This window comes from Dreissena polymorpha, chromosome 4 (assembly GCF_020536995.1).
Source record: "Dreissena polymorpha isolate Duluth1 chromosome 4, UMN_Dpol_1.0, whole genome shotgun sequence".
In the NCBI taxonomy this organism is placed as follows: domain Eukaryota; kingdom Metazoa; phylum Mollusca; class Bivalvia; order Myida; family Dreissenidae; genus Dreissena; species Dreissena polymorpha.
The window spans coordinates 74,407,354-74,479,442 of record NC_068358.1 but is presented as its reverse complement, the minus strand read 5'-3'; the positions used below and the strand labels follow the sequence as shown (position 1 = coordinate 74,479,442).

At 35.6% G+C, this 72,089-nt stretch overlaps 2 protein-coding genes across 4 annotated transcripts; one reads left to right on the top strand and one right to left on the bottom strand.

Moving 5' to 3' along the window:
- Positions 1-22,626: 22,626 nt before the first annotated feature.
- On the bottom strand, positions 22,627-46,975 carry LOC127880295 (clumping factor B-like). 3 transcript variants are annotated; one of them, XM_052427655.1, is made up of 5 exons: positions 46,875-46,975; positions 31,576-31,730; positions 31,220-31,270; positions 29,084-29,210; positions 22,627-24,065 (listed from the first exon to the last, which is right to left on the bottom strand). In XM_052427655.1, the coding sequence occupies exons 1-5, from the start codon at positions 46,965-46,967 to the stop codon at positions 23,298-23,300; spliced, it is 1,194 nt and encodes a 397-aa protein (XP_052283615.1). In that variant the 5' UTR covers positions 46,968-46,975; the 3' UTR covers positions 22,627-23,297. The 3 variants fall into 3 exon arrangements, with proteins under 3 accessions (XP_052283615.1, XP_052283616.1, XP_052283617.1); XM_052427656.1 differs by lacking the exon at positions 31,220-31,270; XM_052427657.1 differs by lacking the exons at positions 31,220-31,270; positions 31,576-31,730 and having other exon boundaries at positions 46,875-46,962.
- LOC127880301 (lysozyme-like) lies at positions 46,393-62,447 on the top strand. The gene is made up of 4 exons (XM_052427665.1): positions 46,393-46,423; positions 59,753-59,865; positions 61,366-61,483; positions 61,716-62,447. Exons 1-4 carry the CDS (start codon positions 46,408-46,410, stop codon positions 61,922-61,924), a joined length of 456 nt encoding a protein of 151 aa, XP_052283625.1. The 5' UTR covers positions 46,393-46,407; the 3' UTR covers positions 61,925-62,447.
- Positions 62,448-72,089: the final 9,642 nt, after the last annotated feature.

Here is a 72,089-nt window from a genome sequence, read left to right as displayed (position 1 = left end):
TGAGCATTTAGATTTACCCATGTCTGTCCGTCCCACAATGTTGTATCCAAAAGTGTTTGAGCTATAGTCATGAAACTGTATATGGATGTTTGTCTTAAAGAACAATCTGCTCTTCTAACATGAACCCTAAGGACCTGAGTGCACTGTTATGAAGTACACCGAACCTAGCTAATGCCTTACATGGGTCTCTGTGAATCCACTAACCATGTCACCATGTACACATGTTACTGACAGAATTCGCAAAAGGCAATTATGTACTACAAAACAATCATTTGAATATGTGATAAATGTAATACCTTAATGAATATAAAAAAGACATTGTATTTATGGATGAAAAATGAAAACATGACGGGTTCTCTTTTGGGAATTCTATACGCAGGTTAGCATTAGTACAGAGAGTGATTCAAAGGCAAAAGGTGCATAAAGAGCTAGGAATGAGGAATTGATGAATAATATACAACAACTAAACACCACATGTGCAATGTTAATCATTTGGTCAGTGTTTAAACAATCATGGATGCATTAACTGACCCTTTTTCACCCTGAAATTAGTTGACTGGTAAAAAAATACCTACCCTCCTACATTTTTCTGGCCATGTTCCTTGACCAAGACTTTTTTTTTGGCCTAAGGAGAGCTGTGAAAAGAGATGCTAGTGATATAGTTAGAAGATTGGGTACTCGGGTTACTGTTTAGCAAGTGATTACAAAGTTAGAAGGGACTTTTGGAAATGTCAAAACACAAGAAAGTATATTAGACAAGTTCTACTTATCACACCACAATGTGAATGAAACAGTGACTACTTATCAATGCCCCAGATAATTATTTGAGAAATAGGGTTTTCACCCATCGATTTTGAAAAATAGGGTGATTTCATTCTTGAAATAGGGTGAAATGATCTATAAAAATGCATACCTTAAAATCATTGCTGCTTTACTTTTGTTGAAGCTGCACACTTGTATTGATTCAATAAAACTGTAAACTATCATAATTAACTTTAATAAACTGAAGTTTCATAACATCTTTAATCCTTAAAACTGTCCTTAATATAAACTTTAAACTTAAAAAAAATCGATAACACGAATTATTCTGCACTTATTGGCTCTTGCTTACTTGGTTCGAAAAAGTTTGCAATCGACTGATATTTTGGGGCAACAATCGCGGACGTCTTTCAACCTCTCTTAAACATTTTGATTTCGCATCCTAAAAGAAACTGAAAGTACAGACGCTTTACAAATACATGCACAATGAGTGACGAATTATGTCAGATTGAAAACGCATGTATGTCTTCGTAAATTATTTGGTCAGACGCTTTATTTAACCGTGAAATCTAGTCTGCAGAGCGTTTTAATAATTTTGACTGCTCCGTTATCCGTGCGCTTGCTGAATGAAAGCGTCGCCGTGTTATGATAATAATTCCTAAGTTAATAGAAAATTCTGAAAACGAGCAAAGCATTTTCGATTGAAGCTATTGCATCGTACGAATCAAATTTGACGAATTTGCGTAAAAGTCAAATTGGTTGCGTTTTCAATACGCATGATATTGTATTTCTTTGCGTTTTAAAACATTTAAATAGGGTGAAAGACGCAGATACGCATCTTATCTGGGGCACTGCTTATGCTTCTAGATCAGAAGAATTTTTTTCAATAGCAGTTACATTAGGAGGTATGGAAAAGACAGGTGAGTCCAGATTGAAGAGCGTCCTATAAAGAGGTTTACGACCAGAACTCAAACAACAGGCTGGATACAAATATGATATAATAGAAGACTATGATCGTTTAAAGATTGAATTACGGATAATAGAGTCAACTATGAAGAGTCAAGAAGCAGATACTAAGAAATGCAATGCTGCCGTGAATGTCGACAAGAACACCAATGACGATCTCAAGAAAAAACAACAACAGAAGAGCTACTCCTTAAACTGTACTCAAGGATAGACAAGTTAGAGAAACAGAAAAGTGAGAAGCCAGATAGTCGGTCCCATCATCGATATGATAGTTATACAGGATATTGAGGACTTCTAAGAGGATATTACAGTGGTAGAGGAGGAATCTTAAGAGGCATAAACGCAAGTAGAGGTAGAGGAGATTATAAGCCATAACGTCCTACAGGTACTGGAGCATTCCAGCCAACATGTTTCAAACTGCAATGAGAAAGGACACATAGCTAGAAACGGCCCAAAAGTATAAGTGCCTTTGTTTTTGGGTCAAACAAAGGCACTAATAACCACAAAAAAGATCCAAAATCGATAGGGGAAACACACGAAGTGAACATCTTAGTTGGACGATACCAACTACAGCATTATTAGACAATGGCAGCTGCATCAGTGCCATCTCACAATCATTTTACGAAGAACACTTATCCATAACAGCAGAACTTAAACCTTTACAAGACTTCAACTTAAGAATCGAATGCGCAGACGGTCAACAAGTACCCTACATTGGCTACCATGTGTAGCAGGATTTGGTATATGAGAAATTTTACTGCCTTGCTATATGAGCTAGCTTTTATAGCGACGCGGTAGAGTGACTTCTGATTTGGAATCGGGAGTTACCGAGTTCGATCACCGTTGTGGTTGGGTATTTTTCTGGCTGGATAACATTGGCGCCCCACGTTGGGCGCCATTTGTCATCGGGTTAGAAATAACTCTATTATGTCCATTTAATTAGTCAGGAAAGTAATCCTATCGGTTAGGGTTATTGATAAGTCCTAAGTTATTTATGGAGCAACATGGTTACCAATTTCAAGATATTGTTAAAGAGAAGAGAACAACACCATTTAAAGATGGGAAGCCAGGTTATGATTGGTATTATTGGTTTATGCAGGAACAAACATTTAGTGCAGATTAGGACAGATACGGTCTTGGAAGGTAAACGCGCGAAGGATAGAGTTGATAAGTGGTTGATAAGAGGTTAATATAATTTTAAAAAAAACTTTCTATCTTCTAAAGGTTTGCTTGAAGAGCCAACCAGAATATGTAATGCTGAAGAAAAAGGTTTTGCAACGGGGAGTGTTGAACGAAAGGTAATTGGACAAGTTAGATCAGGTGGTGGTATCCCTCAAGTACCTCATGTGTCAAGAGGGAATTCAAAGCAACGGATAACTGTGGTGTACTGTGCGGCTGCAAATGTTGCCACCATTTATAGTTTATCCACAGACGAAACCATGTTGCTACAATCCTTTGATTGGTTCAACAGAAGTGACAACAATTACATACATTTAAATTGCTGGATAAATTGAGCAACTTTCAAAGCAATGCTGGACCATTTTGTTAAACATGCATCAAAGAAACGACAAGTACTGCTTCTCATGGATAGTGTAAGCAGTCATTTAAGCATGTCTCTCTTTGAAGCTGCATGCAAGAAAGGAATTTAACTTTTTAGCAAAATTCCAAATGCAACGCATTTAATGCAGCCTCTAGCCAAGGGTGGGTTTGGACCAATGAAGCAGAAGTGGTGTGTTGTAAGCCTATGTAAAATGAGTGGATTGTAACCTTGTGGGTTTATCCATGTATTTCCGCCCTTTTTGAAGATAAGTTCCAAAACATTTTATTTTTATATACTTCGAATGACGGCCTTATAGTGTAAGCATCCTTAGTTTTTATGACATTTTAGTTCTTTTTGTATCAGTTTTGTAACATTTTGAACACAACTTTGTTCATTAACAACATATTTTCTGCATTTTTAATTTTTATTCGAATTGGCATTTGTCAGAAACGCTTCAAGTGGAATGTTGTTATCTCTGTTGAAGAATGCGATTTTTTTTAGCAAATATTAACAATATGAACATACGTTTCTAGTTACTATTATATGTTTATTTTCTACGATATTTGGCACACTTAAAAATATTGTATTATAAACCTTTAAGGTTTATTTAAAGCGACATAATCGTGCAGCTTAATTTGTCAACTATATCTGTGCCTGTATAAGTATCTACCAATTGTATTCTTTGCATAATTTCAGTATCTGCTTGTTGCGTTCGCAATAAAATAAGAAATCAGTACTCAGTCTATGTCTGTGGCTGAACAATAGAACATATATATATTTACACGCAACGCCAAGTCAGAATGTCTAAAGAAGCAGCCGTGTTGTATCAAGCGCATCATGCAACATCTAGGGATCAAGATCACCCGAACTCTTCTGCAGCAAACATGCCTGCAACACAGCCGCTGGAAGCACACAAGTCGGCATCACAACACCCTTTGATCAGGAAGATAACAAGTCAGGAAGGACTTCAAAGACCAGAAGTTCACATGCCAAAGCTGAAGCAGCCTAGACTTTACCAGGAAAGAAGCGGAGATAAAAATATGCATGGCTCAGATGGAAAAAAGGAGAGTTGTAGATGCAAGGAATCTTAGAGAAAAGACAGAAATGGAAACTCAGCTATTCCTGCTTGAAAGAAAAAAGATCTTGCCACATGTCACATTGAAGCAACTTACTGAGAATGAGGAAGCAGTTTTCTAGTTGATATTCCCGTGTTGTCGCCTCAAGCCAAAACTACGGAATATGTAAAACAAGATGTGTTTGGGAAACACTATGTCCCCCATACATTTGACCTTTGACCTTGAAGGATGACCTTGACCTTTCACCACTCAAAATGTGCAGCTCCATGAGATACACATGCATGCCAAATATCAAGTTTCAATCTACAATAAAGTTATAGTGTACATTAAATGAGCGATTTAGACCCATATATTTGACCTTTGACCTTAAAGGATGACCTTGACATTACACCACTGAAAATGTGCTGCTTCATGAGATACACATGCATGCCAAATATGAAGTTGCTATATTCAATATTCCAAAAGTTATGGCAAATGTTAAAGTTTGACGCAAACCAACACACCAACAGACAGTGCAAAATCAATATGTCCCCCGGTATAGACTGGAAGACATAAAAAAATCAGTGATGGCCCCAATATAAAGTGTAATGAAAACACCAAAATTGAACATGGCCCTGGAGCCAAACAAATGGAGAACATTCAAGTTCCAAATATGACACAATCTGTCGATTTCAATAAGTGTTTTTGAAATAAAGAACTGTCACTCCAACGATTAAGAAAATTGTATGACAAACCTACACACTTTTCCGTAAGGAAGGAGAATTTTAAAAGTGTGGTCTATGACTTACAATTGTCAGTGTGTGAAGAATTCGATCTGATGTTGAAATATCTGGGTCCTATATATAGTAAACATGCAGAAAGTATTAGCGCCTCGAATTTAAGAAACACAAAAAAGGATTGGAGAAGTTATGGGAAAGACTGGACTAAAGATATTACCAGCCTGAACTTGTTGAACAAACCTTTCGTGAAAAACTCAACCGTTTCCAAAGAATAAACAGAAATATGGATAGGTTGTATGAACTTTCAGACATTCTCGCAACAATCCAACCAAGTATGGAAGATGAATACTATTCAATGTTATTAAGCTATTTTAACTCATCCTAAGGAGTTTTGCTAATTTTTAACAAGCTTCCACATCATCTCCAAACTAGATGAATGAATCATGCAGCAAAGCCCAAGAAAGATTTACAAGTTCCATTCCCACCCTTTTCCGAATTTTGAACCTTTATTAATGACGTGGAGGTCATGATGAATGATCCAGGAATTATAGTGCACAATTCCATTTGCAATTCAACTGGTTCGAATTACAGTGAGCAAAACAGACAGATGTCGCCCACAACGAGCACAACCTAACCCATTAAATCCAGGTTATGAAGGCCAACATGGATGATTTTTCATACTGTCTCTTTCATAAGAGCAGTGGACACAGTTTTAACACATGTAGAACTATCAACAAAATCTCTTCACCAAAGAAAACAGTTTCTCAAAGAGAATAAAATTTGTTTCAAGTTTTGCTACCCTAATTATCCTATTTTCAAAGATTGCACAGCTTAAGTAAATTGCGAAGATTGTGGAAGTGAAAAGCATGCAACAGTGATGCATATTCTCAGAGAAAAAGAAGAGAAATCTGATACCGATAAGGTAACAGCTATGTGTACTAATGTTTGTGGAGTGGGTGTCATTGGAAGATCTTGCTCGAAAGTAGTTTGACCTTTGACCTTAAAGGATGACCATGATCTTGACCTTTCATCACTCAAAATGTGCAGCTCCATAAGAAACGCATGCATGCCAAATATGAAGTTGCTATCTTCAATATTGCAAAAGTTATGGCAAATGTTAAAGTTTGCACAAACAAACAAACAAAGCAACAAACCAACAGACAAGGCAAAAACAATATGTCCCCCACTATAGTGGTGGAGGACATAATAAAATGGTGAAAGAAAACGAATTGCATGAACTAAACAAAACACTTCTCTTGTAGCAAATAGAAATTTCTTGCCATTAGCAAAAAAAACAATACAAATAGCATCCTTTTAAGGCATAACAGCATTAAGAGTGTTATGGGATTTGGAATCGAACTGGCAACTCTAGAATTATGCTTACATTACTGATTTTGTCCAAACTGTTTTGAAAAATGTGTGCATAAAACTACAAAATTAACTTGTATTAATGAAATATCTGAAAGTAAAAACTTAATCATTTTGATATGTACACAACACTTATCAACTTTACACTAATTTCAATACTTGATGGACACACAACTTATCAACTTTACACTAATTGTAATTATATACGCGCGCACAACTTATCAACTTTACAATAAGGTGTAAATATCTACAAATTATACATCTGAGGAAATTTATTTTCTCTGATAACTTCATTATATCTTGACATTTTTTTATTTATTCAATGTTCCTTGTTATGTTTGTTTACACAATTAATCAAATTTACACTAATTGCACTTATCTACATGTATGTACGCACAACTTATCAACTTTACAACTATTTGCAAATATCTACAAATGAATACGGTGATGGTATTTATTTTCTGTTATAACTTTATTATATCTTGACATTGTTCTTTTTTAATTCAATGTTCCTTTTTATGTTTATACAAAGCACTATGTATTATTTTATCTTTAAACAAGTTTGGTGAAGATCGGATTAAAACTACTTCAATTAGAGAGAAGACACCATGCTAAAAATCCTTGAAATGCACTAAGTGAGCCCTAACCTAGTTTTAGACATGGCATGACCCATTTTCGAACTTGACCTAGATGTTGTCTAGATACAATTTCTGACCAAGTTTGGTGAAGATCGTATGAAAACTATTTCAATTAGAGAGCGGACACTGCCGTGGACGCCGCCGCAGTCCGCCCCCAAAGAGTGATCTTATAATACGTCCTGTTTTGAAAAACGGGCGTATAAAAAAAGCAGCCATAGAAGAAAGGCAAGCTATTGAAATTGCTGCCCGAAATAGTAAAAAACAATTCCCGATATCCGTAAGTCCGTCTTGACAGAGTTGTCGTTCGTGCGGGTAGGTATACCTACTTCGGTGTCAAGGAAAACAATGGGGAAATACTACTGTTCCGTCGTAAAATGCCATAATTTTACCGGTAGAATTGGTAACTTTTCAAAAAAGTAACATTACATTAATTGCCTAAAGACCCATGTACAAGAAAAGCTTGGAGGATAGCAATTAGCCGAAAAAGTTTCCCAACGGCGTACTCTCGCGTCTGTTCCAACCACTTTTGAGACAGAATCGGTCCAAACTCTCTGATGACCGAAACACGATTCCTACTGAAAATTTACCTCAGCGTAAAGTAGTACCAAAACATGAAATAAAGCAGCGTTCATTAATACAGCCGCTTTCAGAAAATGTCTCTGTCACCTCTACCATAAGTTGGGTTATCATCGGTGAAGCATGTGTTGGAATACACAAACCAAATGTTGTGTCAGTGAACAAAAGTTACCAGTGGCCAAGTAGTAGGGCATATGATTTCAAGCCTTGTCCAAACATCAAACATGTGCAAGAATGCCTTGTAGGCAAAACCAGTGACCCAGTGTTTCTGACAAAAAAAGAAGACGAAGAAATCTCCCATTCATCGGATGATAAACAATTTCTTGTAATTTTGGACAAGAATGTAAGAAAGAAGAATGGCAAGTGGTCGGCTCCTCTTCCATTCAGATTATATAAAAACCCTTGCCAAATAATGTTGACTATGCAGTATCCAGGGCCACATCGTTCACTGCAACTTTGAGGGGAAATCCTGATAAGCAAGCGCAAATGTTTGAATTCATGAACAGTCTCATAGATGATGGTCATTCTGAAACAGCCCCAGAGTTAACAGACTCTAACGAATGCTGGTACCTTCCGGAATTTAGTGTGTATCATCATCAAAACCAGGCCAAGTGCGTTGTGTCTTTGATACATCTGCTGTATTTGAGAACACATCACTCAATAAAGTGTTGCTGTCTGGACCAGGCAAATGACAAATATTCTGCTAGGTATTCTACTCCGATTTAGGAAAATGACAGTTGCAGTTGTTGCTGACTTAAAAAACATGTTCTATTGTTTCAGTGTACATAAGGATCATCGTAATTACCTGCAATTTTTGTGGCATGAAGACAACCTCCCATCCAACCCACTAGTAGAATACAGAATTACACTGCATGTGTTCGGGAAAAGCCCTTTACCTGCCATAGCAACCAATGCAACATTAATAATTATTAATACCTGACATTCAATAATGTGATTTATTATATTTTTTTATTGAAGATGGATTGGTATGAACTAATTTATAAATATTACAAGTTATTTAAGATATAAGGTGATAAGGTAACTAATATCATGTCTAAATGGCAAACCATGCAAGGACAATCTCTTTTTAGGTCTTTTGACCTTGATACATATGCAATTGACCTAATTGATTCAATCTGTTCTATCATGTCGCTCTTTTTTCTTTGGTTCAAACTTAATTACTCAAGCCAGTGGGTGTTGTGAGATCTCCGTGTTATTACATTAAAAATACTGATCATTTGAAATGTTTAAATAACGGAATTTCTCAACCATGTCCTGTTGACATCGACAATAAAGGTTATTTAAGTATGGAACAATAAATTGGGTAATAATTGAATATGATTAAAGTGTTTATAACCCTCGAAATAGTTTTTTAGAGGATTACTTGTATTTTCATTACAGCTGGAATATAATAGTCATACAAATGGGGAACAAATCAGACTTTCCTCGAGTTAATATTGATTACTGTAAAAATGTGGACAATCCAACTGTTTGTTCTTTGAAGCTCTTTTCAATAATACAGGAGTTTTGAGTGTTTAACACTTAATAGTGTTTGTTTTATATAATAATTCCAACGCAATAGGTCACAGAAATGCGATATACTGGAAGGGTTACTTATTGATGTAAATCGGTAGGTCATGTGCATTTTGATTGGGTTTTTTCACTGCACTTCAGAAAAAAGGTTCTTTGACACTTAGATCAGGGATCATCATAAAGGGCGACGTAGGCGACTTTGTCGCCCTACGATGCTTCATATCGCTTTCTGATTACATCAAAGCGAAACAAAATCTCCGACATTTTCAATATTTTCTCCTTTGATAATCTGCCGCGCGTGTGCGCAATGCCATCACTAATACTGTCATTTTTTACTGTGTGCAATTATCAGTTATCTGATCTACTGATAGCGACAGGATATGCTACGCATTACTGACCGCTGATTCAAGTCGCCTTGGTTTATTCCAGTCGGTCTTACCGACAATAGTGTATTGACGTAACCATCTATGTATAGAATGCCAGTCGAGGCTCCCGACTTTCGTTTACAGTTTTTCAATCGTCTCTTGTTATTTGTCAAGCTACCGGGAACCAATACAGCCATCGTTCACATATTGGTCATTTATTGTTATGCTTGACGTTTTGTACAACTTAAAACAGTCGGAATCTTACTGCTAAATTTCAGTCATAATATATTTGAGTACTGAGCTTAACAAATATCACAAACAGAGAAACAGACTTACACATTAAAAGTTTAATCCAAAAACGCAGTAAAAAGCACGTGGGAACACCCCATTAAAAGTCAATGACGTCATTCAAACATTAGAATTACCGGCACGCGACACTCAGTTGGGAGATTTACAATTTCGGTTATTTCAGAATGTTATGGTGTTATACATCAATTTATGTATAATCGAATTAAAAAAAAACAAATCTTGAAATATTTCAGTTATGGCCGGCATAGAACATAAAAATGTATTGTTGACGAATCTCCCACGAAATGTTCGGGAGGTTTTCAAGAGTACAAGTTACTCTCTGTCATTAGTCTTATTTGTAATTTGAGACTGGTGACTTATTAAGCGCAAATGGGATAAGATATAGCATTAAGAAAATATAGTATTTGCATTGTTATTGTTATGCGTAAATCATATCGCCATGAGACATTGCCTGGTCTTTTATTTATTGATTTCTGATTGGTAAGCGGCTGGCACTGAAATGAGCAGTAATTGATTAGTCCTCTAGGCTACTGTCCGAAAACCGTGCAATCTATGAATTGACCTTATCGCAACATCCGGGCACTTGCGTCAGTTAGAGTTACATGCCCCTTGACGACGGTGAAAACAAAAGCGCTGTCGCCATTTTATTTGCATTGAAATATTTAACACTGCTCGCAATTTTCTTAAGTTAACGCACATCTTCGCGACCAATTTTTTAGAATAAAAATACCCAGAAATAGAAATTCTTTCATAATAAATTTAATTTAATGAACGAACACAAATAAGGTTGAAAACAAACAACCAATAAATTTTAAATATATGCAACATATAGTAGCTGATTTGAACCTTTATATTTGTTACCTTATAACCTTGTTACGTATTAAATAAATTCTCATGATAAATGTTATTGTTTTTATTTAATTCACACCATTTTCGACACTTTTCGTTCCGCATGTTAGGTATTTGAATGCCCCTTTCTTCATCACAAACCGATTATCTCGTTATGATCGGATACTGTCCAGACAAAGAAAACACGGTGTCATAAAGCCATCTGGGGACCTATACTTGGGGCTCTGCATAAACCACATGTGGTCATTAAACACTATTTATGATACCTCTATGTCGTCTCTTGTCATACTGAGCAGTCATTTAAGCCAAATATTAATGCCGAAATAATTGAATATACAGTTGCTTTATAAAACACGTTGACACCTTAAATAAACATTTAATTAAATGAAATGCAATATTTTTCATTTGTTGTTTGCATCAGTCTTAAAATCGTGTAAGCTTTTGTATTCTGGTGTTTAATTGCCCCTTTGTTTTGCATAACCCGATTATCTCGTTTGATCAAATATTGTCCAAACTTAACTGACAAAAAGGTGTCATAAACCACACTGGGTGGTCCAGACAGTGTCATTTAACACGATAGATGCCACCATGTCTCCTCTTTCTGGTACATGTAGTATTAAGCAGTCATTTGGATGAATAATTAACGCCGATGTACTTAACAGTTGCTTAAATTAGATATGTGACATATAGTCAAATATAAAGTCATGTCCAATTTAGATTATCAGAAAATTAAAGATACTAGCCCGATTAATTTATTCAAGTATTTAATAATTATAAAATTTACGTAAAAAAAACAAGTTACGTATTTAGCGTGTATCAGTTAATTAAAAAAACGTCATTCCGTATTAAGATTTAATGTTACGACAATAAACAATCGACATCATAAAAAAGAAATTACGTTTGACAGCAACGGGGGTAAATAATGTTTGAAAAACAAATATTTATACAGATATATGTGTGTTAATTTTAATATTTGTCACTCGTACTCATTACAATGAACACAACTAAGGCTTTCAGTAAGTCATGTACCAGATGTCCGTACGTATTTTACAGCTTCACATTAGCATGATAAATTGACATAGTAGAAATATAATTATAATGTTCGAAGATGAATGAACCCTGAAATGAACGACAATACTCATTACATCAACAGCTACAAGGATACTCTCATTATTACAGAATAAACGAATTTACCCGGTGTCTCAGTGAGATAGTTAATCATGAATTTCGCCGTACTCGATCATCGGCCACTTGGTCGGGTCATTTTTCCAACATCCAGCTTGCAATTTGTACGGACATTCATTAAGTCCAATTAGTTTTATTTTCTGATCATATCGGGCTTTCGAAGTGCAATCTAACCCTTCATAATAGTCGAAAGACATTTTAAACACCAATTACAGGACATTTAATTACCTATCGACTTCCCAATAGGAATGCAATTGACGAAATATCAGCAGAGGTGCTCAATCAGCGTAGTAAATCGACCGTATCTAGGGCATTGTTTTCACCGTCGCTAAGGGACTGCCCCTTTTGTGACGTCATCGCGATAAGGTCAATGTTGCTAATGTCCGTCATCTTGCAATTTTAAACTATCTATAAGCAAAAATAAAGCATTGCAACATTATATTTTTAAAGCAATATGTCAACAAAATAATATATTGATTGCGTATTTGCTAGGTTACAGGTTACTGGTTTTCCTTTTCTGCAGTCAAACGATATGCATATTTTACTAACGTACAAAAGACGTATATCGACATGTTTTCGGACAGTCGTTTTCGGATACGTATGGTTCGTCGATTTTAATTATTTCTGTCGTTCTTTATAACATTTTTATAGAATGACGAATAAATATGCAGTGCTACGGATGGTCTGGTTGACAATATTTCGCAATGTACTTACCAGAAATTGCACCTAGAAAGACTATAAACAAGAGCTGTCAGAGGACAGCGCGCTCGAGTATTCGAGTGCTTGACAGTATAACGTAAGCCATCATGGGGAAATTGTTCATATTCAATAATTTATTAGACGATCTTTCAAAAATAAAAAAAGGAAAAAAAAAAAATTGGGGAGGAGGGTAAGGGGGGTAGGGTGGGTGAGAGGGGGGTATAATGTGGGGTGTGGTAATTTATAAGATGATGTTTAAAAAAAAAAAAAATTTGGGGGGGGTGGGGGGGCTGGGGGGGTGGGGGAGTGAGAGGGGGGTATAATGTGGGGTGTGGTAATTTATTAGATGTTTAAAAAAACATAAAAAAATTGGGGGGGGGGGATAGGGGGGGTGGGGGTGAGAGGGGGGTGGGGGGTGAGAGGGGGTATAATGTGGGGGGGGGTAATTTATTAGATGATGTTTAAAAAATAATTGGGGGGGGGGGGAAGGGATTCTGGGTAGGGGCGTGGGGTATTGTTTGGAGTGGAATCCATTGTGGTATTCAGGTAAGTGTTGTTTTGTCAAAGTAATAATAAAATGTGATCATAAATAAAGAAGTTATGGCAGTTTAAGCAAAATGTTCAATTATCTAAGTGTAAAAGGGACCATAATTATGTAAAAATGCTTGATACATTGCTCTGCTCTTGTTTATAGGTTGGGGTCATGTTGGTAAACAAGTATGCAAGATATAAAAGCAATATGTCTAAGGATATAGGAAATATTTGGGGTAGTACGCAAACTTTAACATAGATTTATCAATAATATGCATATTCTAAGTATAAAAGGGGCAATAATTATGACAAAATGCTTGATAAGAGTCATCTGCTCTTGTTTATAGGTTGGGGTGATGTTGGTAAACAAGTAAGCAAAATATGAAAGCAATATGTCAAGGAACAATGAAAGTTAATGGGGTAGTACGAAAACTTTAACATTTGCTGCATATTCTAAGTGGAAAAGGGGCCATAATTATGACAAAATGCTTGATAGAGTTGTCTGCTTTTGTTTATTTGTTTATAGGTTGGGGTCATGTTGGTAAAGAAGTATGCAAAATATGAAAGCAATATGTCAAGGGACAATGAAAATTATTGGGGTAGCACGAAAACTTTAACATTTGCACGCTAACGCCAACGCTAACGCCGACGCCGGGGTGAGTAGGATAGCTCCACTATATATATTTCATTTATAATAGTCGAGCTAAAAAGTACACTTTTGTGAATTTTGTGAAAGATTATTTATAAAAAGAAAGATAGCAGAAACTCTTAAAATTGTATCTATTAATCAGTTTCAATAAATGTTACACTTTTTCCAATATCTCCTTTTAATACTCAGAATTTTTAAATTACTGTATATTTTGGATACTTTTTTGTGGTCTTTTGTTCCAAACTGTGAACAAGTCCTCTTGGTTTTAAGACATTTATTTACTGTTGCTCTCACATCATTGTTTGTCATATTTGTCTGAATTTCATGGAAATAAAATATGGTGGTTACTTATAAAGGATCAGAATTTCCCATTTATTAAGTACATTCATGAAAATGTAGGTGCATTGTGGCAAATATTTGTGCCAGTGTGCAATATTTGTGGACATTTTGTTGTTTATGGGCATGGTGTTGTTTATCCTTACATGATTAGCAACCTTGTACTTAGTGACCTTTGATGATGATGATGGCATTGAGGAACACAGTTCAGACAAAGAAACTGAAGGTTTGTGTACTAGGGGCGTGAGTGGAGTAGCATTTACCATTACAACCATGAACAGACCATATCAAACTGGGTCTGTTGTTGTTATAATTCTTAGATGCAATTTGTGCTTCAATTGGGCCAAATGTTGTGACTTTATTAATATATTTCACATTAATGTCTTGCTTTTCTCAAACATATGTATTGACAAATGCATAATGGTTAAATTACAAACATTAAAATATGATCCTCCATGATGAATTTCAAGGTTTCAGACATCATTTGTGGAATGCACAAAGATATGTGAATTTTTTGTAAATGCAGATATCAGCAAACATAGCATCTGGCAAGCCTTTGTATATCAGAAGACTTCTTGAGATTAACTATGCTTTTCTAAGGTGTTTAAACAGGATAGGCACTGGGGCTTCTAATTTAATATAACATTTTATATAAACTTTAAAATTAAAAGGCCTTTTACATTTTATGTTTTGCTTGGTAAGTATATAATTATATAGATTTATTTTTTCTTCAATCTTTCAGAATCTCTCACTACATCTGTCCTGGGAAAGATGTTTGATCTGACAGAGCTGAAGAATGGACGCTACAATATAATCTATAACACAAAGGAAATTCAGAAGATCTTTCATTCATCTGTGTACCAACAGAGAGTGTGTGCAGTTGCTATTGATGAGGTTCATATGTTTTCAGAATGGTAAATATTAATTTTGAAAAATGTTATTTTAACTTTGCTGTTCTCAAGAGATCTGTATACTGATATTTAAAGTCAGAATGTTCTGTCAACATTATTTAAAACCAGACCTGTGTCAAATTGGCTCCTAGACATAGTATGCAATACAGCATTATGAAAGATGTTTGTATGTGTAATTTACGTATGTACATATCTAATCTGTCAGTTTGAATAAGGTTATTATATGGTATTAATCCTGTGCACTTATTCATCCAATATCCCTTGGCATTTCCGAAACTATTGTTGTCTTCATTTATTTTAACGCTCATTTTCAATGCATTTTCAATGTGTCTCTGTGCTTTAATATAATGCTGCAATGCAAGTATTTACTCTTAATATGGACCTGGTATATCAATGCAAAGGACCTGGAAAACTACATGATCAGCATAATATTACGTCTACAGAGTCTAGAATTAATAGACAGATTTAAAAACAAGAACTGTCAGAGGACAGCGCGCTCGACTATTCGAGTGCTTGACAGTATAACGTAAGCCATGATGGGGAAATTATTCATATTCAATAATTTTTTAGACGAAATTTAAAAAAAAACAAAGGAAAAAAATAAATTTTGGAGGGCCGGGGGGGGGGGGGGGGTTGAGAGGGGGGTTTAATGTGGGGTGTGGTCATTTATAAGACGATCTTTCAAAAAGAAAAAGAAAAAAAAATTTGGGGGGGTAGGGGGGGGGGTGAGAGGGGGGTATAATGTGGGGTGTGGTAATTAATTACATGTAGATGTTTAAAAAAAATTGGGGGGGGGTAGGGGGCTGGGGGGGTGAGAGGGAGTATAATGTGGTGTGTGGTAATTTATTAGATGATGTTTAAAAAAAATTGGGGGGGAGGTTGGGGGGGGGGGGAAGTGATTCTGGGTAGGGGCGTGGGGTATTGTTTGGGTGGAATCCATTGTCGTATTCAGGTAAGTGTTGTTTTGTCAAAGTAATAATAAAATGTGATCATAAATAAAGAAGTTATGGCAATTTAAGCAAAATGTTCAATTATCTAAGTGTAAAAGGGGCCATAAATATGTCAAAATGCTCGATACAGTGGTCTGCTCTTGTTTATAGGTTGGGGTCATGTTGGTAAACAAGTATGCAAGATATAAAAGGAATATGTCAAAGGATATAGTAAATATTTGGGGTAGTAGGCAAACTTTAACATAGATTTATCAATAATATGCATATTCTAAGTATAAATAGTTTGGGGTGATGTTGGTAAACAAGTATGCAAAATATGAAAGCAATATGTCAAGGGACAATGAAAATAAATGGGGTAGTACGAAACTTTAACATTTGCTGCATATTCTAAGTGGAAAAGGGGCCATAATTATGACAAAATGCTTGATAGAGTTGTCTGCTCTTGTTTATAGGTTGGGGTCATGTTGGTAAACAAGTATGCAAAATATGAAAGCAATATGTCAAGGGACAATGAAAATAATTGGGGTAGTACAAAAACTTTAACATTTGCACCCGAACGCTAACGGAAACGGTAACGGAAACGCCGACGCTGGGTTGAGTAGGTTGAGTAGGATAGCTCCACTATATATATTTCAAATATAATAGTCGAGCTTAAAATCATGTTTATACCGTTTGAATAAACGAAATTTTGATATTTTCCACCTGCAGTTGCCACATATACACTGGTATACAGTGGGAAGAATTCTAAGGCCGCAGATTTCAAGTCCTCCTGCTTTCTTCCGTGAATTAAACAAACATCTCGGCGGCTATTTACACACAGATCATAATTCATTGACAACGCCATCTTAGAATGGTATCACGTGGGCGGACTACTTTCAACCCGTACTTCCCTCCGAGTCGATTATTGTTAATCTGCGAGGGGTACCAAATGAAAAAGTATACCTAAATCACCTGCAAAATTTGATTAGGTTGAGGTTAATGTTCTCTAAAAAAGCATCACCAAGGAAATAAGAAGCTCTTGAAGAACTAAAAACTTAATAATAAGCATATCTGTATACCAGACACGTTTGAGTGCGGATGGGAGACGGTTTGCAAAAATGAGGCAAATAGTGACTCGGATGATGAAACAAGGATGAACAGAGCTGAGTCGAGAGTAGTCAGGAAGGAGGCGCTTTCAAAAGTCAAGGAAACGTTTTCCGCCTGGCGCCTCCGTCATTTCCAAAGCTAGCCACATGGCGGAACGAAGTTTCAACATCTGCAAACAAATCTCTTGCAGCAGCAACATACTTCTCGTAATTTTTGTGTAAGAGGAACTAGTGTAGCATAGCAATGTTTGGTTTACAAACAAAACAGTGTTACAACTGAAACAGATAGCAAAAATCACACTATCAGCTGCACAAAAAGAAAATGAAACACTAATAGTCACAGCAAGAAAGAAAATATTTGCCAAGTTATTTCATAAATTGTGCAAAACATCTTAAGATATGTTCATGATAAATCATAGCAACAGTATTGAATTCACATAATTTAATTACCTTTTGTTGTTTGTCAATATTATATTGCACTGGCTAGTATTAAAAACAGAAGGTAGTCCTACCATGGGATGTAAGGTGGATTTCAAAACGGTATTCAAACAAGAGGGCCAAGATGGCCCTAGTTCGCTCACCTTGTTCATTTGTTACCGGTAGTTGAAAATTCAGTACTCTAGAGCATATTAGATTGGGTCTCTTTTGTTTACTTTTGCAGTGTGAGCATATGATTAATTCTGATTGAGTACTGTCCATTTGCATAGGTTTTTTGTAATGCAAACATTTGCAAATAAGGCTATTTCTACACGTGTTTACAAGGTTTTTGTAAGATTTGGACCTAAAAATGTGGCCTTTAGAGTGTTTACAATGTTTCTCTATAGCCAAATAAGGAAAACTGCCCCGCCCTCTGGGTGCTATGTTTTTCAATGGACCGGAACCACTTTTGAACTCAACCAACATATCATATGACATCAAGCCAAACATTTTGACAAAGTTACATGAAGATTGGACATAAAATGTGACTAATACAGTGTTTACAAGGTTTTTCTTTTTTTTTGACCTAGTGACCTAGTTTTTAACCCAGCATGACCCAGTTTCGAACTCGATCAAGGTATCATTGGGACAAATGTTCTGACCAAGTTTCATGAAGATCGGACAAGAAATGTGGCCTCAAGAGTGTAAAAGGTTTCTCTATAGCCAGAAATAAGGAAAACTGCCCCGCCCAGGTGGCCATGTTTTTCAATGGACCGGAACCACTTTTGAACTCAACTAACATATCATTAAGACAAACATTTTAACAAAGTTACATGAAGATTGGGCATGAAATGTGACTTCTACAGTGTTTACAAGGTTTTTCTTTTTTTTTGACCTTGTGACCTAGTTTTTGACCCAGCATGACCCAGTTTCAAAGTCGATCGAGGTACAGTGTATCATTGGGACAAATCTTCTGTCCAAGTTTCATGAAGATCGGACAAGAAATGTGGCCTCTAGAGTGTTAACAAGGTTTATCTATAGCCAAATAAGGAAAACTGCCCCGCGCACTGGCGGCCATGTTTTTCAACGGACCGGAACCACTTTTGAACTCAACCAACATATCATTAAGACAAACATTTTGACAAAGTTACATGAAGATTGGGCATAAAATGTGACTTCTACAGTGTTTACAAGGTTTTTCTTTTTTTGACCTAGTGAACTAGTTTTTGACCCAGCATGACCCAGTTTCGAACTCATTCGAGGTATCATTGGGACAAATCTCCTGACCAAGTTTCATGAAGATCGGACAAGAAATGTGGCCTCTAGAGTGTTTACAAACCAAATGTGGACGACGGACGGACAGAGGACGGATAAAGACCGGTCACAAAAGCTCACCTGAGCAAGCAGTTGAGCTAAAAACTTGAAAAGAAAAGTTTAGAACTTGTCTACATGTTTAAAAAGAATATTGGATGATGTTGTGATCATCACCATAAACAAAAGCAGATGAATATGTGGACAAAAAAAAGCATCAGCACTGGGTGTGAGAAATGGAATTTGAGGACTTCATCGCAAATCATGTTCTGAAGGAAGGGGACTGCATGTCCAGACAAACAAGATGTGATGCTATCAAAGCTCTAGTAGTTTCACTGGGTTTTGCATTCACTATAATTCCTTGACAAACCGGGCATACAGTTTTTGGGCGCAAGTTTGGAAGACAAAAAGATCTCCGAATCCTCTCTCTGAATGTGTATAGCATTATGGGCCGTTGCGATCAGGCAGACGATTTAACTTTGAAAAAACTGTTAAGCGAGATAACTAGTTGAAACGGACAAGGATTTGATGTGTTTTCACTTCTAACCTTGATTTCTAAAATCAAATAGAAGTGTCAATAAATAGAGATGATAAATGAGGAAATCAGGTCCTGGCGAAATAAGAGTATGCACAAGATTTATCAGCTGCAGATACATCAAATAATCAAACATGCAGTGTTTACATCCGAAACGCACGACAGAAATTCATCCATCCAACAGACTGAGTCTGAAAATCCCGTTCACTTTCCATAAAAATGGTCAAGAGAATCTAACACAGTGTGAAGCATAAAAGGCAGCTGGCATTGAACAAATATAAGAATGGGCAAACAAAATATCATTAAGACAAACATTTTGACAAAGTTACATGAAGATTGGGCATGAAATGTGACTTCTACAGTGTTTACAAGTTTTTTCTTTTTTTTTACCTAGTGGCCTAGTTTTTGACCCGGCACGACCCAGTTTCGAACTCAACCGAGATTTCATTGGGACAAAGCTTCTGACCAAGTTTCATGAAGATCGAACAATAAATGTGGCCTCTAGAGTGTTTATGAACAAATGTGGACGGACGGACAGACAACGGACAAAGACCAGTCACAAAAGCTCACCTGAGCAATCAGGTGAGCTAAAAATCAAAGATTTGAAATGCACGATACCCATGAAACCAAAACGCCACAAATGTCATGGATGCAACAAAATCTATAATAAAAATGGTCTACTTTAGACCAAACATAAATAGTCGACTGAAAACACTCAGTCCCCTACTGAGGAATGCGTAAAAACATCCAGAGACGACACACGAAGTGAAGGCAGTTGGGACAGTGACCCTGTCGTACATGTAGCTGGAAAACGTTGCGATAATTTTAATGTTGAAAGAGACATCAGAAAACGCATCAAGCTGTGGAGGACCAGACAGGTAGCTCCCGGATAGGGGACAATGAATGCTGTGATCGCCCAGCTGCGGAATCTGTCGCTCTAGATGGAGCTGGTACGACAAGAAAATGTTCCCATGTTCATAAAATCTGACCAAAAATTGTGACCTCTAGAGTGTTTACAAGGATTTTGTATAATATCATGAAAATTTAGACAATCTAAGGGCAATAATTATGGCATTAATTATGTGATATATATAAAACCAATCTTTTCACTAAGTTTCATGACGATTGGAAAAAAAGTGACTTCTAGAGTGTTCACAAGCTTTTTTTACTATATAAAGATAAGAAAAATGCCCCCCCCACCCCCGGCAGCCATGTTATTCAACTGACCGGAATCATTTTCAAACTCAACTCTCATATCAAGGAAACAAATGTTCTGACCAAATTTTATGAAAATTGGGCCAAAAATGTGACTTCTAGAGTGTTCACATGTTTTCACTATATACATATAGAGAAAAATGTCCCACCCTCTGGCGGCCATGTTTTTTCACTGATCTGGACCATTTTCAAACTCGTCCGAGAAATCAATAAAACCAATGTTTTGACCAACTTTCATGATGATTGGGCAAAAATTGTGACTTCTAGAGTGTTAACAAGGTTTCTCTAAAGCGAAATACGGAAAACTGCCCCGCCCACTGGTGGCCATGTTTTTCAACGGACCGGAACCACTTTTGAACTCAACCAACATATCATTAAGACAAACATTTTGACAAAGTTACATGAAGATTGGGCATGAAATGTGACTTCTACAGTGTTTACAAGTTTTTTCTTTTTTTTTACCTAGTGGCCTAGTTTTTGACCCGGCACAACCCAGTTTCGAACTCAACCGAGATTTCATTGGGACAAAGCTTCTGACCAAGTTTCATGAAGATCGGACAATAAATGTGGCCTCTAGAGTGTTTATGAACAAATGTGGACGGACGGACAGACAACGGACAAAGACCGGTCACAAAAGCTCACCTGAGCAATCAGGTGAGCTAAAAATCAAAGATTTGAAATGCACGATACCCATGAAACCAAAACGCCACAAATGTCATGGATGCGACAAAATCTATAATAAAAATGGTCTACTTTAGACCAAATATTAATAGTCGACTGAAAACACTCAGTCCCCTACTGAGGAATGCGTAAAAACATCCAGAGACGACACACAAAGTGAAGGCAGTTGGGACAGTGACCCTGTCGTACATGTAGCTGGAAAACGTTGCGATGATTTTAATGTTGAAAGAGACATCAGAAAACGCATCAAGCTGTGGAGGACCAGACAGGTAGCTCCCGGATAGGGGACAATGAATGCTGTGATCGCCCAGCTGCGGAATCTGTCGCTCTAGATGGAGCTGGTACGACAAGAAAATGTTCCCATGGTCATATGTAACGCGGTACAGACCCCGACCAATAAACCTGGGATAATTGCCAACAAATGCGATGTTTGTGACAAAACCTTTGACAACCAGGCCATATTGTTTTTGCACTGGGATAGTCAGTGTGAAGAAAATCCACTGATATGCAATGTGTGCGGATACACATGCTTTGATGCGATGACCTTTTTCATCCATATTAACATGGGTTATACTGCTAAATGACAACAAGATAACAAATTGTTCAGTGGAAGTATGAGACACATTTTTAGATCTTTTTAAGTAAGCAGTGCAGTTTCTTGTAGCAATTCCGTTTCGTTTTACAACTTTTCATCGTGGAAATATTAAATTGATCATTGTTTCATCAGTCCACTTTAATGTTTTTTCATCTCGTTTTACTCATCACCATACAAGTTAAGAGCTCTTTTCTTTAAGTTAAAAACTCATTGAGATAAGTGTGTCCAGAAACTTTTTACTGAATATGAAGATGCTTAAAAAGGTCAACCTGGTCAGGAAAGGACAGCGAAAACAATACTGGGCAAGCTCCAAGAAGTGGAAAAGAATTCAAATGTCATATAAATGATTAAAGAATTACTAATGTAATTTGTTCCTCAGAATATAAATCTATTTTTTTTAATCAAATTGTAGAGATATGTGTTATTTTAATAATAATTTTTCAGCCTAAGATCTTGTAAAAATAATTTTTTTTATTAAGTTTCATCACGATAAGGGCATATATGCAGTGTCTAGAATTGTAAAGGGTTCTTCTACGATTTTATTTTTAATTGTGGCCCCAAGAGGAACGATGTTTTTCTAAGATTTGAAATCATGATGATAATAGGTTTTGGACGAAACTGACTCAGATTCGAACTCGGGCTAGATATTGTCTAAATAAACATAAGGACCAAGTTACATGAAGCTGACGAATGGGCCTCTAGAGTGGCAACGAGCTAAAGGTCGACAACGCCTGCCACAAAACGCACACAGTACGGTCATAGCGTGATGGCAATATCTCACCATCAGCACTTTGTGCTCAGGTGAGCTAAAAATAAACAAAGGGACTATGACAAAGTATTGCATGCTATTAAGAACTAGCATTCTTCAATTACAATTAATCCATATTGAGATATGGATTAAAGAGAACATCATTAACTACGTCTTCTATAATTAGTTTAGAAAATATTTGAACACATAATTGTGGATGTGACCATTGAAAGAGAACAATATATAATGTACATGATAAAATCTACAACATTAAAAGTGAACATCAGTGGAGTTTTGGGGTCAAATTTGTGGCCAAATTACCAATATGAAAAGATGTCTCTTTTTTCCGCACTAAAATTCTCCACTTCAGCTTTTAAAAACTAACAATAATAAAATTAAACATTTAGTTCATTGCCTATATACATGTAGCTCTATAAGTTTAACATTAGTAAATAATGTTTAATATACCTTCACTAAGCAATTTTTCTTGATCCAAAGGGCCCCCGAACTCATTCCCAAAATGGAGAAACTCTTGAAAATGTTGAAATCATTGAAGAAATAAAATGTTAAGATTATAAAACAGGACACTTTTTGTTCCCATCGTCCATGAAGAGGTACAGAATTACCGTTGGTTTAGTTTGGATCAAATGAGGTCTCTGGTGTAAGAAAGACCTAATTGTGAACAACCAAAAGCTCAACGAGCACTTCATACTCAGGTGAGCTTATAACACAGGTTTAATATGATCAGTGTTTATGAGGAGATTTTAGCATTTTTTAACATTTTACGTTCTCTTTCTTTCCTTATTTTTTCAAACAGCCTTTGCTTCTCCTGCTTTTTCCTCAACTGACCAATCCTTACTCTTCCAAGTACCTCTTCTTCTTCCTCATCTTCAATATTTTCTTGAGCTCCTTCTATAGACTGGTCTGATTCATCATCCTGATCTGTACCTAACATGACATCATCACTTTTAGAACTATGTGTGTTTTCATTAATTATTGTATTATTGCTCTCAATGGTTGAAGTACTCACCTGGCTGACTTGTTCTCTAGATTTATACCAATTTTCTTCACTTTTATTTTCTCCTTGTAACTCGTCCTCTTCATATGAACAATCACTTTCAATAGCTGATTTTATTGTTCTCTTATGTGATCTTTTTGGACTAACATTTTCATCTGAATCATTGTCACTATCATTGGTATCACTTTCATTGGTGGATTCCACCTTTGTAACCAAGGGTTGACTGATATCTTCATCACTTTCACTATCTATTAGTGTACTTTTTGATTTCTGATTGGTTCTTTTGGGACTGACAACTTGATCAGAGTGACTATCACTACAGTATGCTGTTTCTACAAGGTGTTTTACTTCAGAGTCTTCAACTCTATCATATTCTTGCTTGCTGGATGTTTGACTTTCTTCACCCAGAGCTGATTCGATGTTCAGATCAAGCACATCACATGTATCAGAATCTGATTCTGTAAATATCCGCTTCCTTCTCCCTTGAATCCTTGGAGTGCTCTACAAATTAGCACAAGAAATTAATAAAGTAGCTATCAATCTAGTAAACGGCTCCCCAATGGGCAACAACATGCCAAACAAGAGCACCGCATAACGGTGACGCTCGGCTGCGGGTGCATTTTTGAAGAAACGAAAGCTTGTCAGATTTTTTTTTTAGAGGTCACATTGACCTTGACCTTTGACCTAGTGACCCAAACATCGGTGTGGCATGTAGAACTCATCAAGGTGAAGCTACATATGAAGTTTCAAAGTTGTAGGTGGAAGCACTTTGATTTTAGAGCCAATGTTCAAAACCTTGACAAAATGTTAAGGTTTTAGCACAACGCGGACAGCGGACACAAAGACGGACACGACACGAGGAGCTGGCTATGACAATACCTCGGGTTTTCTCCGAAAATAGCCGAGCTAAAATTCTTTTTTTTTTTAAAGAGGTCACTGTGACCTTGACCTTTAACCTAGTGACCCAAAAATGGGTGTGGCATGTAGAACTCATCAAGATGCAGCTACATATAAAGTTTCAAAGTTGTAGGTTGAAGCACTTTGATTTTAGAGGCAATGTTCAAAACCTTGACAAAATGTTAAGGTAGGTTTAAGCACGATGCGATGGGCGGACAACACGACTCGACGAGCTGGCTATGACAATACCTCGGGTTTTATCAGAAAACAGCTGAGCAAATAAATGAAATCTTTAAAAAAAAATAAATAGTTTTTTGTTTTTTTTAAGAAGTCACTGTGACCTTGACCTTTGACCTAGTGACCCAAAAAATGGGCGTGGCATGTAGAACTTATCAAGGTGCAGCTGCATATAAAGTTGCAAAGTTGTAGGTGGAAGCACTGTGAGTTTAGAGCCAATGTTCAAAACCTTGACAAAATGTTAAGGTTTTAGCACGACGCGTAGGGCGGACGACAGGACAAAAAACGACAAGCTGGCTATGACAATACCTCGGGTTTTATCTGAAAACAGCCAAGCAAATAAATGAAAGCTTAAAAAAATATATAAACAAGAGCACCGCCTTGCGGGTGCAGACCGCTCATCTATTTTCTTTTTAAAGGTGAAGGGACTCTCATTTTCAATCACAAAGGAGGGAGGAGTGGAGTGAAGAGGGGTGTATAGTGTGGGGTTGTGGACATTTATTACATTATCTTCCAAAAAAGCGAAAAAAAAAAAAAAAAAAAAAAAAAAAATCGGGGGGGGGGGGGTATAGTGTGAGGGTGTGGTGATAATTTGTGAGATGATCTTAAAAAAAAAAAAAAAAAAAAAAAAAAAAAAATCAAAAAAAAAATTTGGGGGGGGGGGTGGGGGGGGTGGGGTGGGGGTATAGTGTGAGGGTGTGGTGGTCATTTGTGAGATGATCTTATAAAAAAAAAAAAAAAAAAAAAAAAATTAGGGGGGGGGGGGGGAGGGGGGGGAGGGGGGGGAGGGCACGGGGGATGGTTTGGGTGAAGTCTATTGTGGTATGTCAGGTAAGAGTAGTTTCATCAAAGTATCAATCAAATCTAATCATAAATAAAGAAGTTATGGCAATTTTAGCAAAATTTAATAATTTGACCTTGAGAGTCAAGGTCATTCAAAGGTCAAAGTAAAATTCAAGTTGCCAGGTACAGTAACCTCATGATAGCATGTAAGTATTTGAAGTTTGAAAGCAATAGCCTTGATACTTCGAGTGGATCGAAACACAAAATTTAACCATATATTAAAAGTTACTAAGTCAAAAAAGGGCCATAATTCCGTAACAATGACAACCAGAGTTATGCAACTTGTCCTTTTACTGTACCCTTATGATAGTTTGTGAGTGTTCCAAGTATGAAAGCAATATCTATGATACTTTAGGGGTAAAGTGACCAAAACATAAATCTTAACCAAATTTTCAATTTTCTAAGTATAAAGGGCCCATAATTCCGTCCAAATGCCAGTCAGAGTTACATAACTTTGCCTGCACCGTCCCCTTATGATAGTTCATAAATCTTGCAAGTATGAAAGCAATAGCTTTGATACTGTAGGAATAAAGTGGACCTAAACACAAAACTTAATCAAATTTTCAATTTTCTAAGTATAAAAAGGGCACATAATTCTGTCAAAATGCCAGTCAGAGTTACATTACTTTGCCTGCACAGTCCCCTTATGATAGTTAGTAAGTGTTGCAAGTATGAAAGCAATAGCTTTGATGCTTAAGGAATAAAATGGACCTAAACACAAAACTTAACCAAAATTGTCAATTTTCTAAGTATAAAAAGGGCACATAATTCTGTCAAAATGCATGCCAGAGTTATCTAACTTTGCCTGCCCAGTCCCCTCATGATAGTAAGTAAGTGTACCAAGTTTGAATGCAATAGCATTGATACTTACTGAGAAAAGTGGAACTAAACGCAAAACTTAACCAAAATTTGCAATTTTTTAAGTACAAAAAGGGCACATAATTCTGTCAAAATGCACGCCAGAGTTATCTAACTTTGCCTGCCTAGTCCCCTCATGATAGTAAGTAAGTGTACCAAGTTTGAATGCAATAGCATTGATACTTTCTGAGAAAAGTGGACCTAAACGCAAAACTTAACCGGACGCCGACGCCAACGCCAACGCCAACGCCAACGCCGACGCCAAGGTGATGACAATAGCTCATAATTTTTTTTCAAAAAATAGATGAGCTAAAAATAAATTATTTATTTTGTTTTTCTTAAAGAGGTCACTGTGACCTTGACCTTTGACCTAGTGACCCAAAAAATGGGTGTGGCATGTAGAACTCATCAAGGTGCAGCTACATATGAAGTTGCAAAGTTGTAGGTTGAAGCATTTTGATTTTATAGCCAATGTTTAAAACCTTGACAAAATGTTAAGGTTTTAGCACGAACTGATGACGACGGACACGACACGACGAGCTGGCTATGACAATACCTCTGGTTTTCTCCGAAAACAGCCGAGCTAATAAAAATTATAGAATCCATAAAACCTATTAAGAGCTTCTCAAACATATTGTCTTACTGGGTTGAAATCTTGTAAGACATCCAATAAAGCTTGCTACCTGCAAGAGTGTTTGTCAGACAGATTTTTTTTCCATATTTTCAGAGTTTGTATTTTATGTGTCAAATGTCCGTCCCCAGAAATAATGAATATCAGATGTTTTAGCATAGGTGGGACACAACGACTGATTCCACTTCAACAATATAAGAAAAGAAGTCATTTAAAAATTATTTGGCATGTAAAAGGCATTATCTTTTTTTGCGTTTCTACATTATAAGATAGAATGGGATGGCATAAAAAAAAAACGAGAGCTGTCACCATAGGATGACTTTTGCCCCCTATAAAGGCTTGATAGAAGTTATGAGCTTTTTTCGAAACCTAAACGCAGATTTCGAAACCTTAACGCGGACCCTTAGTTCAAGGTCACAGGGTCAAAATTTGTGTGGGTATGAAAAGGCCTTGTCCATATACACATGCAAGCCAAATATGAAATTGCTATCTTAAGTGACATAGAAGTTATGAGCATTTTTCAAAACCTAAACGCAAAGTGTGACGGACAGACGGATAGACAGACGGACGGACGGTCCGATCACTACATGCCCTCCTTCGGGGGCATAACAGTTATGATAAAGCTTTAACAAAGGTTCAAGTTATAGGAAATAAGAAACGTAAACACTGACCCTAAGTTGAAAGTGAAGGTGAAAGGGGTGAAAGTTTTGGTGTGTATGGAAAGGCCAAATATAAAGGATACATCTGAAGCGACATAGAAGTTATGAGCAGCGACATAAAAGTTATGAACATTTGTTGAAACCTAAACACAGAGTTCGAAACCTAAACGCGGACCCTAAGATCAAGATAAAGGTAAGGGGTCAAAATTTGTGTGCATATGGAAAGGCCTTGTCTATATACACATGCATGCCAAATATGAAGGATACATCTGAAGCGACATAAAAATTATGAGCTTTTTTCGAAACCTAAACGCAGAGTTCGAAACCTAAACGCGGACCCTAAGTTCAAGGTCAAGGTAACAGGGGTCAAAATTGTTGTGCGTATGGAAAGGCCTTGTCCATATACACATGCATACCAAATATGAAGGTTATATCTCAAGAGACATAGAAGGTATGAGCATTTTTCAAAACCTAAACGCAGATTTTGAAACCTAAACGCGGACCCTAAGTTCAAGGTCAAGTTCACAGGGGTCAAAATGTGTGTGCGTATTGGAAAGGCCTTGTCCATATACACATGCATACCAAATATGAAGGTTATATCTCAAGGGACATAGAAGTTATGAGCATTTTTTAAAACCTAAACACAGATTTCGAAACCTAAAAGCGGACCCTTAGTTCAAGGTCAAGGTCACAGGTGTCAAATATTGTGTGCTTTTGGAAAGGCCTTGTCCATTTACACATGCATACCAAATATGAAGGTTATATCTCATGGGACATAGAAGTTATGAGCATTTTTCGAAACCTAAACACAGATTTTTAAACCTAAACGCAGATCATTAGTTCAAGGTCAAGGTCACAGTTGTCAAAATTTTTGTTCGTATGGAAAGGCCTTTTCAATATACACATGCATACCAAATATGAAGGTTATATCTCAAGGGACATAGAAGTTATGAGCATTTTCAAAACCTAAACGCAGATTTCGAAACCATTACACGGACCCAAAGTTCAGTGGTCAAAATTTGTGTGCGTATGGAAAGGCCTTGTCCATATACACATGCATACCAAATATGAAGGTTATATCACAAGGGACATAGAAGTTATGAGCATTTTCCGAAACCTAAACACAGATTTTGAAACCTAAACGCATACCCTTTCAAAATTTGTGTGTGTATGGAAAGGCCTTGTCCATATACATGTACACATGCATGCCAAATATGAAATTGCTATCTGAAGCAACATAGAAGTTATGAGCATTTTTCGAAACCTAAACGCAAAGTGCCACGGACGAACAGTCTGATCACTATATGCCTCCTTCAGGGGCATAAAAACAGTTTGACAGATAATTCTTGTACAACAGACTGGACAGATTATTCTTGTACAACAGACAACTGTACCTTATGAATAAATGTAGCATCATCATCAGAAGCAGTGTCTGAATCGGACTCATCTTGGTCAACTATGAAATCCTCCAGTGATTCCTCTCCACTTGACTCCAGTGGATCAAAGTTATAACGGTTGTTTCTAAAATAAAGATGAGTTTTGGTACTGTTTTTATTTTGAAATAACTTTATTTTATGACCACTGGGAATGTTTTACTTATAAAGAAGGGTATATAAAAAGGACTTGATGTATTTGTCTCAACGGCACTTCATGGTGTTGACATCTTTAAAATTTCAATTCAAACACTTGAGAAACATGGAAGAAGTTTGCTCCACAAAATAAGCACATTAGTAAAAATAACTAGTTTGACCATTTATTATTTATAACACTAGTTTTACATACTACTTTCCAACAGGTTGTATATGCCCTAGAAGTATATGTATGTCTTGGGCGGCAATACATTTATATAAAAAAGAGCTGTCAGAAGACAGTGCGCTCGACTATTCGAGTGCTTGACAGTATAACGTAATCCATCATGGGGAAATTGTTCTTATTCAATAAGGTCAAGGTAATATAGTCATATTCTAAGTGGAAGAGGACCATAATTGAAACATATTGATCGCTTATGTTTTAAAGAAGTTGTACTTTATAGACGATATTGAATTCAGGTATATTTTCCACAATCTATTGAACATTTGTAAAGACATTAAACAAACTTATAAGATTTTATTTCAAGTTTGATAGCAATAGCTTGGGTGGGATGGATGGACGGTCCTTCAAAAATAAAATAAATAAATATTTGTGTTTTTTTACCATGTTTAAAAAAAAAAAATCTTTTTGGGTGGAGGGTGGGAGGGGGGTGGAGAGGGGGGTTTAATGTGAGTGTGTGGTAATTTATTAGATGATTTTTCAAAAATTACAACACAAAAGAAAAAAATACATTTTTTCAGGGGGGGTCGGATTCTGGGGTTGGGCGTGGGGGGTAGTTTTGGTGGAGTCCATTGTGGTATGGCAGGTAAGTGTTGTTTTCTCTGTTTTCTCAAAGTATGAATCAAATCTGATCATAAATAAAGAAGTTGTGGCAATTTAAGCAAAATGTATTAATTTGACTTTGAGAGTAAAGGTCATTCAAAGGTCAATGTCAAATTTAACTTACCAGGTACAGTTCCCTCATGATAGTAAGAAAGTATTTGAAGTATGAAAGCAATAGCCTTGATACTTTAGAAGTAAAGTGGAGCTAAACACAAAATTTAACAAAATATTATTCAAAGTTACTAAGACAAAAAAGGGCCATAATTCCGTTAAAAGGCCAACCAGAGTTATGCAACTTGCCCTGTACAGTCCCCTTATGATAGTAAGTGAGTTTTCCAAGTCTGAAAGCAAAAGCTGATACTTTAGGAAAAAAATGGACCAAAACACCAAACATAACCAAATGTTCAATTATCTAAGTATAAAAGAAGCCATAATTCTGTCAAAATGCCAGTCAGAGTTACATAACTTTGCCTGCTCAGTCCCCTTATGATAGTTAATAAGTGTTGCAAGTATGAAAGCAATACAATTTGATACTTTAGGAATAAAGTGAACCTAAAATAAAAACTTAACCAAATTTTCAAATTTCTAAGTGAAAAAAGGGCCATAATTCTTACAAAATGCTTGATACAGTTGTCTGCTCTTGTTTATAGATTGGGTTCATGTTGGTTAAGAAGTATGCAAAATATGAAAGCAATATGTCAAAGGACATACGGCTAACATACAGGGTGCAGGATCACGTGACTTTGTGGGGTTCACAATTGAACGTTAATAAATGTAAACACACTGGTGTGTGGTGCTTTTCTTCAAATAACTTTTTAACACAATTTTTCTTAAGAATTTCAATAAGTGCATAAAAGACAGTTTTTATGCTAATTATGGCAATGTGAAAAATACCAGAATTACTTCATTTAATATGCCTGTGTTCTTGGCCAGAAATTCGATGTATAACACATCTATGTTCACCGATATGCTGCAAGCAACGGGAAATTTTGGCACTGATTTCAGACGTACATGTATCCAATTATTTATTCTTAAATCTTAAGATATCTTTTATGCACCTAAGATTTTTGCAAATGTGTTTCAAAAACTTGAGATATTTGCACAAATAAAGTTCTTACGGTTTGTTTACATTCTGTCCAGCCCATCTGTAAACCTCGTTGATTCTGCACCTTGTATATGGAATATGCAAAAATTTATAGTTTCCACTGTGACTTTGACCTTGAGGTAGGACACATGCTTGTTGCAGGCGACACTTCTTCTTAATGATGATGATTTGAGCCAATGAATTTTATGATATCCTATAATGCATAACAAAATAATGAGCCGAAACAAAAATGTCACACACATAGACAGGGGTAACATTGTATGTCCTTCCTCCAGTATAATGGCAAGGGGCATACAAAGTCTATATACAATGCAGTATCTGTCATAGTGAACACATAATACGTAATATAAGAAACTGAATATAGTTTACTCTTTTGTGAAGTTGTTGACTGTTTTGCGAGGCTTCAAATGATCATATTTGCTGGGAGACTTGGAGGGTGTTATACTTTTCCAAACATCGTCTCTCTTGGGCTTAACAAACAGTTTTGTCCTTTTCTTCTTTAGTCTTTCAGAGATTCTGCTTTCCTAAACATTGAAATAAACAATGTTTTGATTAACGTGTCTTAGTTTAACATTTGTATCCCTAAATTTCATGTCATAAATTTATAAAATTTAATAAAGCATACAAGTAAGTGGCATAAGTGCATCCTACATTCAATTGCTTTTAGTAGGACATTGATGGCAATATGGGCATGAATAATATAATTTCAGTATACCTTAAACATAACAAGAGATGTGTTCGTCAGAAACACAATGCCTCCTATTGCCCTGCTTTGAAAAAAAATTGTTTTTGTTTTTTTGACCTTTGACCTTGAAGGATGACCTTAACCTGAACTTCCACCACTCAAAATGTGCAGCTTCAGGAGAATGCCGCTTTGATTTTTTTTATACCTTTTACCTTAAAGAATGACCTTTACCTTGAACTTCCACCACTCAAAATGTGCAGCTTCATGAGATACACATGCATGCCAAATATCAAGTTGCTATCTTCAATACTGAAAAAGTTATGGCCAATGTTAAAGTTTTCGGACGGACAGACGCCATATATTTGACATTCGACCTTGAAGGATAACCTTGACCTCACCTTTAACCACTCAAAATGTTCAGCTCCATGAGATACACATGCATGCCAAATATCAATTGCTATCTTCAATAGTGAAAAAGTTATGGCCAATGTTAAAGTTTGTGGACGGACAGACAGACGCCATATATTAGACATTTGACCTTGAAGGATGACCTTGACCTTCACCTTTCACCACTCAAAATGTGCAGCTCCATGAGATGCACATGCATGGCTTATATCAAGTTGCTATCTTCAATATTGAAAAAGTTATGGCCAATGTTAAAGTTTTCGGACGAACAGACGCCATATATTTGAAATTTGACCTTGAAGGATGACCTTGACCTTTCACCACTCAAAGTGTTCAGCTCCATGAGATACACATGCATGCCAAATATCAAGTAGCTATCTTCAATAGTGAAAAAGTTATGGCCAATGTTAAAGTTTTTTTCGGACGGACGGACAGACTGACTGACATACTGACTGACGGACAGTTCAACTGCTATATGCCACCCTACCGGGGGCCTAAAAATGGCATTAATGATGTTGTCCATATATTGAGACAGTTTCTATTGTACAAAATACAGTATAACTTCTTTAACTAAAGCATTCATAAATCAAAAAAAAAAAATATTTACATGAACACATCAAATTAAGGGACAAGCATTAAAAAGTGCTCTGGCGAGGTACATAATCATAAAAGGTGAGACAAATGTCTCACAGCTCATATAAACTAAGGGACATTAGCTATATTAAAATGTATTTGTACTAAAAATGGTACTTGTATGTGCATACTTCAAATAAGAAACATCATTCAACTCTATTAGGAAACTGTGTTCTTTTAAATTTTAAGCAAGTAATTGTGTAATCTGTTTATCATTAATTGATGAAATATGTGATGCTGTCACTTTTGATTTCTGAACTTCTGTCACAGAAAATTCTAAATGGTCAATGTCACCATTGTATTAAAGCGTCATGTTCACTAGTTTCGCATTTTTCAAAAGTCTCTTTAAATATGTTTACTGACATATCTATAATGTTTTGATGAGTCTTGAAAACAACAATATCAAACAAGGGCTGTTTGTAAAACACGTATGCCCCCAAATGGGCTGTCAGTTGTAGTGGCAGCCATTGTGTGAATCTGTTTTTTGTCACTGTGACCTTGACCTTTGACCTAGTGACCTTAAAGTCAATAGGGGTCATCTGCCAGTCATGATCAATGTACCTATGAAGTTTCATGATCCTAGGCCTAAGCGTTCTTGAGTTATCATCCGGAAACCATTTCACTGTTTTGAGTCACTTTGACCTTGACTTTTGACCTAGTGACCTGAAAATCAAGAGGGGTTATCTGCCAGTCATGATCAATGTACCTATGAAGTTTCATGATCCTATAGGCCTTAGATTTTCTTGAGTTATCATCCGGAAACCATTGAACTGTTTGAAGTCACTGTGACCTTGACCTTTGACCAAGTGACCTTAAACTCAATAGGGGTCATCTGCCAGTCACGATCAATGTACCAATGAAGTTTCATGATTCTAGGCCTAAGCGTTCTTGAGTTATCATCTGGAAACCATTTTACTGTTTCGAGTCACTGTGACCTTGACCTTTGACCTAGTGACCTGAAAATCAATAGGGGTCATCTGCCAGTCATGATTAATGTATCTATGAAGTTTCATGATCCTAGGCCTAAGTGTTCTTGAGTTATCATTCGGAAACCATTTTACTGTTTCATGTCACTGTGACCTTGACCTTTGACCTAGTGACCTGAAAATCAATAGGGGTCATCTGCCAGTCATGATCAATGTACCAATGAAGTTTCATGATCCTAGGCCAAAGCGTTCTTGAGTTATCATCCGGAAACCATTTTACTATTTCAAATCAATATGACCTTGACCTTTGACCTAGTGACCTGAAAATCAGTAGGGTCATCTGCTAGTCATGATCAATGTACCTATGAAGTTTCATGATCCTAGGCCTAAGCGTTCTTGCGTTATCATCTGGAAACCATTTGGTGGACGGACTGACCGACGGAACGACATGTGCAAAACAATATACCCCCTCTTCTTTGAAGGGGGGCAGAAAATGTTGAATAAAATATATTGCCTTGCCCTAGATTTGAACCAAGGACCTCTGGAGTCAGAAGTGTGCTACCACTGTGCCAGGCAGGAAGTAGCATTTAGTGTTAACTCATTTAGTAACACTACAGTACATTGTAATACATGTTTTTTCCAATTATCGACGAAAAGCTTTATAAAGGTTTTCATTATTTTTTCCAATTTTGCATGATGTTTTTCACTAAATTAACCAATAACACCCCCGAAAACTCGATATGATGTGAAAAGTTGGACGTGCTTGGAAAAGTTTCCGATAAACTTTGCTGAATATCGGTAGAGTAAGTAAATCCAGTTCTAGAATTAGAAATAAAGTGCTAAATAGGGGACAAATCTCTGCATCGTCGACTTCAAATAGCCATATTTCAATAACTTCTGAATAATTATAACCAGGATTTTTCTAACATACATGATAATACCTCCTTTGCATATACCAAAAGATATTCTAATTCAAAAATGCCTGTAAACAATTCTAGAACTGGATTTACTTATCGTTCCGAAATTCAGCAAAATTTATCGGAAACTTTTCCAAGCACGTCCAACTTTTCACATCATAACCAATTTCCAGGGGTGAATAATTTTACCATTTTTTCCTAGTCAGAAGTGTTTTGTGCTTGTTTAAATATAATTTATACATGCATTTTTGAATCTAAAAAAAATTAGCGCAATTTTTATAATAAAACAGAAGACAACATGCAACACTCCTTCACCTTTAACTGATAAGGGATTTTATTTTTGTTCTTTCATGAGGAGATTTTCTGACTTATAATAAATTCGTAACCGTGATGTTTTCATGCAGCAGACAAAACAAGGTAAAAACACTCGTTAATTTCAAGAGATATGTAAAATGCATTATATTATCGATTAAGCCAGATTATTAAGCCACATAAAGAGATCAGAGCAAATTTTGACTTGTAATCTGTGCATTTTGAGAACATTGATAAGCGCTTCAATTTTTTTCACAAGTTTGACCCACAGTTTTTTTTATAAAGAATTATTGAGAATGTTTGCCAAAATTTGAGATAAGATTGGGATAGAATTACAATTTGGCAGCCTTACCAGAACAGTAACTGATTCTTAGATAAACAAGAGATTGTGTTTTAAGAAACACAATGTCCCCTATTGCGCTGCTTTAAAATAAAATTTTAATATATCATTTGGCAGGTTTAGAAATTATCTCCCTTTTAAAGCTTATTACTTCCCTTGGATTGTATTTTTTTACTTTTGACCTTGGAGGATGACCTTGACCTTGTTCCACTCAAAATGTGCAGCTCTATGAGATACACATGCATGCCACATATCAAGTTGCCATCATCAATATTGCAAAAGTTATGGCCAATGTTAAAGTTTTCGGACAAACGGACAGACAGTTCAAATGCTATATGCTACCCTACCGGGGGCATAAAAACCCATCTCTATGTTACAATAATTAAAATGTCAAAACCGTTAGCACATGTGTCAGTCCCTTATGGTGTATTCTAAAGTTGACGTCCAATTACTACATACATGTATTTAGGCAAATCGTTAGCATCTAGCAATAATTGTTGTTATGGTTCAACATTTAAAACAAGGGACAAAATTATCACAAAACCAGGTTTTCAATAAAAAAAAGTCTGATAACGAGAAACAACTACAATTCAAAATGTGCATTGCTACTGATTGTTCATCACAGTTACCCCTCTTGTTTCAAAATCAATCTATTTTTAGTCGTGGCGACCTTGACCTTGGAGATATCTATGTAATTCTTTTGCGAGACACACCGTCAAATTATGGTGAACAAATGTGCAAAATGATTTTAAAATCTGACAATGAATGACATATTTATGGCCCGGACAAGCTCGTTTTATATGGCCATTTTGACCTTTGAACTCAAAGTGTGACCTTGACCTTGGAGATATCGACGTAATTCTTTCGCGAGACACATCATCCAATGATGGTGAACAAATGTGCCAAATGATATTAAAATCTGACAATGAACGACATAGTTATGGCCCTGACAAGCTTGTTCCACCCGCCCGCCCGCATTCGCCAATCTAATAACCAGTTTTTTCCTTCTGAAAACCTGGTTAAAAATACTCCTCATTCGATGTATATGTCCTGAACACACCTTACCTTGATAACTGAGACCTTCTATTACTCAAGCTTTTTTGTTGCACTAGAGCAACCTCAAGTTTAACAAGAACTGGTCACAGTAGTGCCAAATCGCTGCCAAAATCTGTTTACTTGTATGACAACATTTGTTTTAGAGAGTCGAATAGTATTTGTAAAACATGGCACCTGTGTCATCTATTTATACTTCAAGAATCAATTAGTTATATAGTGTTGGAGTTATGCTGTAGAGAATAAAATATATGGAAATGAAAGAAAGGGAGGTAATTAAATAAGAAGACTAAAGAGTTACTGTTCTTGATCACTGTATTTTTCCTTGAACTCATTTATTCATTTTACAGTAAATACTACAAATTAAAATACAGAGCTCCAGATAAGGGCCATACAGCCGTAATTTTTACGGCTTTTTCATGAAGGTTTACGCATTTATTTTTATAAACTGGACGTACAATTACGACTTTAATATCCCTTTAAGGCATTTACGAAAAAAATCTGGCTGTACCAATACGTCCGCGTCGGCGCGTCGTGATTTGTTGGTCTCTAACCTAATGGCGCTTTTCATCAATTTAAAATTACCAAAAAAGTGTAGACTGGGTTCAGGTATTATTGTCTATTCTGTTGTGTGATTTCCGGTAACTCGTTAACTTGTCAAAAACAATATGTCTGCGCTCAGGGAAGGCCAGGTAAACCGAAAGCGGTTAAAACAATCACACTCTGTTGTCATATAATGACCACATAAGGTCGTCAAACCATCCTGACATTCAATCTCTTACCCAAAAATACATTGTCGCCCCGATATTAAACAATTTGATTGCATCGGTGGCCAAATACGTTAGAAAACACGATGGGAAACGGATGAGAAAGTGACATAAGTGTTCATTTACTTAGGCTTAGCTTACTAGTTGGCTTGTGTTTTCTTGTCAAGAAAAATAAAGAAATAGTATTTAGTCATGAGTTTTAATGTGTAGTTGAATTTGCATCATACATGTACTTCAGAATGGAAACCCTAATACATGTGTAAAGTGACTGTTTAAGAAGCTAAATATATTTATTATAATTGCGGCAAATGTTTCTTTAAAGTCAGTTATACATCCTTCAATATCCAAGAACACGGGTAGTACAGTACTACCTGTATTTTTGGATATGGTAGTACATGTACTAATTAATTTTTAGAGTTACTCCTTTTCTTTCTGTCAGTGGCAGTACCGTTACTAATTTCACAAATCCTTATCTGGAGCTCTGAAATATTATTGTAAATTTAAATAAAGGGAAATATTAACAATTGAAAGCTAAAATGTTTACAGTGAAATTAAATTAAATACTAGAGCTTTGTTACAGGTGTGACGTATACCCCCCACATGCTGCATTGACACATAATATTTGCATGCTGTCTTCACAAAACAAGAGAAGCTACATGTAATTTATGGCAATTTTAAAGAATTATTATGCAATTTTGACCTTTGAACTCTTGAATTCTTTGGCATTACACGCCATCCAATGACTGTGAATGGACAAAATTAATGTACAGTCATTTGAAAATCTCACAATGAACAAGGGCTGTTTGTAAAACATGCATGCCCCCCATACGGGCTGTCCGTTGTAGTGGCAGCCATTGTGTGAATACGATTTTTGTCACTGTGACCTTGACCTTTGACCTAGTGACCTGACAATCAATAGGGGTCATCTGCGGGTCACGATCAATATATGAAGTGTCATGATCCTAGGCAAAAGCGTTCGAGTTATCATCCGAAAATCATTTTACTATTTCGGGTCACCGTGACCTTGACCTTTGACCTTGTGACCTTAAAATGAATAGGGGTCATCTGCAAGTCATGATCAATCTACCTATGAAGTTTCATGATCCTAGGCGTATGCGTTCTTGAGTTATCATCCGAAAACCATTTTACTATTTCGGGTTACTGTGACCTTGGCCTTTGACCTAGTGACCTCAAAATCAATAGGGGTCATCTGCGAGTCATGATCAATCTACCCATGAAGTTTCATGATCCTAGGCGTATGCGTTCTTGAGTTATCATCCGGAAACCATTTTACTATTTCGGGTCACCATGACCTTGACCTTTGACCTAGTGACCTCAAAATCAATAGGGGTCATCTGCAAGTCATGATCAATCTACCCATGAAGTTTCATGATCCTAGGCGTATGCGTTCTTGAGTAATCATTCAACAAGGGACAAAATTGTCACAAAACCAGGTTTTCATTGTGAAAAAAAAATCTGATAAAGGGAGAAAACTCAAACTGAACTTTTGAAATGACAAAAAAAAATTAACCCCCTTTGTAAGTTTTTTTTTTTTTTTTAAATCTATTTTTAGTCGTGGCGACCTTGACATTGGAGATATTGACGTGATTCTTTCGTGGGACACACCGTCCCATGATGGTGAACAAATGTGCCAAATGATTTTAATATCTCACAATGAATGACATAGTTATGGCCAGGACAAGCTCATTTATGGCCATTTTTGACCTTTGAACTCAAAGTGTGACCTTGACCTTGGAGATATCGACGTAATTATTTCGCGCGACACACCGTCCAATGATGGTGAACAAATGTGCCAAATGATTTTAAAATCTGACAATGAACGACATAGTTATGGCCCGGACAAGCTTATTCCGCCAGCCCGCCAGCCAGCCAGCCCGCCCGCATTCGCAAATCTAATAACCAGTTTTTTCCTTCGGAAAACCTGGTTAAAAACCATTTCACTATTTCTGGTCACCGTGACCTTGACCTTTGACCTAGTGACCTCAAAATCAATAGGGGTCATCTGCGAGTCATGATCAATGTACCTATGAAGTTTCATGATCCTAGGCCCAAGCGTTCTTGAGTTATCATCTGACAACCACCTAGTGGACGGACCGACCGACCGACAGACCGACATGAGCAAAGCAATATACCCCCTCTTCTTCGAAGGGGGGCATAATTACATAGTTGTGACCCGGACAAGCTCCTTTATGGCCATTTTTCACCTTGGAGATATCGAGGCAATTCTAACGCAGGACACATGTCCAATGATTGTGAACAAATGTACCGAGTAATTTTAAAATCTCACAATGAATGACATAGTTATGGCCCGGACAAGATCATTTATGGCCATTGTTGACATTTGACCTCAAAGTGTGACCTTGACATTGGAGATATCAACGTAATTCTTTTGCATGACACACCCTCCAATGATTGTGAACAAATTTACCTAATAATATTAAAATCTCACAATCAATGACATAGTTATGGTCCGGACAAGCTCATTTATGGGCAACTCCAAGTGTGACCTTGACCTTTGAGATATCAATGTACTTCTTTTGCATGACAAACTGTCCCATGATGATGAACAAAATGTACCACTAAAAAGTCATTTTAAAATCTATCGATAAATGACATAGTTATGGTCCAGACAAACTTCCGGTTTAAAACGCACTAAGTGACCCCATGACCTAGTTTTTGACCCGGCATGACCCATATTCAAACTTGACCTAGACATGGTTACATTAAAATCTATACATGTCACAATTAAATTTCCATTTTACAATTTATAAATATCTTCTAACATTGTTACCGGTATTAATTTATTTCTCATTGTTGTTTTATTTGCATGTTTTAATAATAATTGAAATAATATATTATAACAATTATCAATTAAATAAAAATTAATATGCAGCAGGGAGCTTTCCAGACAGCGCGCTTGAAAATGCCCCTTTAACAAAATAGCCCCCCCCCCTCCCACTGTCCTTTTCAAATGCTAGCTGGAAAACTTCATGAGGTGGTGTCAGTTTTTATCAGGGGTGCGAGCGGTGCCATATTAAAAAATATTGGGAATACACCTTTAATAGGCCTCTCTTTAGTAAGGTGAAAAGCCCTACCAGTAGGCTTCACCACGTTAAAATGTATCCCCCCTCCCATAAGTTCATCATTAAACTCAGATGAAATGCAACAAATGAAATGTTGGAGACACACACAATATAACAAATTTTACAAAATAAATTAATTGCGTTTATACCAAAGGGACAATGAATTCTTTTGAAATATGCAATACATTTTAGTGCCGGTGACCAGCCCACGAAACACCTAGCCTAGATGTACATAGACGAAGATTCCCAAGAGGACAGTCCTTTACTATCCAAACCACTAGCGTAAGCAGACGTGCGATTCTACGTTTGAGTTTTTATTGTGCGTTAGGTAGTATACAATACATGTAATGAATTTGCCCACCAGGCCTAATATTTACCATTGTCATAGCCAAGATACATTTTTATGGTTATATGCAGCAATCAACCCACGAAAAGTTAACATGGGGAGAAACACTAACATTTACCGGTAGATGATTCGGTGGTATGTAACCTAGTTGCAATAATCCTACTCCCAGCTATTGATCCTCCGGGTCCTGGGAGTTGCAACTGGTTTCGCAATTTACCATAGCAAAATATCAGCCTGAAATCCCGGCGGGGGTTTATTGGTAAAATTCGCAACATAAACTATTTTCTGGCATGAATTAACACAAATAGATCGTCAATATATCTATAATGAGCAAATTAAGATAACTTACATGATGTGGTGTGCTCGCAGAAGAAAAATTTTAATCAAAGTTTCAAACACGTCAAGCGTAAATGTAAATGTCAACTTGTTTGCATATCGAACAGTTTTTATTAACCAAAAGAAAAATTAAAGGAACGCACGCGGTGTGTTTACAACAACATGTACCAATAAACGGTTTACATATGCTTTTCTCCGAACATACAATTTATGTTTTTAAGAAAGGTTATTTTCAAATATTAAATATTTTTTTTAAATGGACAGAACATTATATATAATTTGTTAAAATTTTAATTAATACTTATGTTAATTGTATATGAATAGCGCTCAGACAACAGACATTAGGAAGATACAAAAGGAACGATGACCTTTAGATCTGCCGTAAGGGAATTATAACACAACAGCATCTACAGCAGCAACATTTATTAGCTCTAAAGCATACAATTGCTTTTAGCCATAAACAAAATAGAAAATAATAAAGCGTAGTGCATGGATTATAAGAATTATGAAAACTAGGAATTGATAGAAGTTACAAAAAGAAATCACTGATAAGTAACATAAGTTGTATGACTTTCAATTGATAATGACTTATTCATCAGATACTTTAATAAGGTTAGACATAAATTAAGAATTCACTTCTTACATGTAGTAACATAAGACTGATCACTTTAATATTGATATTGAGTGTAATTCATTGACTTCTGAGATAGACATTATTATACATTATAACATAAAGTAAAACACTGGAGCATGATTTAAGAACAATGATTTATATAAAACAACCCATTCAGTGAAGTGTAACTTGTATTCATACATATATTTGAACACCATATATTCATATGTATAGATACATATAATCAGGGATTTCCCCAGGCGATTTTAGCCCAGCGGACTAAAATGAGTGTGCTTGACATTTTCACAAGAGCTTGCAAGCTTTAATCCGAATGCTGTCTACATTCGGCCAACGTTCAATCAAAACATGCACGCTCTTATCAGCGCTCTTATCAGCGGTGTGTGCATAAGGGGCATAGGTAACACGTATGAACGATTTACGGGTCGTTAATGGGGATCAATTATGGTCGTAATATCATAATAATGGTCGATAATGATCTATTATTACCGGTACATGTGGAGGTAAATCAATTAAAGATATGCTCAAATTGTTTGTTTGTTTTATTTTAATTAGTTTAAACCTATTTATTTTAGCTCGATTGCATCGAAAGCCGTATGCTTTTATAAACGCTCTCGAGTCTGTTTCCTGGGACTAGAACCAGTACTTGGTGTCTTTTGGGGGAGATCGAAGGAACACTCACAGTAAGGTTTTAACCCGTGACTTCCCGATCGCTAGGCGTACACCATATCCACTACGCCACGGCGATCTTTTAAATATTTTAATTTTTTACGACTATTGCAGAAAATAAACAAAAAAGAACTTGCTTCAAAAATAAACCGTAACTGATGTGTGTTGCGGTTGTGCGTAATTTAAGTTATGAATACAATTAATTGAAATCAAACGTCTTATTTGATGGCTCCCGACCATTTAAAATTTGTTCACACTATTTTCTTAACGGCGATTATAACTTCACAGTACCAACATTAAATATATTCAGATACAATATATATATAAATATATATATATATATATATATATAGTTTATTTCATATTTACGGAATTCGCTATATACCTGCAACACATTTTTCTTTAGTCTCTGTGCATGACAGTATACAATCTAATAAACGACCAGTAGTTGGAAGCAAGATTTTCCATTGGTCACAGAATGTTTTCAATCATTTTTAAGCTTTCTGTTTATTTTGGTTGTTATTTAATATTATAATATATGACTTGACTGAAATGAACTGAAAACAAATACATAAATATTATGAAATTTTGTGTTTTAGTAGCTCCAAAGTAGTGTGGATTTTGATTTATAACATTTAGAAAGTATATAAAGAAATAGACACCAACCGCCTGCCGCTGTGCCTGACCAAATTTCTGGGGAAATGCCAGTACATATATATTCTTCGCTTGTTATTCTTGTCTGTTTATCATAACATTCTCATCAGTGACAATAATCAAATGAAAAATCTCTCCAAAACACCTATCATACCAACACATCCGCATTTTGCACAGCACCTCGAATAACACTGACAAAGATCACACTCACATACAGAAAAATTCTTTAAAACGCAACCTTCCCTAACGCATAACTCACTTTCACCCATCTCTTTAGTTAACAAAGTCTTTAATACTGACAGCCTCAAGCACTCAACACTCTTAAACGTCTCTCTCAGTCTACTGTCTCCCACTAACGAACGACCGTAGGGATAGACAACTGCAAGGGACGGTTTCCCATCCCAGCCTGCCCTCCCCACCTCCTGCCAGTACGACAAATGATTTTTTGGTGCACCCCAGTGGACGACTAGACGAACATCCGCAATGTCAATCTGTAAATGACCAGATGTTAGATTTGTATTTTCAACACGGAACATAATGCCCACGTTATCGACACATAATAAGTTCACCAATGCATACATACGCATTGCCCTGTACGCCATGAATTAATCGCTCTGTACTCAATCAATTTATCAATAACTTTATATTTAATTCGATAAATGAAGAGACTTCGATTATCAACAAGGTTCATGTATTCAATGTACCACATCTCCATGCCGTAATATCTAGATCAAACAAACACGTTTCGTCAATCTTTTTACAGAAAGCTCAAGTAGTTGGTAACATTATTAATTGTCCAGTAACATCGGCCACCCTTGCTCGTCACAGAGCACTCGCTGGCGGCCTAGGTAGATTGGTCGATGACCACTTTTCTACTATGGTGGACACAGCGACCGAGAAACCGCCAGCCAGGAAAGAGGTCAGGCAAGACGAGGACATGAAGATGCTCGTTAACATCTTAATGAAAGAGCGTCTCTGTGAGGAACTTGGGCCAAGGGGCCACCAAGGCATTAGCAAACTTAAGGACATTGTGGTGAAAAAAATCCCGTACTTAGAAAAAATTAAACTTTTATCAGAACGTTTAGATAGGAGGACATCGGTCGTAATAACATAGTGTAGCCTTCGACGTATACCATATGGTGTAATTGCAAGTCTCAATTAATTCTCCTACTAGATTGATCATACACAATTCAGGTATTTCAATACATGCATACAGGTATACCAAAACACTCATATGGTAAACAAATGAACACATACATGACCGCCTTTCAACTTTATGTACGTCTTCAATGCAGACTCGAAATATAAAATGATTTAATTAAACAATAGTAAATTATGCTCTATTGGTTATTGTTGGCTCGGATACTACTTCAAGTACCCGGTGTAATTAAAAAATATACTGCAAAGTATGTGGGGTACAGAAAATATATACCGGTTCTAAAAAGTATTCCGGAGTATGACCGGGTGCCTATTTTCCGTATCCAGGGTACATTGTAGAATACTTCTGAGTACTCGGGGTACTTTTAAGTAGTACCTGAGCCAACAATGACCAATAATTTTATTGAGCGTAAATTATGTGTGGTGTCCCTCGATCGTGGTAATGCTTTCGCTTTCAATAAGCACGATCACACACAGGTAAATATATGTAAATTTATCAGCTGTATGTGTGTATATGGTACCCCAGGTACTTTAAAGTTTACTACACTGTTCCCGGTGTATGGAAAATATACTAAAAGAACCCCGTCGTATTGCCGGGTGCCTTTAAGCGTATTATTCGTACCTGGGAAACATTAAGTTTACCCATACATGCCATACGTCCCGGATTGTCCGGGACAGTCCCGGAAATGAAGAACTTGTTCCCGCTGTCCCGGAAATCTGTCAAATGTCCAGGAATTTACAAAATCAATATATACATGTAACTTATTCTAGGCTTAACTGCACCTCGAATCTGTGTATATCTGCAGCGTCTCCATGACAATGCCTACCCAAATAGGCAGACTACGCTACGTGTCAAAATCGATCAATTAACAAGGGTGCTGTTATCATATCATCGATTGTCTCACGTTCGCGGTCAAACCGAAAAGGCGGCATTGTTTAATGTGGTTGTTAATTGACTTTAATCTACTACATCATTATTTCCCGCTGCGTAAGGGCAAAGGATAGTTGTTCACACATTTGAAGTCCAACATCGCTGAGCAAAAAATTAAAAGCAGTTTATGTTCGCACGTTAAACCGACAAAGAAGTTGAGTAAAAAAGTAAGCATATAAAAACGTCATCCTCACTAGGTTTCTTATTGTCTTGTTCTAAACCCCCAGTAAACATAACGTTAAAAATAATAAGTGAATTTGAATTGCGTTCGCCATGTCAAAACGCCCAGCAGATTTACCAGTCTCAATAACAATAACGCAGTGACGTCACCATCTATGTTTAGAACGCTTACACTGAAAACACGTGGCTTGTATCTAGTAACAGAAGTAGTAATGTTTTATTTGACGTTAATAGATCAAGTGTATTTCGCATAGGCTTTCGAACTTTTGCAATTAACGATGCGAAAAAAAAAAAACGTAACAAAAATGCATATGTCTATAAATATCGCTACATTTTATACATGTCCCGGAAAATCGGCAAAAGTCCCAGACAATTTAACTCAATGTCCCGGAATTGGTCTGAAAATTATGGCATGTATGGTTTACCTGAGAGTACACGGGGTACTTTAAAGTAGTTCCTGAGCCGACAGTGACCAATTGATTATGTGTGGTGTCCCTCGATTATGCTTAGGTTTTCGCTTTCTGTAAATCTTTTAGCTGTATGTGTTTATATTTCATTATAACAATGCATATTCATTTCTTTGTTCTTTCTTGTTTTGTTTGTTTAGTTTATTTTATGGTGTTTCCTTTTTCCATTTCTTTATACTTTGTGTGTGTATATGTCTGCAATATTTTCTATGTATACATGCATATTAAATAATCTAGCCTAATAGCCGAAAACAAATATGGAATATGTTCAAAAAATATTTTTTTAATTGGTGCAGAAAGTGGTTCATAGCATTTCAACCCTCATTCACTTAGTAAAATAGTAAAAGTTACACCAACACCACATTGTATCTTTATTTTGATAACAACTTGTTTACAATGCAAACATAGGCCCGATATAATTCAACTTACTAACGGAACATGCCACTTATCCGATCGCAGCGAAATTACAGTCATAAGAATGTGTCCTAATTCAAACTACAATGTTATACACAATACAATTTCAACTGCTACCATAAGACCAGATTGTCAGATACCACAGTAAAAACAATTTGTGCAGTGTAACCTTTTCTTTCCCTTTGCTCTAATCGACAATAACAACTTCCGCCATAAAGGATTTGATATCAATTTTATGTTTTGAGCATTTCCCAACAAAGTTAACGCAAATTGATGTCGGTTGTAACAGGTATTGTGTTTGTAACAATGTATTAGGTTGATTTAACTCGATTTTATGGACATATGTGTGACATTATTTTTTTTACATTGATTTTAATTTTACCAAGAAAAACTATGAGCTGTACGTATGTACTCATAAAAGCTCAGAGCATTCAAGAAGAACTAGTATGTAACCTACTAATTGCGCTATGTTCCAATGAACATACCTGCCTTGACTGCATTATAAATATTGAAACACCGAATATCTTTGTTTAAGATATTCATCGAGTTATTCGTGAGAAAGTGTTTATAAATGATCAATCAGTCATTATGTTGATTGAGGTCGATTTAAAAATGAATGTTCGGACGTTTCTTCTATCCGAAATACCATTGCATTACATACAGCAAGCCTAGATCTTTTCGCATCTTTTGTTAAACTGTATGTGACCGACCATAATATTGCTTTGATGATATGTTATTACCTTTTCTTCTTCACTTGACGAGGTGCTGTCAACTCGGTTAGAAATTCGTCTTTTTCTGATCCCTCGGACAAACTCATCGTCTGGGTCGGCCATTTTGACATTAGATCACATTAAACTATCTTACAAAAGGTCATTTCCCACAGTCTTGCTGTTGGTGTAGCTCTTTAGCGACGCGGTTAGAGTGTCTGACTACCACTCTGAAGGTCGCGGGTTCAATCCCCCTATGTAGCCTAGGGGATTACACGGCTGGCCATGTGAATCCTGCTTGTGTAGCGGTTGGCGCTTGTGTAGCGGATGGAGCCTTGAAACATTAAAAGGAGGAGGAGGAGTGTAGTGAAAGAAGGTCATTTCAAACAGCATTGTTGTTGGGCAAGCTCTTTTTCGACGTGGTTAGAGTGTCTTACCACCATTCTGGAGGTCGGGAGCTCAATACCCCGTTGGAACTCAGGATTTTTCAAAAAAGAAAATTGCTAGGCACTTCATTGGGCACTTATATGATGACAGATCATAGGTGCTCCCTTATTTGCGGGTAAAAGCATTTTTATAAGGTAACACTAAATAAATGTACCGAAAGTTCAGAAAAGTTTAGAGCAATGTCATAGGAGTTCTGAGTTCATCCCATTTCTTTGTGCATGTATCCCCCCCCCTCCCCCAGCACCAATTATTTGGTTTATGACAAGGAATACACGTACAGTGTTTCATTATACAAACTAAATTAACGTTGAATAGAAGGAGAAGGAATTCGATATACAAATTTATTTTAATTGAATACCTTCAACTAAACATATTTTATCATGCATTTACATATTGTCTGTTCATGAACAATACTTAGACTATAGAAATATTGTTCTAAATAAGGAGGTTATTCTTGGTGTTTATAGTTATGTGTATCTATTATATAAATATGAAAAAGTATGGATAAATGACATTAACATTAAAACAGCACACTTTTGTCGTTAAGCAAAATTAATCAGGTATTAAGTCGGACCAGTATATTGTCCACTGTCCACAAGTTTGTCGTCTGGTACTTGCAAGTCAGTTTTCCCGGACAACTATCTGTAAGTTTTCGTCAGCTCTCTGCCTACGAGCATTAATGTCAGTTATTTAAAACTGTAAGTTAAAAGCGACAGTTGTTTTCCAATGAGAGTCATTTGCCTAATCTAAAATCTAGATTTCATTCTATGATCTTTGTTTACGATACATATGCACAGTGACTTAAACAGTATTTTACTGCCATGGCGTACCCATGTATACACTTGGCGACTATTCTAACGAAACACTTTTCAAACTTGAATATCTCAATAATAAGTTAAGTTTTTGATTTAAAATTGTGCATGCGATCATTTGACTACATTCTGAGCAAGCTAACTATACAATTATTCATCTGCGACGATCGGACGTTTTTGCCCGTGGGGAATGTATGGTTTATTTTTTGCACGTGGAAATGGTGAAACGAATTATTATTTTAAATTTAGTTAAATTTCATTATTGGCGGTTAAGTTCTTACATCAGAATAATATAAAACCAGTATTTCAAAATGTATAGCTTCATGTTCTGAGATTTTGATCAAACTCCAAACGGCTATAGAGAAGAAGAAACATTAACTTATCCAGACCTCAAAGACACGAATGATCAGCTTATGGTTAGCATGTCAAGGACGTTGATCAAGGCGGATGATACTGGGCGCAGGCAGTGTCCGATTGTCTCTCCGCCTAAGCTGCAGCTAGGCTCTTCAATTACTTGCGATTTGCTTATTACTATCTAAATCAAATAACCTACCTAGGGGAAACGCAACCAGACGTTTATCGAAAATTCGTTGATGGTTTTCACGTTGTTTGTAGGCGCAATCAATGCTGATGACGTCTCTAAAGAGCACAGGTTGTCAGACGCGCGGCCGTGGGATGACAAAGGAATGCAAAACATCTGGACCCTATCTGCGCCTATAGCATCCGTGTACAAATGTGCGATGCAGGATTTCACAGCCCAGACCTTTACAACAAGTCCACAGCACAAAGAGAGGCTTCTGATCTCGAGAAAATGCAGACAAAGATTACTGGCTTGCCTACCCTACACAGCAAATCCTACTCTTATAAACATTGTCCATGGGATAGCGGCTGTGTAGGATGTGAATGTTCATGCATTCGAGTTGGTTGATAACAAGATCATAAGAGAAATCTATCGAAAGTTGGCATTTGCTTATACATTTAAGAGAAAAGACATAACCAAAACTCTTGGAAATTACTCCGCTGTTAAGATCGTGCTTTTGATCAGGTCCTTACGTTCCAAAGTTTCCAGGTAGTGTCAAAATATGGAGCTTTTCATTGAAGACGTACTGACGTATGAACTGAGTCCTCATCCTCCTGCCCTCTTTGAAGCGAAGAACATACTTCTTAAAGCAGAAAGTCTCAAATCGCTTAGGTAATTAGAGGTCATTTATCAAGCGAGGATGCGATGACCTGTATTTCTGACATAGATTGTTACATGCTTGATGGTGGCACTTTGTTCCATCGTTTATTATGGCAAAAGGCGACACATATAACGCATATCGGATCTTATGGATATTTCTCTGTATGGCATCATGGACAAGCGATGTTCGATGTTTACGAAGACGATCCTTCTATCAAAGGCAGAATACACCAGAGACGAGGAACAAACGTGAACCATATTGTGAGTTTTACCAAAGAATCAAAATGCCCATGTAAAATGCTCATGCAAATGGTGGATTTTTTGCCTCGTGACAAGCACAAGGCAGACATGATTGCTCTGATTAGCACAGCTCTGACTAAAAGGGGATTTAAAGTCGCCAGGGGATGCAGATGTTGCTTTTGCTAAAGCAACAGTGGAACGGTCCCGTCACAGCACCACAACGTTGGTGGGTGAGGTACATATTTGCTCATCTTGTTCCTGCATTACTTCGAAAGGGACAGTTAGACCATCTTCTTTTGCTCTGACGTAAACAAACAGTAAAAGAACACACGAAGTATACTATTAATCTTTTGAAATAATTTTTAGACGGAAAAAAGTGCAATTAATTGCTCTTTGCTCATGCTAACTCAGCTTTTATTCAACTTCAAGGATTTTCGGCATATTAAAATCGACCATATCATGAAATTATGTGCTAGTTTCTCCTTCTAAACAAGTCTCAAAAGGAAATATCAAATCTTGGCAACTGCTTGATGGTTGATCTGTTTGGTGGAAATCCCAATGATTCCTTAGAATCACTTTGCCATTTTTTTTAAACAAAGAAAGTGGCTACAGCCAAAATATTTGTCATTCCTTAGCGACCTCCACCTATGTGCATATTATCAAATCATTGTATGGATGGGGATGGCAACTTACATGAGAACGACAAAATGGGGATGGAAACAGGACAACGACCAGTTAATTCTAATCTTGATCCAAAACTATGCTGCACCTGAAGAACTATTGCAAATCATCAATTTAACTGTTCTGTAGGATGTAAATCATCTCGATGTTGCTACAGACGCTTGGGAATCCCCTGCACTGATGAATTATTGCCCGTGCCTTACTAAAGACTGTGATAATTCAAACAATTCTAAAGGGGTCGGTAGTGAGGAGAAGGAAGACGATACCAAAAATTCAAATTCGTGAGAAAAATGCTATGGACAAAGGTGATTGTATATCCGGTGATAGTGAACAGCAGAATGTCATATATTGGATTTCATGATTATTCAACTTCTTAGTGATATCGAAAATTCAATCAAAGTGTTACTGAAACGGAAACTATGGTGTAGACATAACAATCGTTATGTTTTAGTCAAAAGTTATTAACTTAATTTCCTTCCAATGTGTCGGTGACCTTTTTTGACGCAATTTTGGATTTCTTTGTCATATAATAAATAAACAACATTTTTGATGATATGAATGTGTTCCTTGTCATCTGGTGTGTATAGACACGAAATTCATCAAATTTGAGTGGATACTTACAAAGTTATGATAATAAAGCAGATTTTGGTGGCCATCTTAGTTGCCATAATAAAAAAATACTTTCCGGATGTCCGATTTCGGTAAACTTTTAAATAATATGAAGTACCTTCTACCCTATTATGACCTGTTAAAAATCCCTTTGTATTAATTTTCGGGGTCAAAGTGTAAATTGACCAGACTAATATAGCGAGTTTGAAATAAACGCTGTCGACTCAACATAAATTGATACTAATACCAAACAAAATTAATTGGTATATATTTTAGTAGCTAAATTCTGATTACATAATGATGGATTAAATACATGGATATATCAATCAAAATGATTGGTCATTCTAAGTTAATGCAAGTCGAGGTGCCTCTGTTGTCTTAATTGCTTGACGCTGAACTGTGAATAACCTGTCAATTATTAGATAGTCAATACATTAAAACGGTGTATTAGCACCTTTGCAAACTGCAAGATAAAACCATTAAGGACACTACCCCTTTTCTGATTCTGTCCAGTATGCGAATAATCATCAGGGGTGGCGAAATCTCAAAAAACTATCCTTGTCCACGGACAACAATTTAGGAAATTTAACTTGTCCGTTGCTGAACTACACTTGTCCGTTGAACTTAATGTTTATATAAATTATAAACGCAGTTATTGTTAAACCTACACATGTACCATTCTAATCAGATAAAATAGTAGCCATTTTCTTAAAAAAAACTGATGATGGCAACGGTGTAATCCTCGTGGAAATTGTGCATTTCATGCGTAATATTGTCAAAACATTTTTTCATCACGTTAAGCGTTTTAACAAAGACTCGTTGAATTAATTACACACAACTGTAAACGTTTTGTTTTATTCTCAAATGAGCATAAGTAAATGTGTAATCCAACAAACACTTCTGAATTTTAATGACAGCCATTTCCATGTGCAACGTAACTATCCGGCAATGCTCGAATTTGTATGAAATAACATGAGAAAAAAAGTGATGCTAGAATTTAGCCAACATTTGGTATGGGAAGGTATAAAACCCGGAAATGTCCGGAAAACCCGGAATTCTTTTAGGTAAAATCCGGAAAAGGTAAAAATAGTTATAAATGCATTATTATTCGTCCGATATGAATTATAATGGTACCGTTGGAAAGAAGAGCCTCCAAAGCTTCTAACGATGTAAACATATTGTATTGCAGGGTCGGGGCCGGTCTGTAAATTGTGGTCAAAGTCCGTCTACTTTTAGGGTTTTTTTCGCACACAAAATGCCTAATGGAAAACCCGGAAAAGGTAAAAGTGGTTTATAGGAAACAGTTTCATTAATTCGATATTAATTATAATGGTACCTTTGTAAAGAGGATCCTGATAAGTGCCTGCGAATAATTTTGATCTATATCTTATATTGAGGGTAAATAGTATATATGATGGCTTTTGTTGTCGTGAGAGCAATAAGGAAAACACAGCGGGTGGTTTGACTATTTTCCCTGATGATCTTATTTCTGGAGTTAACTTATTATTTTATTAAAAACATGCGACGTTGTTTTTGTTTCATTTCATTGTGCCTTAGAAAGTTACAGTTATGTTAATCTGGTGAACATACAACCATTGAGTAGTTGAATAGTTTAATCAAATTAAGCGTATTCTCTTTTAATGTAGTTTGATTGAAATTGTCATGCAATTATGTTAATTAGTGTTTTGCTTTTGAAGGTTTTTTTTTCTTTTGGTAAAGTGTAATGTTTCGGCGTCCTTAAACCGGGTCTAAACCTCAGGCTTTGCGTTGCTTTGCATTGGCCATGTTAATGCGGTGACCCCAGTGTGTGTCGTGTTTTTTGTCTTGTGTCTAATTAAATTGCAATTGGCCACATGCCTAAATTGACCGGCCTTGTTTGACGATACAATAATTTCCTGCAGATGCAACTTGATATTAACGTTATTTATAATTGATATGGGACTTGAAACTGTTAGTTCATCCATAATACACAATTATTAAACAGCGTACATTCATCCGTATAATTCGCTAAACGTAATATGAAGCGATGTATCTTATTAGAATTTTCAAAACCCTATTGTGTGTGTTTCCAAAATAATCGTACATTATGATAGTATGACGATATTTTGTACAATTTTGACAGACGCGTTAACTAATTATATTTGCGTAAATTACTTGTATTGTCCTCTTTTCGTTATTATTGATGAAAACACGGAGCTTCATATCACGTTCGGTTATCTCTAGCGCCACCTCTGTTTGGAGTTGTATTATTTATTGAGTCAACTATACTTCCAAGATGGTACTTGTAACCGATAGTAAAAATGAAGATAAGTAAGTTTATATGTCTTCGACGATATCACAAGTCCCTTAAATGTAACATGTGGAAAACAGCAATTAAGATTAAAGAAACCTCAGCTTATGTAATTTACGTCATGCACAACACGTGTAAAACATTGCCCAATTACCGGGGTCTTTGTGCCGATGTCGTTTGAACCGATAACGATCACAACAACCTGTAAAAATGGTTTAATGTACAATGAACAGGATTTGATGTGAATAAAAGATAATATATCCCTTTTCCGTATATACAAGAGAAATTGAGACAAATAAGTTTCAGTCTCGTAAAAATGTGACATTTTATGTCGTGGGGACAAAGCAGGATGAAGATCCTTATCGCGCATGCATACCACCGCTTTAGTTTTACATGAAATTGGTGGGGTTATCACAGGGGAGGGGCGGAAGCGGGCACAAATCTTGACCAAAGCGTGACCAAACGATCGTTATTTGGGCATTCATAACGTTGAATATAAGTGACACGAGTGTGGTGCTTTATGGATATTTCGGTTTGGGGGACTAAAAAAATGTATTTGAAAATCTTAACAAGTATTATCAAAGTACGGAATCCGGATAGTGCCATTAATAATCTCGTCCTCCTTTCATTACGGGCGATAGAACAAGTAATATCAAGAAACATGATGGTTATAATGACGTTTCTATGGTGTTTTTTTTTTTCAATAACAAAAATGTGTCACTATGAGTTGTGTATTGGCTGCAGCAAATCTACCGTGTATCTCATTTCTGGAGAGATCCTATCAGCAGCTAGGCCAGTGTTGACCAATTCACAATGAATTAACTTATAAAGATCTTGTGTATTCATTTTTGATACAGTGTATTCATGGCTCAAATCTCATTATTGCTGGTATGACACACCGTACTTTGTACGACTAAACAATGCAACTGAAAATAAATCCAGAAACAGAAACTTAAGTGAAATGGCGAGTTGATACGGATTAAACTGTATTTAGTTCAATACAAGTATTTACAAATATTCACAATCGATCTTTAAAAAAATAACATGTTTTTTTAAATTCCGTAGTATTGTTCTGATATTCTAGATGTGTTTAGAAGATCATCATATTTGCCAAACATTTACAGGGATATTTTTATGATATAATAGAATAACAGTATTACTTACAAGCAGGTTTTTAAATTGCCTCGATCAAAATTGCATTCGCAACTTATTCAACATATAAATTATTGTGTTCTTTATTAATTAGGAAACATACATGCAGTCCTAAATGAAAACTTTATATTTAATATACATTCTGTTTTTGACGGTAATAGCCGTTTTACTGCGACAGTGAATTGTTAGCATGAATTAGCTTTACACATAAGTATATAGCCTATGTATGGGGGAATTAGGTAGAGCCCGACAGATTCCTGTATAATTGAGGTTAATAGAGGCAAATATTACAAGGGTCAGAACTTCCTAAATAATAGGCAATATATAACTTCCGGCATTAACGTACAACTGCATGTCGCCCTAAAGAATTTCCATAAGTATAAATGAAAATCCATTGAAATAATAAGAGGAGATGCGTTCACAAGAAATTATTCTTATACTAAGTATATTGAAAAAATAATCCAAGGGTCATTATTTCAGTTCAACGGTAAGCGATATTTAAATTTCCGAATAAAAGACGGGAGAGCTTATGTCCGCACCTATAAAATTGACGGGAGGGTTTTTATCCGGATGCCTTATATCCCTATTATATGCATGTAAAGTGATAATGTCGACAGAAAAGCGTGTTGCACGAAAATCGACTTTAACTACTCCAAACTAAATTTTAGGGTCGGCAAGAAAAAACAACGTAGGGTCGGGTTACCGGAAACAATTTTACGCTTTAAAACTGTACCTTTAAAACAGAAAATGTCATAATTTGGTAGGGAAATCAAACAACTTATACCAACCTACAGCGCACATCTGATATTGAAAAAATACTTTTTCATATTTTAGGAACGTCATAAATTTTCTTTCACAGCGATATTATTTTAATTCAAGTCGGTAGAAAATATTGCTTTTATAATTACTTTTATCTTTTCCGAATTTTACGCAAAACATAATTAGGCATTAGAAATCATAAAACTTTACCAACTTTGGACGCTAACAAGAGTGCTAATTTGATATTGTAAAACATTATTGTTGCATGTTTTACAAACCTTAGAGGGCCTCTAATAGGATACCATTATAATTAATATGGAACAAATAATATAGCTTTTATGATCACTTAAACATAGGTTTTCCTTAAATGTCGGTATCTCTGTTTTTTGTATTATATAATGTGAAATGCGCATTTTTCAGCTGATTCGTTTGATATAATTATCATGACGCTATGTTAAAAAATTAAAATTTTATTAAGAAAACATGTACATCACATGCGCAATTTTCTGGATGGACTGACTTTTTTACGTTACGTCATAGCATATTTTGATAATAACATGAATATAGTATTGACACATCATTTAAATGTTATTAACTTATACAATTACAACTATTAATGTAACACTTGATCAATATCAAATTTCGTATTTTGCATGGTTTGTTTTTGAATACACGTTCAAAAACAACAAATAAAATAAGTTGTAAATAAAATTAGTTTAACACAAGACAAACACATACCATATCTCCAGGTTAATTTCAAAACTGTGTTGACTGCCATTACTACGAAAGTACAAGTTTTTAAATGAAATAACGAAATAAATCTTGAACTTCTTCCATTTAGCTTTTGTTTTGACATTTTTATTATCTTACATTTATTCAAACCAAGTAGAACAGCACATTCGTCTTTAAATACTACTTGTATGTATACGCTGCCCTGTATCTTTTTGAGCAACAGTATTTAACAGTATTTTATTAAAATAATAGACTTGCAAAACCAGCATAGTTGGTGATAACTTGTCATCAGGCTAACGGAGTTCACATTTTGCAAATGCATTTTGTGATTTGACCTTTTTGGTCAGTCATCCTGGTTATTCACCAGATCATGACGCGTTTATGACACAAAGATTGCACTATATCAAACCATTCAGAACAGTAGTATTATGTTATAACGTATTGGGTTGTTGGTTACATGGTTTGCACGTACTACAGTACTTTTTAAAATGGTATCAACGCCATTGATAAGAAATGAAGCATTAGGAAGACTAGCAAGCACTGATTATCAAAGTATAAAAATGAAGTGTTTCGAAACATTACACGTTTTAATATTTGCGTACACAACCGGATTTATAAGCGGGATATTGTAAAACGCCGAAATATATTGCTGACATAATTTTTTTGTTTACCAAATATCTCCGCTCAATATTTACGCCATTGCTTTCGGATTGGCCAAACGCGTCCAATTGTGTCGTATCATATGATCAATTGTTCGAGTTATCTTCTTTGTGAGGGAAAACTATTTTTTTCCTGTTTACTTGTTATTTGGTGTTTGATCTCAACATAATCGTCCGGTCTTTACATCCATGTCAGTTGGATTTGAATGAATTTTCTTCCTGCCCAATTGTGTCGTATCATATGATAAATTGTTCAAGTTTTCTTCTTTGTCAGGGTCAGGGAAAACTATTATTTCCTGTTTACGTATTATTTGGTGTTTTATCTCAATATAATATTCCGGTCTTTACATCAATGTCAGTTGAATTTGAATGAATTTTCTTCCTGTCTTTTTTAGTTTCGGGTTTGAATTATAAAATTGGAAAACCAATCAAGCACACGCGAGTAAGTTGTACTTCAGGAAGTAGTGTGATTTTGCTTTAAATGTAAAAAATTGCTTCATAAGCTCACCTGAAAATACGTCATGATGTTAAAAGTCAGTCGTAAATGTATGTAGTAAGTTCTACCATTCAACTCGGTTAAAACCACAGCGGTGTTTTAAAACAGTATTTCAATATGTAATTTTCATTTTTGCAGATGAAATAAGCCAGGATATGTAATGTTCAAATTATACATTATATAAATGTTTTTATACATAATGACTATTTTACCGTGTTTCTTCAACTTTAATATAAATTGTAATTGATTCAAACGGAACACTTCACCCAATCAACGAAACTGTACGTAATCCAACTCGGCTTTCGGCTTTTCACGTCCCAACGTCCCGACGTTTGTGAGTCTAGAAATTTAGTTAGGTAGGAGCGATGTGACACACTCTGGGTTTTCGTGACATTTCCGGGTTTTATACCTCCCCTTTGGTATTAATAATTGATTTTAAAATTTAAGACGAACGTTCAACATTTAGGTACGAAATGAACGAGCAAACCAGTCTGTACACTGCCTATTAAACAGACGGGCCGAATGTTGAAAATGCGGCATGCTAGCCTCCTGGTCTCTTATCATGCTTATAGAATAAGCGAGACCACTGTGCAGGAGAGTGCCCATATTTTAGCTTGATTGCTCCGCAAATAGCACTGACAATGTTATCGGGTGTCAACATCCGGTTTTGTAAAACTTAATAACGGCTTTAATACAATCTATTTTTTTGTATTTCTCAACCCGACTGGTTGTCCACGGACAACTTAATTGAAAAAAATCAGTTGCCCGGACAAGCAAATGTACGACTCGGGCAACTCGGACATTTGATTTCGCCACCCCTGAATCATCTTGTACATTTATGGCAGCTGTAATCTAAACAATTACTGATACATGAAAGTCGTCTGCACTGAAAAAATGCCACTTTGCACATATATAATGCAATGTTGTACAATGTTTATTAATAATAGTTTTAGCTACATGTATTGTTTGTTTCCATTAGGCATCGTAAGCTACTGACAATGTGACATACGACAGCATACGTGGACCATAATTCAACCAAACATTACTATCAAACTGTTCAAGATAATGTCATACTTAAACACAACAAAACATACATAAATAAAATCACATTTTCTCAATTTATCACTTTCCCTCTTGAAAAAGAGTGTGGTTAATAAGAAAGGGTTAATGGTACCACATTGTTTGTCCCCATTCTGTATATCTAAATTAAGTACACTTGCTTTCTGTACGGTGTTTACATCTCAAAAATTGTACATGTATGCGCCATGAGACCATTCACGTGTAATAGAATAACAACGGCATAAAATGACTGTTAACGTCACTGAGGCATTATAGCTGTATATCTTAACTTTAAACGTTTAAACATCGTACAACAACGACGCGTAACATGTTCAAGTTTAATGGCCGTATACTTAAAAAGTCGCGACGCGCTGTCCATACAAACCGGATTTATGTTAATTTAGGTTAATTCCACAAACAAACCGATGAATACAATGATGTTATATAAATATTGCACTTCGATGCAACATGCATCGGTAAACAAGTTCTGACAAAGAATATGCAAATGCGGATCTCTTATGTTTTTCATTAGCGTTGGTTTATAGGCATTGACATGTTAAGGCAAAGCATTATCTAGTCTAGGCATTTGCCACGAAGTCTTGACCATTTCCAAATGTTTCATACATTGTTTCTTGATACAAATGTCTAGATACGCTTTTATATACTTGAATAGTGTTGGTTTACTTTGTATATATATATAGAAATAACGTTAAATTGATAATTAATACTCATTTGAAATCGGTAACATCGGTACAAACTAATTACACATTTAGGACAAAAAATGTCACTTGTTTCCACTATTAAAATCGGCTAAAAATATGATAGTTAGGTTTTTTTCTGAATTCTTTTTTTAAGGAGTGCGCATTAAATAAGAATTACTCATGACATGTAACATATTTCGAAAGTTCTATTTCTTTCTTTCGGTGTCTCTGTCCAGTTTAAGTTAAGTTTATGTGACCGAATGTAACAAAAATTCCAACTTAATATATGTAGTTAATGTATCGAAAACGATCGAAAACTCATCACAGAATACAAAAACTCTTAAGGTTCGCATAAAAAATTAGGATCGATCGGTTTTATGTTGATTTGATGGATGGAATGAACCATGAGTGTAAGTGTTCAACAAATAATAGTTCGGTTTAGTATTATTTTATTTGGGCAGAATTTCCCTATTCATGTTATTTTTTCTAGGATCTTTGCCTATACAAACAAACACTGCATTAAATGTTTGTAGCAGCATTTTACTGCTATCTCGCTTGAGCTTGAGCTTACATTGTATTGAGTAAGAATTTCGAGACCTCTGCATGTCCTTTTGTGCTGCAAGCATTTTCGTTCGTGTTGTTGTTGTTTTTTTGTAAGTGTGTGTGTTGTTTTTGTGTACTTGTGTAGAGTTAAATTAAGTATTATTGTTATAATTAATAATTCAATATTTAATGCTTATATATATGTCATATAATGCCATAAAAGATTCTTGTTATTACGTCTGTGTAAATTTGTGTTTTTTTGTGCAGTCTGATAACTGTTCTCCACCCCAACAGTTCATGTTTGCTATGCCGCTGCTATTATGGAAATATAAGAGTTTGTTTTGTAATACATTTTTCTAACGTAACAGGATGTGATTTTTGTATCATTAGTGAATTAACATAATATCCTGTTTGTTTGCGCGTGAAAGGAATAAAATATTAATACGTCATATGACTCGCCAAACGCGCCTTTGTCATTTTGAAATAGAGCGAGATTACGTTTTTAGTTGGACAAGTGTATATAAGGACCGATAAACATTTATAATTCAAAGGACTCCAGCTCGCAATGCTCCGACTTGTTATCTTCGTCAGTGTAGCCTGTGTGGTCGTGAATGCCTGGGCCACGGGCATGGTGTCTCAGCAATGTATGGAGTGTATTTGCAAGGTAAGTACCTCTTTATGCAGTTTTGTGTCCGATTGACGAGCAAATTGTACACTGTGGTACGGGCTAAATGAAGGACATAAAACAATTTAAGCTTTTAATAGTGCTCTCCGTCTATTGTCGATGCATTACTACATATTTAAAGCTTGCATACATACTGTGCTCGCTATTTTCTATTTTCAAAAGCTGTGATTAATGCGTATTCGCCCAGGAATGAACTAAAGCATAAAACTTGACAACCACTACATTAACTTGTATCGACATTGTCATTTATAAAAATAAAATATTCCGACCTCACAAAGTTTATATTCTTGTAATGCGGAGGACCCTCTTGCGTCATGTGTTTGGGAATCGTTGTCATGTTTTACTTTATGACTGATGGTACTTATAAATTCAGAAAATCCCAAAACAGAGTTGCGTGTTGTCAGATTTTGTGAAGGCTGGCGTTTGGTAGTAGCCGCATTTTGCGGAATGTCCAAGCCCTTCGACACAGGCTCTCTCTTGCAAAGTTCTCTTTACGAACATCCCGTCGGTCATGCGGGACACACATATTTTAATTTTAAAATTCCCACCGTTCTCGGTGTATCATGTGACGAAAACTTTTGCCAGTATTCGTAAATCTTGTTTCAGCCGCCAAAATAAAATCGAAAGTATTTTATTTAATTGTCCTTGTTTTTTTCACAACAACACTGTTTCAATGAAACGTTGTTTTCCATCGAATAATATACCTGTGTGATTTCATGGGTGATCTTAGGTTTCTGCTAATTCCTTCTACTTTCACTTACTTTACATAAATCGATACATAATTTCAATTTGACTGTAAAACCAAAGTTGTCAAATTATCAATTTGTTACTGTTAAGCGGCTGATATAAGCTGAAGAAACATATGCCAAAATCTAACCAGATAGCCGTTTACAATAGAAAAAAACTTCAAGAAGAACTGTAAAATAATTGCAACCAAAGAGTGGCAAAGTCTTTAAACTGATATTGTTGGCGTTTTATGTTTTTACTATTGTATTTATTTTTTTCTGAGATTTGTATAGTTTAAGTTAATATATACGTTACACATTTTACCTATGGGTATTTATCATTACTCATTTTTCCGACAAATAATTATAATGGAATAATTAATAATGTACAGGTAAACATTATTTCACAAATAAACACATACATATATCGAGAGTCTTTAAAGTGATGTATACATGATACAAGTATTTCAATTTAATATTGATGATATAACAGACTTAACGTTAATTCATACATTTGTTTTTTAAATTGTATATACTGAATTTACTCTAGACAAAAGGAAAAATAAATGCAACATTGGATTCATGACTTTATTCTGTTTTAATAGAGTTATCGTTAACTCATAACTTCATAATGTTTGTACATTGAAAGCGTTACAATGCCTCCATGTCTTTATGATGTTTTTAATTTGTAGCGTTACCGCGCAAATAACAAATATCAAAATTGATATAACAAACATATTTGCATTGTTTTCAGAAAGAGAACAAAGGCAATTGCCGTGATCAGGGCTGTGTGATGGACAAGGGCTCTTTGTCATGTGGCTTCTTCCAGATCAAGGAAAATTACTGGATAGACTGCGGTAGACCTGGAGCAGGTAAGATAACAACCTCAAAGTAATTCTTGTTCTTTTACAAAGTGTTCGTCTTGTCAGTGTTTACTGCTTAAAATCAATCTTACTTATCGTATATGGGCTGGCTTGTCAGACATGAATGGTATTGCACTGACTGATTAATATCAATTCATTGAGATTTTTTAAAAACTTATACTAAAAATAAGCTTGCATCGGCTTAAACGCTTGTTTGTAAAGAAAAAATGCCTTTTAACAGGTTGGAAGACGTGTGCCAGCGACCGTCAGTGTGCGTCTCAGTGTGTCCAGACCTACATGGCGGAGTGGATTGGCAAGGCCGGTTGTTCACGCACCTGCGAGAGTTATGCTCGCGCGCACAACGGAGGACCTCAGGGTTGCAAACGTAGCTCGACGATCGGTTACTGGAACGATCTGAAAAAACAGCCAGGATGTGCCAGTGTAAAATAAAATAAAGCAGATTGATCATGTTTTTCAGATAAGACACGTTCTTGTATTGTTGGTGTTGTTGTTTTCATTTAACGTTATTGTGTAATTGAGGTATTACAAATTCACAATGTACAATGCATAACAAAAATCGTTACACATTCTTTATTTCCATAAGTTTGTTTTTCAATTAAACTCAAGCATCTTAAACAATATTGTATAGCGTACAATATTAAGCTTATGATACGAGATAACTAATTTTTTACTCAATTGTCATTTTATTTGAGTTGTGTGCACATCAATACAATATGATATGTCCAAGCCTTACAATGATCATACATGATACAATCCATGATTAATCATTACCCGAAAGAATCTTGTCGTTTTCCAGGTGCTGTCTTCTATCGCAAAACAATAAAATGCTATGATTTTCTTTTGAGTTTTATGCGTCTGTTATGTTTCTTTACATGTGAAAGACTAAAACAAATTCCATAACACAATAATTATTTGCCAATTTACAATCGGAAAATAAAACTAATACACTTGAGTTTTGTCTGTTGTCTTTTTATCACAGTACATGTATATATTTTACATGGATTTTATAATATTACGAGGTAGTAAAACATAATTTCTGACTTCCCTCTTTCAATTATTGGATTGTTGTTCTATTGACCTTTATTTAATTTATCAAAATGGTATAATTGATAATATTTGTTATCGTTTTGTGTTGCCCTGTTGATGTTTTGGCATCCATAAAACCAAACACGAACACCAAGGAACGTCAGACTTGAAGTCCTGGCATGTTTTTGTTCCGCCCGGCCAAAAATCTTTGGCCCCACCTCTTTTCATAGATGGATTGTAAAGGAGCCAACAATATTTGCGAGATGTCGATCATTACATGAAGTGTTTGAAAATGTAACATACATGTCGAAAGATTGTAGATTCTGTATGATTTCATACTATTTTACTCGTATTGTCAGCAATCAGAGCATTTGACAATGCAGCGCGATTTAGAGAGGATTAATTAGTCCATACTTGTATAGAGACATACAATCACAGCTCATGTCAAAACGTGAAGACCTTTGTAAATTGTGAAATGATCGAATTAGTAGCAGAAAATTGATAAATTGTGCTTGTTATTAGATTAAAGCTACACCCAATTATATTTGTTATGAGTTAAGAATTCCGCTTTTTGAAATATTGACAAAGTTGGCGAAAAGCAGAGTAAGCCCTGAAACAATAAATAACTTGTTTATTTTATAAAATTGTGTTTACGTTCAAAGTAGTTGAGTGCATTTCAGATGCGCTCGCTGGAAAAATCCTTATCATACAATCAGGTACTCTACTTTGTTTCAAGAATCCTATTGAAAACAGTGATACGCAAAACAAATGCACTACACAAGACACATACGTGCACAATAACCCCACACATATGAATAAACTGGATTCATCCCATGGGTATGGTAAATTTCAAAGCCCTGGAGGTCATGCCGGTTGGCAGGTGCAGATTTGAATCATTAAAGTGTAGATAAAAATTAACCCCGTAACATCACAAATCAAATTAAATATCAATGATATAGAACACATTTCAATTAAGTTACCATTAAAGTAGTCAATAGTTATATACAGACCATTGCACCGAAACCGTATATTTCTGAAGAACAAGAAAATGAATCAAAGGAGTAAAAATAAATTTGAAACATATGGAAAGCCTTTGGTGACCCCCGCTTAAATATATATACCTAGATCTATATAGTTACTATCGGGATTATCATTTTTCGAGGAACTTCCACGTTCCGCGAAATAAAGGACCAGTAAAGTGTACGGAATCAACATTTTCACGGAGCTTAACAAGTGCGGAGCATTCCTATATTTTCCGTCGGAACAATTTCCTTTCAACCCTGTAGAAAAAGAGAGTTCAATAAATTGCGCGGAACCTTAATGAACAAATAGTAGTGCATATAGTCTTGTGGCGATTCTAGATAACCAAGATAATCTTTGCCTATTTAAGAAGGCAATTTTTAAAGAGGGAATATCCAGTAAATATCAGATCCAAAAAGCGCGTACACTAATATCGTCCGCGAAAATAAAAGATTGAAGTACGGTACAAAAATTGGTTGTTATGTGTTAGCAACCTTAGTTACTCGATGAAATTTGATTGGTTCTAGAACATAGAAATAACCAATCAGAAACTTTGTAAAACATACAACATAATCAGTGCGGTCAGGAAGGTTCTAATAACACTAAATCCTATTCCCATAGGATGCCATTATGAAACTGACACCATTCAAAGCATTTGTCTGGCCATTCCGATGTATCATTTTTTTCCGAACCTGGTATCATTTTAAAGATAATTCTGTCCTCTTCCAATAATTGCCATAAAAACATACCGTCTCCCAACGTCTAAGAAAGTAAATCGCTATCGAATGCACCCATTATTACAATAGCAAACAACCCCCCCACCACCAAAAAAAAAGTTCATCTTTCAGGCTTGCGTCCAATCAAATGCATCTTCAGATACAAACAGGATATTAGAAATAATCACAAAAGACAAGTCTTACATTGCTAAAAGACTTTTATTCAAGAAGAGGAAATGAACTCTTAAGAAATAGGCACTACACAGAGGGATACACAATGATTTAGTGTAATGTAACCTCAGTAAGTGGAACGATTTAAGCTTAATGCAGAGTTGTCGTTCCATGCTCTAACCTCTGCAAATGGCATAGCAGACAATAGAGCAAGAATCTTATTCAAACCGATCAAAAGCATTAAATATCATTGGAAATTTAGAATTAAAAGCATAAAACACTGAAATACATTTTAAATTTACGATACATCGGACTAAAACCTTGAAATTTGTATCTTTTTTGGAACTATTTTATTTCCAATTAACTAAATGAACTCGTTACGCTCAATTCGCTAATGCAAACAAATGTACACATTGAGTGATAAGGCATTTCTTCGAAAGCACACATGTATCTACAGAGAGGAGACGGTAAGTTATGTTGTATTTATCAAACACATAAGAGGCCCTTATTGTAATTTTGCTGGTTGTATTCGAAAAGAGCATTGTTTTTAAATGTACGATACTTCGGGCTAAAACCTTATATTGTTTACCATTTCACAATTATAAATTCATGATTATAATGTGATCAAATGACAAATATAATATTACTATGGTCTTAATATTATGATAAGTACTTAGCAGTAGAAGGCTCTTGAATATTGTTATTATTTTTCTGTAGACCATGGCTGAAAATCGTTCAAATAAGTACAGGGATATATATATACCTGAAGTACCATGGACGAAAAGTTTACCTAGTATAGGGCTCGAACCCGTGACAGTTGGAACACTAGCAAGGTGATCTACAAACTGAGATGTATTACCCATGCATACTTTTGTCCTTCCTTTAAACATAAAGCCGACATCCATACACACCTGCTTTTTACCTTTGCCAAAATTAATGTAAAGCCATGACAAAATGTGCTCCTATGCTAGTTATTTAAATATATGGCAGTGAAGACTGCTTGTGAAGAATGCCATTTTTTAGATGATCAAACATCCTCCTTATCACAATATGATCAGGCTCCCATCGATGCTGTTAGTGGATCTCCTTTGGTTGTTATCGGTGCATGTACTACTTGAAAGTACCCCGGGTACTTTAAAGAATACTACAATATACCCAGGTAATGAAAATACGGCTATTTGAGTTCAATGAAATAATAAGTCTGTTACAATAAATATAATATAATAGATCATTTACTGGGTTGTATATTTAATCAATGACTTGATATATCTAAGAGTATTTAATTTAAAGATAAATATTCTTTATTATTAGTCCTTTGGTATTTAAAGTTGATAGATTATTTGTTTTGTAAAGCAAGTCAGTTTTTTGTTTCTAATATATTTTTGTAAAGCATATCTTGATTATTTAAAGTAAAGGTTATATACTATATTAAGATATGCTTTCATTGGTTAGAATAAAGTACATTTCTTTATAAAGCCTATGATTGGTATTACTTTGTTTCTTCATAAAGCAGTTGCTAAAAGTAACTTTTTCAAGTAAGCAAATTAAATCATTATTCTGCCTTTGAAGATATTCTGTGTCCACGCGTGTGTATTTTGAAATATAATTGATATTAAGATACTTATTACTATCCCGGTTACAAATGTGACCTTGTGGATTGAAATGTGAAAATTAAATGACAATATTCTGAAGGGATGTTTTATAGCAAAAAACAGAAATCCAAAAAAAAACTGTCTGGAGGAAAAACAACATTTTCAAATACTCGCAAGCCATAACAAAAAGCAGCTACACCGAAACAGTCTAGCAATAAAATTCTTATTGAAAATAAAAGTTTAATGATCCAGATAGCCAATTTCGTATACGAAACTAACATTCACATTGCCTTTACATTAAATATGTATCGCGACATGTACCAGGACATGCCAAAGCGAGGTTGTTTTAGACTTATTAGGCGGAGAAAACGGTATTCCTTGACATGTGTGTGCCCAATATCAGGTTGTTCAAGAAGTTGTCCGTGAATAAGGGCCATGAACGTGCTCAATATCAATCGTCAAAACCATTCGAAAATCAACTTTACATTGAAAATAACGCCATGAGCGTTTTTGTCAACTAAAATGCGTCCACATGAACAACTGATACTTAAACAGTGCTAATTAGTGTTAAAACTGTGATATTATTGTTAGTCCGTGTTCAATGTATATTGACGGTTCAGGAAATCGCGAAATATTCCATGAGTTATCTCCACACTCAGACCACCCAGAGGAAAACGGTTGATACTCGCTGAAACTGCTTCCGACAGGCCATATGATAGGCGTCGTCCGATTAAAAACAAGTAAGTAATAAGGTAGATGTACCTGTTTGAAGACTCAATTTCTCCATCGAATCGAGGCATCGGCGGCCATATTTTCTCAAATGTGACCACGTGATTCCCCGCATTGACCCGGAGTATTCTTAAATATACTACCATTTATACCGGGTATGGCAAATACGCTTTAATAGAGCCGGCCATACTCCTGAGTACTTTTAAGCATATTTTCCATACCCCGGGACCCGGGTACTTTGTAGTGTACTTAAGAGTGCATGTATCAGGGATAATAATAAGTAGTACCTGAGCCGACAATTACCAAATGAGCGTTAGTGGTTACAGTCCTTTCTCAACACTCTAGTTTGAGATGAGCATTACCGAAATTACACAGCTGCGTTGAAACATTAATGCCACCCGTGATTGTAGCGAACCTTTGACTTCTTCATAAATAGTCTGATCTATAGGAACAGGAAATTCCTCTCTTCAAATATATATTAGGTTAAACTTGTTATACAGGTTCGATACTCGGAGGGACGTCGCAATCTTGACGTCCTTTAAATCATGAGGTGATTCCCCCCTCTGATACAAGCCAATTGATATTTTTAATCAGAACTTTCCACAGACTGAGAGTGGGAAATACTTTTTTTCTTACAAAATTCCTGTAAATATATTGCTGTATCAGTATTTATATACTGTATATAATTTTGTTTCTTCAAAAAATTGACATTATTACAAACAACATGAGAACACGTCCCTTAAAATGGTGGAATAATTTTAGGATATTAACAGAGCAAAACCAAACCATACTAGCTTGTTCGATTTTATACCAGTATTCAATAAATGTGTTTAAACGGTATAATTAAAGAAGGATAAATACCATCCATGTTCTCGAACAATGCAAAAAAACAACCTCAACTTAAGCTGTAATGTATTGCAGATTCACTAATGTGTGTTATTTTAAGTAAGATCCTGTAAAAAAATCTCTTAAAAGGACGTTGTTCGATAATACCACAGTTTAATGTTTGTGAAGGATTATAGTCTTAAATTGTTTCATTTTCATCTAGCATGCCCTTGTATTTCAAGATAGAATACATTCCATGCCAAAGGAAATAGGTGTGGGTTCATAAATGGAAAGACATCAAACTTATGAATGGACATCTATTAGTCACTTAACTATAACGCAACATTCAAATGCAAAAGAATGACATTAATTGTGTCAATAGACTCAATAAAATACAAACACAGTATGATGCAACACGAGAGAACAGAATAAACTCTAAAATTACATGTATATAACAATTTCACATTATATAACAATTTAAATAACTTAATAACTGGTGATAGTCACCTACAGGTATTGAACTATATCTAATTAGCAATTAAGATGGACAAATGTCATACTTTCACTCATACAACCATTAAACCATTGATGAAATTGGCTAAAATTACTTGTTATCCATGACCACATTTGTGAATTTAAACTTAAAAATTGTGAAACAAGAATAAGTATTGTGTGTGTTTGCTTTGCACTTGAACCGCGTAAAAAAGGCCAAAAAAATTAACTGGGTTTACAACTGACATCTGGATATCTTCTTATTGAAATCATGCTGTATGTGTCTATGATCTGGATTCCCGTGTTGTTGAAAAGACATTATTTTATGTCCTTAGTTTCGGAAAGCAGATCAGTGTAGGAATGCAACTACTTTACTTATTCTGTAGCATGTTCCTTCTTTACCACTTATACCCTTTCTCACACTTGAACTCTTCAATGATGTACAAGGGAAACTCCAGTGTATTTCCTGAAAACAGACATCATATCATATTTATACAAATTTTAAGTTATACAGCAATAATGGTGACATTATGTGTTTCTTTTTTTTTTTATTTTGCAGACACAAATATAATACACCCTCTTGTCATTAGAGTTGCTAAATGGCAAATTGATATTATATACCTTGACGATTGCATCATTTTGAAACAAGTCCATACACTTTGATTCAATGTTTATCGTCTAAGGTGAGCCCAAACTTATTTGATCAAGCGAAAAACTGTGATTTAATGTGTATGTAAAATACCTGCAGCGACCTATATGACGACAATACATATTCCAGACAAAACACTTGAACCGGTATTCATGTTTGGTGAATATCTGTTTTCCAGGTATCATCCACTTTGGAATACTTATTTACAGCTTCGGCACAAATAAGGCTGACTGATTGAATCAACCAGTGATAGATTCATTAAAACAATACGAATGTATATGGTACGTGATTTTGAAAGCTTTGCACCCACAGAAAAGTAGGTTTTACAATCATCTAGCCCATTTTGGAGTTAGTCAATACTTAAATAGCTCCAAGAGACTGCGAAAAAAGTATTTTGTTTTGATTAAGATACCAACACTTCCAATATTTATCGTTTAGAATGGTGATTTTTTTCTGATTATCAATATCTGCATAGATTGAACAGCGTGAATATGCTGTTTTGTCTTTTATACTACCTTTTTATACTGTTTGTATTGCCGTTTGAGGATTAACTTTCAAATATATACCCATATCCATATTATTATAATAAATAAAGACTGATATGAGATATTATGGGAGGATATGGTTTTCTTTAAAGCACTGTTTTGCTAGTCATATGAAGTTAAATTAATTCATTTTAGTAACGAATCAATACCGGTATGATAAAATAATGTTTAGGATTGCATGTATACAACAATCACTTAGTATGACATTTACCACAATCATGAAAAGATTTTTTACAGTCGTTGTTTTTATTCCTGCCTGATTCATCATTTTGAAAAGTCATGTGGGCGCTAAACATAAAATCAAATTTGTATGGCCCAATGCATATTAAATATACAACTTTTGATGATAAAACCTGTTCTGCATTAGAATCATATTCTGGCGTCCATGAGTCACTGTGCTATTAGTTAAAGAGGCAGCTACACATCTTTCCACTCCTCGCGGTAAACATGGACCGCTTTCAGACTTATTCAAGAACATTAAACAAGTGCATTAAGTTGATGATGTTTTCAGTTGAACAATCAAATTGTAGGTGTTTTTTTTTCAATCCTTATGTTTTAAAGAGAGTATGCAAGATTTTTATATGTGTTAAATTGTAGTATATTAATAAAAGTATGTTACATTAACACAGAATAGGCAAGAAAAAGTATACATTGAAGACGAATTTCATTTAATGCAGCAAAGACAAATTAGCGTCCTGAGCCGTTTGTGACGAAGATATTTCGTACATATTTTCCTACAATAACCGAAGCATTCGTCTTTTTATTAGGATCGGAGTGTTAGTGTGTCGTATGCATATATATAGTTGCAGGAAATTAAAATGATCTGTAAAACTAAATTAAGATTCATATCCTACATGCATGAAATACATGCTGGCGAATTTGACTATACAGACATTTTCGATTTCAGAAATACAAATCTTGCTTTTTCTCATTTTTCGACACTTGTTCTTCTTAACTTTTATTTTAGTTTATATTGAAATATATGTATAATAAGTGTTACACCATTTTATATAAATTCATAAATATTTGACGAAATTGTGCATACTCTCTTTAAGTAAGAGTTAATTTACAGGTTCCGCTGCGTCTCCTTGACTGCCTGTATGTCCGGACCTTATTGACATTTTAATTGGCGTCGCCTTTGTTAACGCCATGATCATGTGATTTAAAATCACATGACTTCGGACGGACTTCTTTCCGAGCCCATCACAAAAGTGAAAGTAATGTAATCGTCGTGAAAAAGGTTGGACATTTTAATGGGCGTCGCCATTTTGAATGTTATGATAATGTGATTCAAAATCACATGACTTCGGGCGGACCATTTTCCGAGCCCGTCACAAAGATCAATGTAATGCAACCGTGGTGCACAAGATTGATCGTTTCTACTCGGTGGATTCGCCGATAATTCGGAAATATAACAGATTGGGATCAATAAATATATTGCATACGATCATTGACATGTATAACCAGGTTTGTATGTCAAACAGTTTTTGTTGTTTTGTAAAACTATCCGATTATAATGTTGATCATCGTTATTATAATGTAACCTGTATTCGCTAGATTGAACGTCAATATATTCATGTATTTGTGTTTTCAACCTATTGTAAAAATCAAGTATTGTTTCAAATCCGTTATTCAGTTTTGTTTTAGCTGACGTAGACTTAAGAATTTCGAATAATTACATACAATTATTTGTTGAATTTATTTTGTTTATTTTGAAGGTGTGTGTTGCCAGTAAGGTTTAAAAATATGCTGAACAAATTGTGCTACTCTATACAGACATAGATTTCAGTTCTCATTTGTGGCTACAAATTTGAGCATATCAGGTTTGTCAGCTATTGGTTTGTATTCTCCTCATCAACATTTCAGCAAGAATAACTGAATAATAATATTCAAAAGCTGTCAATTAACATACAAAATGTTATTAAATTAAGTATGTAACTCCCAAACTTGTTTTAAGATAGCCCTATGAAGTGATGGAGAATCTACCTGAGGCACACAAATCTCAAGTATTGATTTGTGAATTATTTATTTATGATTAATGTTATGAATCCAAGTTTATTTGTGTCACACACAAACTATCATTTAAATCACCCTCCACCTCTTTAAATGATAAAAATATGTACTTTGAATGTAAAAGGGCTTAATAACACAAATAAACGAATAAAAATATTCAAATGGTTAGACGATAAAAAATATAATGTATGCCTACTACAAGAATGTCACTTGACACATACTTTAGCACAAACCTTAAAAGATGAATGGGACGGAGATATCTATCTCAGTGGACAACATACTAATAAACAAGGCATTGCCGTTCTAATTAAAAACAATATAGGGATCACAGTCGATAATTTTAACGAAATAATAATTGGCAGACTAGCAAGTATAGATATCAAAATACATGAAACACAATAAACATTAATCAACATCTATGGTCCTAACATAGATGATTCCACATTTTACGAAACATTACAATCCTTTATAATTAATAACCAAGATAAAAACATTATAATCGGTGGTGATTTCAATACTGTCCTGAACCCATTATTAGATAAAAAGAAAGGAAACCTTTATACCCATCCTAAAAATAGAATCATTTTAAACAACATAATTGAAAACTACAATATAATAGACATCTGGCGCACAGTATATCCAAACGAAAGCAAATTCACCTGGCACTCAAACACAAAACCAACAATATTTTGTAGATTAGACTATTTTTTAATTTATGAGTCTCTTTGCAACATTATTGACACATGTAACATAAAACCAGGATTTATGACTGACCACTCTCTAGTTGAACTTAAACTGCACAATATACAACCTGAA

What these genes read in the sequence shown, in the direction of transcription:
- LOC127880295 (XM_052427655.1), bottom strand. Translation starts at nt 46,967, where the DNA reads ATGGCCGACCCAGACGATGAGTTTGTCCGAGGGATCAGAAAAAGACGA. An exon ending in CGTCAAGTGAAGAAGAAAAG is followed by an intron (nt 31,731 to 46,874) that starts GTAATAACATAT and finishes TTCAATGTTTAG; the next exon opens with GAAAGCAGAATCTCTGAAAG. An exon ending in GTCAACAACTTCACAAAAGA is followed by an intron (nt 31,271 to 31,575) that starts GTAAACTATATT and finishes TCCATATACAAG; the next exon opens with GTGCAGAATCAACGAGGTTT.
- LOC127880301 (XM_052427665.1), top strand. An exon ending in GTATGGAGTGTATTTGCAAG is followed by an intron (nt 59,866 to 61,365) that starts GTAAGTACCTCT and finishes CATTGTTTTCAG; the next exon opens with AAAGAGAACAAAGGCAATTG. An exon ending in CTGCGGTAGACCTGGAGCAG is followed by an intron (nt 61,484 to 61,715) that starts GTAAGATAACAA and finishes GCCTTTTAACAG; the next exon opens with GTTGGAAGACGTGTGCCAGC.